Source organism: Ambystoma mexicanum, chromosome 6q (genome assembly GCF_040938575.1).
Source record: "Ambystoma mexicanum isolate Mex_15411 chromosome 6q, UKY_AmexF1_1, whole genome shotgun sequence".
In the NCBI taxonomy this organism is placed as follows: Eukaryota; Metazoa; Chordata; class Amphibia; order Caudata; family Ambystomatidae; genus Ambystoma; species Ambystoma mexicanum.
Genome location: NC_090937.1, coordinates 1,209,003,380 through 1,209,075,468, shown reverse-complemented (window position 1 = coordinate 1,209,075,468; position 72,089 = coordinate 1,209,003,380).

The following is a 72,089-nucleotide window of genomic DNA, read 5'->3' as shown; positions in this document are numbered from 1 at the left end:
GGCCCTGAGGCGGGCCGAGTGCCTCGAGGCAATCCGCAGGGGGTTTGAGGTGGACACGTCGACGGCCCTGCGGACCCTCGGGCCATGGTGGAGGACCGCCTGCGGGACATTGAGCAGGAGTTCGATGATGGCCTGGTCAGGGACATCCAAAAGTGAGCCGTCAGACTAGCCCGCTGCCCTTGTACATAGTTATGTAGTTAGTGTTAGGTTTACTTTGTTTTTTTATTTATTTTGGACCTTTTGGACATTGGCCACATTTTTGTATATAGTTTATTTTATTAGTTAGTGTTGTTAGATAGGTTTCATTTCTTTTGTTGGGATAATGGACCCTGGCTTGTTCGTCTGTACATAGTTCAATGTTGGATTTTATTTTTCTTTCACAATTTACCCATGGAGCAATGGCTTTCAATTATTATTTCCCATTGGATTTTCTTTTGTGGACAGTGACTTTGGACACCATTCCTTTGGATTATGATTTTTGGTTTTGCTTTTTTTCACAGACATGCTTCTTTTCATTTTTGTACATTCCCATTTCTGTTTCTTTATTTTCGAATCTATTTATGTTTCCTTTAATACATATTTTTTTATCGAACTTCAATGTGTAGTATCATCTCATTGGTTTCATGCATATCATGATATGGGTTTTGAGATTCACTGACACCCATTGGGTGTATGTGAGGGACTGTGTTTGTTCGAAACTTGCAATTGGTGTTCTGTCATATAATTGCCATTTCTGAGTGGGTGGATGCTATACTCGGGTGGGTGTTTTGCATTTGGAGGCTGACCATAGGGACCAGGGATCTAGATTGTGATGACATGTTGGCTGAGGAACATGAGTTGGGGCTTGCTGGCAGGTGCCCCACAGTGCTGGGGGGTGGGGGTGGTGGGAGACATGGGTGGGGGCCTGGTGGAGGGTGCCCCTGCACTGCTGGGGGGTGGGGTGGTGGGAGACATGGGTGGGGGCCTGGTGGAGGCTGCCCCTGCACTGCTGGGGGGTGGGGGTGGTGGGGAACATGAGTTGGACACGGGTGGGGGCCTGCTGGCAGGTGCCCCACAGTGCTGGGGGGTGGGGGTGGTGGGAGACATGGGTGGGGACCTGGTGGAGGCTGCCCCTGCACTGCTGGGGGGTGGGGGTGGTGGGAGACATGAGTTGGACATGGGTGGGGGCCTGGTGGAGGCTGCCCCTGCACTGCTGGGTGTTAGGCGGAAACCTGTGCAGTTCCCTCTGGGACCACTGCAAAAGATTTAGGACTACAGGTGTTTGGCGGTGAACCCACTTGGTAGCAGTCTGTACCACACAGATTCACTTGGTAGCTGTGGCTGAGCAGTCAGACTTCCCTCAAGAAGAGTTGAGCAGTATGTGGAGTATACAAAATAGGGCAATTCTTCACAGCAAGACAAGCAAACACGCAACGAGGCTTAGTGTAAAGATATTAAGGTATTTATTTATAACAAAACCATCTATCAAACAACACTATGGCACTTTCACGGCAAACAAATCAAACACAATTACTCTACGAAGAAGAAACGATCAATCCCCCTAGCAATATTTCGACAAGTCTAGGCTCTACCGGCACCACTTATTTACAGACAGAGGTGTATACCTCAACCTAGATGGCACTCTAATATTAGTTAGGACGGGAGAGAAAAAGATAGGCAGGTTATGAAATCAACACAGTTCAATACTTCACGGGTAAAATGCAAGGCAGGAAGGCAGGAATCACAATAGAGTGTAAAGTTCAGAGGCCAGGCCCATTCGGAGAGAGGCAAAGCAATATGTCCCAAAAAGTCTCTATTGGAGAGGCATTCAAGTCCTTGTAGCAAATTGTTATTGGCAAATTGAACCAGTTCAGAACATAAATGAGAAAAGCTTGGAGGCGACCCAACGGAAAGGAGAGGATTAAGACACCTCGCTCGACCCGATCGAAAGGGAAGCCAGGCGGACACGGTACCTTGTTGTGGAGAGGCAGCTCCGGCGGGGGCAGTTGTTCCTGGTGGTGGATGCACGTCAGGTCTTTGCCAAGAGTAGAGATGATCTCGTCGTCGAAGAAAAGTGAAGTCCGGTGCACCACCAGGGAAGAGACCAGCCGCGGAGTGCTCCGTCACAAGCCACCACCTTTTGGTCGTGGTACAGGGGTAGTGGCTATCTGGTTGCCGAGGTGCTCTGCACGGGCAATTCGACCACTGCGTCCTGAGACAAATAAAAAGCAAAGGGGACTGGTTGTTCCCACCAGTCAGGGGAAGAGACTCTCCGGCAGGGAGATCTCCTCTGTCGTCGGGAAGTGGTGAGTCGGTTCCTCAGGGCTCCACTGGAGGTGTCGTCGTGCAGGTCGGCTCAGCGTTACCCTCGTTGGATTCTTAGATCCTGTGGCGACTTCTGAAGATCCAGTCCCAAAAGCCCTGCTTTTATGCAGAAAACCCCCATTCATTCAGCCTAGCTGTCAATCAACACTCGCTAAGTGGTGAGCGGGGAGGCTCACCATTTGGGCCAATCACTCCAGAGTGCGACCGGAGTTGGCAAGGCAACTCGGTCCAGGGTGCCTAAACCCCCTCCCACACCCCTGTGGTAACCCAGACAGAATGGCACCACTTTGGAGGGTCTCTGTACAGAGGCCCGCCAAAAGTGGAACAAAGGGCTCATCCTTTGGTTTAGGAGTCACAGAGACGAACACAGACGCCATTTTACAAACCAAGTTCTGGCAGAAAATACCATCCGATAGACTTATTTAAGATAAGTAGACCGGTGGTATGTTAGAGATTAACGAGGAAAAGTATCAATTTCTAACAATGGGACGAATCCCATAGGGTTATGTTCGGGGTCGGACATAACAAGTAGTTTCCACTGCAACCAGCCAAAACTCGACGAGGGGGGACGGGACAGTGCCCCCTCGAGTAACAGATCCAGGAGTAATCGAATTACCCCTACTAGTACGTCCACAATAAGATGGTTTGTACTCGTTCTGTTAGTAAATTTAGGTCTAGTAAAGCCAATGGTGACTTTACATGCCCGGGGAGACAGTAGTCAGTCCCTGGGTATGGAGTCTATGGTGGAGGTCCGCTAGGACGCCCCAGTGTTACGGCACGTAGGGTGCGGTGAAACACACATAGAAAAACTTATGAGACCCTATGGAGTAAAAGACCCCATAGCCCATAGAACACATTGACATTCAAAGGAATTAGACACGTTCATGTCCAAGAGTGGGAGGAAAAGAGTCTCACTCTTGGCAGGATGGAAAAAAACAAACTCCAGAAATCCAGCAAAGCTGCTGGGGGACTCACTAGGTTAGGAAATTCAGCATAAACAGAGAATTCTCCCTAACACTGGGGGGTGGGGGTTGTGGGAGACATGGGTGGGGGCCTGGTGGAGGGTGCCCCTGCACTGCTGGGGATGGGGGTGGTGGGAGACATGAGTTGGACATGGGTGGGGGCCTGGTGGAGGCTGCTCCTGCACTGCTGGGGGGTGGGGGTGGTGGGAGACATGGGTGGCAGCCTGGTGGAGGCTGCCCCTGCACTGCTGGGGGGTGGGGGTGGTGGGAGACATGGGTGGGGGCCTGGTGGAGGGTGCCCCTGCACTGCTGGGGGATGGGGGTGGTGGGAGACATGGGTGGGGGCCTGGTGGAGGGTGCCCCTGCACTGCTGGGGGGTGGGGGTGGTGGGAGACATGAGTTGGACATGAGTTGGACATGGGTGGTGGCCTGGTGGAGGCTGCCCCTGCACTGCTGGGGGTGGGGTGGTGGGAGACATGGGTGGGGGCCTGCTGGCAGGTGTCCCACAGTGATGGGGGGGTGGTGGGAGACATGGGTGGGGGCCTGGTGGTGGGTGCCCCTGCACTGCTGGGGGGTGGGGGTGGTGGGAGACATGGGTGGGGGCCTGCTGGCAGGTGCCCCACAGTGCTGGGTGGTGGGGGTGGTGGGAGACATGGTTGGGGGCCTAGTGGAGGGTGCCCCTGCACTGCTGGGGGTTGGGGGTGGTGGGAGACATGGGTGGGGGCCTGCTGGCAAGTGCCCCACAGTGCTGGGGGGTGGGGGTGATGGGAGACATGGGTGGGGGCCTGGTGGAGGCTGCCCCTGCACTGCTGGGGGGGGTGGTGGTGGTGGGAGACATGAGTTGGACATGGGTGGGGGCCTGGTGGAGGATGCCCCTGCACTGCTGGGGGGTGGTGGGAGACATGGGTGGGGGCCTGCTGGCAGGTGCCCCACAGTGCTGGGGGGTGGGGTGGTGGGAGACATGGGTGGGGGCCTGGTGGAGGGTGCCCCTGCACTGCTGGGTGGTGGCGGTGGTGGGAGACATGAGTTGGACATGGGTGGGGGCCTGGTGGAGGCTGCTCCTGCACTGCTGGGGGGTGGGGGTGGTGGGAGACATGGGTGGGGGCCTGGTGGAGGCTGCCCCTGCACTGCTGGGGGGTGGGGGTGGTGGGAGACATGGGTGGGGGCCTGGTGGAGGTTGCCCCTGCACTGCTGGGGGATGGGGGTGTGGGAGACATGGGTGGGGGCCTGGTGGAGGGTGCCCCTGCACTGCTGGGGGGTGGGGATGGTGGGAGACATGAGTTGGACATGAGTTGGACATGGGTGGTGGCCTGGTGGAGGCTGCCCCTGCACTGCTGGGGGTGGGGGTGGTGGGAGACATGGGTGGGGGCCTGCTGGCAGGTGCCCCACAGTGCTGGGGGGTGGGGGTGGTGGGAGACATGGGTGGGGGCCTAGTGGAGGGTGCCCCTGCACTGCTGGGGGTGGGGGGTGGTGGGAGACATGGGTGGGGGCCTGCTGGCAAGTGCCCCACAGTGCTGGGGGGTGGGGGTGATGGGAGACATGGGTGGGGGCCTGGTGGAGGCTGCCCCTGCACTGCTGGGGGGGTGGTGGTGGTGGGAGACATGAGTTGGACATGGGTGGGGGCCTGGTGGAGGATGCCCCTGCACTGCTGGGGGGTGGTGGGAGACATGGGTGGGGGCCTGCTGGCAGGTGCCCCACAGTGCTGGGGGGTGGGGGTGGTGGGAGACATGAGTTGGACATGGGTGGGGGCCTGGTGGAGGCTGCCCCTGCACTGCTGGGGGGTGGGGGTGGTGGGAGACATGAGTTGGACATGGGTGGGTGCCTGGTGGAGGGTGCCCCTGCACTGCTGGGGGGTGGGGGTGGTGTGAGACATGAGTTGGACATGGGTGGGGGCCTGGTGGATGCTGCCCCTGCACTGCTGGGGGGTGGGGGTGGTGGGAGACATGAATGGGGGCCTGGTGGAGGGTGCCCCTGCACTGCTGGGGAGTGGGGGTGGTGGGAGACATGGGTGGGGGCCTGGTGGAGGCTGCCCCTGCACTGCTGGGGGTGGGGGGGGGTGGGGAACATGAGTTGGACATGGGTGGGGGCCTGCTGGCAGGTGCCCCACAGTGCTGGGGGGTGGGGGTGGTGGGAGACATGGGTGGGGGCCTGGTGGAGGCTGCCCCTGCACTGCTGGGGGGTGGAGGTGGTGGGGAACATGAGTTGGACATGGGTGGGGGCCTGCTGGCAGGTGCCCCACAGTGCTGGGGGGGTGGGGGTGGTGGGGACATGAGTTGGACATGGGTGGGGGCCTGGTGGAGGCTGCCCCTGCACTGCTAGGGGGTGGGGTGGTGGGAGACATGGGTGGGGGCTTGGTGGAGGGTGCCCCTGGTGGCTGGGGGTGCAGGGGGACATGCGTTGGTGGGCAGTAGTGCAAGTTGACATGTGGGTTGGCTGGGGGGCATGGCCATGGTGGATGGGGTGCCTGCAGGACATGTGCAGGGTAGGCCTCTGTGGTGTGAGCCACCTGCATGGGCCGTGGTGGGTGTAGAGGGAACACCTGGGAGGACCCACTCGTGCAATTCACATGTGGTGCTCCCTGCGCGCCCCTGTAATTGTCATGGGTGCTACTCCCGAGGGGCCAGGACTGGCCCAGCGCCCTCGGAAGCAGACCTGTCTTCCACTACTCAGGACCCAGCAGACCCCTACAGGGGCCCTTTGGACCGTGTCCTGGCGCCTTTGGCGCCAGGCTCATGAAGGGTTTCAGTCCCGGCGCCATAGGCGCCGGGCTCATATTGATAAACAGTGTAATAATGCTTGGGTGGACTTACCTGAGGCAGGCCATGCTGCATATTTACCCAGAACAATCCAGTCTGGTTGAAGTCCCCAGCCATCAGGGCTGGGAGGAACTATTCCCTCCATTCAGGAACTCTTTTCTTACCTGGGTGGAACCGGTGGATGAACACACACTGGAAGCACTTCTCTGCTATTTAAACCACGCCCGATGGAAAACACGTGCTTCACGTTATTCTGCAGCAGCAGCAGGACGCTCACCGAGTCGGCTCCTGCATTCCAGGTCCAGAGTCATCTTCAGCTTCCGCGCAGCAACCTGTGGATGAAGAAAGACACAGAACAATACTTACCAGATCCCGGAATCCAGTCACCGGCAAAACCTGCAAAGAATAAACATAAGGTTAGAAAAGTGCAACTCGCTCGCAGCCGCGCCCGCTTACCTGATCCATCGGTGATTGCAACGGAGCTAACCGCAGCCTTCTCTTCGGCAGCTTCTCTACACCTGAAAGGCAAAGGACATAATTAAAAAGGGGTTCAGGTGAAGGCAGTCGCATTCATCTTAACTTACCAGTTTTTGCACGCACAGAAGCGGCCGCATCAACCGCAGCATCCCGGCACCTGAAAACTAGAAAAAGGATATTATTAGAGGTGCCATTAAAAGCGGCCAATGATCATTATACTTACGTGCATCGGCACGTGCAGTGGCAACGGATATAAAGCACGCAGCATCCCGGCACCTGAAAACTAGAAAAAGGACATTATTAGAGGTGCCATTAAAAGCGGTCAACGAACATTACACTTACGTGCATTGGCATGTGCAGTGGCAACGGAAAACTACGCCCACAGCATCCGAGGCCTGAAACAAAGGAAAAGGGACATTATTGAGGTGCCCATCTTTTGAAGCCTAAAGACTACAGTATACGTACAGGCATCCGCTCGTGCAGTAACAGCAGCATCGCTCTTCGGCATCCCAGCACCAGTGCCACAACTAAGGCCGCAAAAGACTTGAGCCTCAACACTGAACTCATCCAGTGACGTAACTGGAATCCACGCACCCCTGCACCAGACGCAGGATGGAGAGCTCAGCATTTATACGCCTAAGGTGAGAGCTCGCCGAGACAAGTAGAAAGCTAGGCTGTGGGAGAAACTGGCGATTGGTGGGAGAAGGAATCCCATCAAAAGGTGATTAACCCTTTTTCTTCCACCTGCAGAAAACTTACCCTGCAAGTCAGACATTCGATAAGAGGAAGCCCAGTCCTGAGAGTCGTCTGAGCTCTACGCTTCTCAATTGAAGAAACGATAGCAGCCCAGCCGGGATCAGCGCCTCCGTGGGAATCAGGTGAGCGTTACAGAAATACACATACCCTGATGGAATCGCGTGTGATACTTTCCGCGCACTCCTGATATGCACGTACCCTGCTGATATCTTGTGTGAAACTTCCCGCGCACCCCGAAATACACGTAGCCAGGACATTCGCTTGTGGAACTTCCCGCGCACCCCTGATATACATGTACCCTGCTGACTTCGTGTGTGAAACTTCCCACACACCCCAAGATACACGTAGCCAGGAGATTTGCGTGTGTAACTTCCCGCGCACCCCTGATATACATGTACCCTGCTGACTTCGCGTGTGGTACTTCCGGCGCACCCTGAAATACACGTAGCCAGGACATTCGCGTGTGGAATTTCCCGCGCACCCCTGGAATACACGTACCCTGCTGATATCGCGTGTGAAACTTCCCGCGCACCCCATAATACACGTAGCATGGACATTCGCGTGTGGAACTTCCCATGCACCCCTGGAATACACGTACCCTGCTGATATCGCGTGTGAAACTTCCCGCGCATCCCGAAATACACGTAGCCAGGACATTTGCGTGTGGAACTTCCCGCGCACCCCTGATATACACGTACCCTGCTGAATTCACGTGTGAAAATTCCCGCGCACCCCTGATGTACACGTACCCTGATGGAATCGCATGTGGAACTTCAAGCGCACCCCTGTAATACACGTACTCTGCTGAAATCGTGTGTGGAACTTCCCGCGCTCCCCTGAAATACACGTACCCTGCTGAAATTGCGTGTGGAGTTTCCAGCGCACCCCTGAAATACACGTACGCCGATGGAATCGCGTGTGAAACTTCCCGCGTACCCCTGAAATGCACGTACCCAGCGGAAATGACGTGAGGTACTTCCCGCGCACCCCAGTGATACACGTAGCCCGCTTGCCGTGCTGGTACAGGGTTAGCACAGCCCTTTTGCGCTGGATTGGGGATTTTGATGGCTTTTCCCTGCGCGAGAGACGTTCTTGGGGGCGTAACTGGCACTGCTGCAGGGTCGCTGCACCACTGTGCGCCACGGCTGGTTTTGGTAGCTGGAATCCATGAATACGCTGTGCGCGGAAATTGATTTTGGCGCACGCGGCTGGCGCAGGGATTCGCACGCGCACACTGTGCGCCAGCCGCGTGCGCCACTTGTGCGCTGAATTCTATGAATTACCCCCATAGTGAACTTCATGGGCAGATTTTACTATTTCAAAGACACAAATGTGGCAAATATTTTGCCTTGCCACCTGTAAAATCTAGAAAAAGAGTGCTGAAATCATATGAGGACATAGAAACAATTGCCAGAAATTATCCCAACAGCCAAGACATTCTAAAAAACAATTTACTGGACACATTCTATCCGAACAGGAGTAGCACTTTGGAAACCATGTGTCTCTACCACGTAGACCAACACTTTACACACAAAATTAATATTAAACCAGATGAAATGAAAGGTAGATACAGAGTTGTAAATTGTGAAGGCAGCTTAGTGAAACTTACCAAACAAAGCTTAATTAATCATGTAAAATTGTCATTAAAAACTTCTCAACAGAAATAACTATATTACATGCCTCTGTTACAATTTTTCAAACCATGGAGAAAAGAGGAAGACATACTAGCAAACTATGACTGCTATTAAGATGCTACCAAAGCAAATGAAAGCAATATCACCGATGTGAACTTTACACAGTACAAAACAATGTTACAGAATGAGCAGCAACAGGAAGAAGAACTTCAGGCCCAACTAGATAAGGACTCTTCCGACAGTAGTCAACCTTCTGTAACAGGAAGCCAAGAACCACTAATAACAAACGAGGCTGAAGTAACTATGGCAGAAGTAGAAAACACCATGTATCAGTATCAAGAAGATACAGAAGACTTAAATGTACAACAAGCTAAATTGAACAAAGATCAGCGCACCATTTTTGAAGACGTAACAAAACAAATTGTACATGGTTTACAACACGAAAATAAAGAATGTACCTGCCAAAATTACACACGTATACTGCTGTACGTGAGTGGTGAAGCTGGATCAGGGAAAACATTCTTAATCAAAATGAACAGCAATTTCCTTCAACAATTGACATACAACAAACTGTCAGCTGTTGTAACGGCCCCCACAGGTTTAGCTGCCTACAACATATGCAGTGTCACTTTACACCGATGACTACTGCTTCCAGTAGAGCAACAAAATACATTAGACTATTAAAAACTTTCTGCAGAAGCTGCAATGTAATTATGCAGAGTATTAAAACAAATGAAAATGCTACTAATAGATGAAGTGAGCATGGACTTCAACCTAATGTTGGCTTTGATTCACCTCAGATTGCAAGAAGTACTTAAAAGTAACAACAAAGAAGTCTTTGCAGGGAAGCACATTATACTTTTCGGAGATCTTCTACAATTGACACCAGTGAAAGGTGAACCTATTTTTAAAACCTTAGGCCACAAACTCTACCGGAGAACCGTTGGTAGCATTGGTAATTTCAACCTTTGGCAACATTCCCAATACAGAGAATTAACTGAGAACATGCAGCAATCTGCCGATCTCACTTATGCCAACATCTTAAAAAGTATTAGAGTTGGTGTACTATCACAAGAAGCACAAGTTGTATTGAAAAACCGGCACATTCATGCACTTCATGGCGATAATGCATGTGACATTGATGTTATGGAACAAATAGGGCGTACAAATTTCAATTGTACGGCCTTAATGCCAACTCTTGCAAGCTGTTTCAAATTCAATGAAACAATGTTAAATAAAGAAATGCAACCAATAATGGAAATTAGCGCCACAGACAAACTAGACGTACATGGTATGACAGTACCTATGTGTGAGCAAGCCACAACAAGACTAAATAGTTTAGAAAATTCAATCTCCAACACAGCTGGGTTGGAAAAAATATTAAAAGTATCCTTAAATTGTAGAGTAATGCTTAAATGTAAGCTTGATGTCGAGCAAGGGCTAGTTAATGGAGCACTATGTACAGTTTTTCGCTTTCAATCATACCCACGTGACAGCAACATTCAGTTTGTCAATATTCTCTTTGATAAAGTTTCAGAAGTGAAAAGGATAGGGCGCTCAATTGCTCGATTCCTTCTCTTCAAAGACATGTATGTACGTAGAGAGCAATTTTCTCTAACTCTTGCATATGCAGTTACCTTTCATACATCCCAAGGTCTTACCCTAGACAAAGCATTGATAGATATAGGAAAGACAGTGTTTAAGGAAGGCATGCGCTACGTATCATTATCACGCTTACGTACACTTGACGGTCTATTGCTAATGAACTTTGATGCAATTAAAGTAAAAGCTGATATTCCTTGCATTCTAGAATATAATAGGCTGCGTTCACTGTACACCCCTAATCTGAAACATTATCCTGTTCCAGATAAAGTAAAACATGGTAAAAGAAAACTAAATGAAATAGAAATGCAACAGAATCCAACAGCAAATTCCTCAAAGAAAAGAAAAGAAGCTAAAGTTTCAGCAATTACCACAAACAAAGAAGAACATATTAGGGAATGTAAACCAGGGCCGTCGGCAAAGGAGGAAGAGAAATTCTGAAAAATGCACTCAGATACAGAACTAGCTGGTCCATTAAAATTTGCAAACGAAAGTGGGGTAAATTGCTATGCAAATGTAGCAATTAATATTCTATTTCAATTGCCACCAATTGTTAACAATATTTACTTGCACAGTACAGACCAATTGTATTTGCAAATATTAGTGCTTCATAGAAATGCAACAAGCAATCCTGACAACACAGTGTTCATGGAATACGGCAAGAATTGGACGACTCTGCTGGAATGGTGAGATTCACTCTGAACTCACAAGAAGATCCACAAGAATTTCTAATGTACTTACTATTAGTATTGGAAAACAAAAGCATACCAGTAAATGAAATCTTCCAGATTTCGTACATGTGGAAACATACATGCACTCTCTGTAGCAATGTGATACAGGAAGAAATCCCAAATGAGCGAATTGTGTATGTTGCCATACCAAATTGTGAAAGCATTCAATTTCAGCAACTTGTACAGAATTCAAACCATGGCAGATTATGTACTATTTGCAATTCAGACAACCACTCCACCTTACTGATACAATCACATAGTGCCTACATAAAACTTATGCTTCTATGTTATAATGCAGATGGTACCAAAAACAACTGCAAACTGACTGGATTCACACACGGTCATGTGTCACTTGGAAAGAAAACCTTTACAACAATAGGTATAATCTACCATGCATACATTAAAAAGAAATGTGGATGATATCACCATTACTCTAAAGCAAAGATTGCCAGCTAATCTTACCAATGTGTATTTAATCTTCTTAATATTCTTAAAGCCAACATTTAATAAATAATGTGTACTTCAAGATTACCAAAAATTATGTGAAATACTACAAACAGTTAGAATACGCCAATACGCCAATAGGTATCTAACTGCCCAAGAGGATATAACAATGACACAAATAAATGGATATCACAGATTTGTAGGAACAAATGCACAGTTAGAATATGCCTAAAAAGGTAAACTGTCTATTATGCAATGTAGTAAGTTTTCATAAAATGCAAAGACTAACATACCTTTTTCTTTTATCACATAAATTAAAAAATGGATACTTCCGCCAAGTACGAAAAGCATTTAAAAAATATATGTGGATTCTGAACAGAGTAAGGAGTACGTATTTTGGCAGTCATTTTCTACATATGCAAATCTACACGTCTAATCTATGGTAGTAATATGCTGCAGTGGCTGGAGGCTGGCCCTTGCATCTTCAGTGTCTAATCTACGACCTACGTCTTACGACCAAAGTACAAAGAGTATACTTCCTAGCCACAACCATTGCTGCATATCAAAACCATGGTCCTTGTAAATTAGCTACTTATAAATTTACTGTTGGGACCATCGTCTGCAGCCATGCAGCTAAGACATTACAGCGTGCACACAACTGGCGCATTACACCACTCCCATATTCACTTATAACTTCACTGCTTATGACTTCAGTATTGGTTGCATGGCCTTTGGGCATGCAGTCAAGACGGTGGGTCCTGGCCAGAAACACCACAGCATATCGGAACCATTGTGCCTTCTCATTTCACTATATACAAAGTTGGTTTGGAGCATGGCCTTTGGACATGCTCCCAAAATGCTATGCCCTCCCCACAACTATCTTAATGATGTTGCATAGTACAAGTGTACCAATAGCTGTGATATGTTGCAGTAGTTTGTAGCCACAGGCTACAGACATGAGTTTGAGGCCATATAATTATCAATTTATGGGTGTACAGTATATAAAATGTACAGTTACTTAAAACTGCAGTTCTTATTACTTTGTTCAAATACTCTGCATCCTGGCCACTACTACCACACCATATGACATCCATTGCAGCATATAAGTACACTACATACAAATGTTCTTTTGGGGTAATTGCCTTCGGCCATATACCCATGATTGCAGCCCCTCCCCTCAGCCGCCTGAGTGATGCACTACCACCCCATATCACACCCATTGTACCTTGTAAGTACTCTACATACAACTGTTCTGTTTGGTGCATAGCCTGCGGCCATGCACTCATGACTGCAGACCCTCCCCACAGCCACCACACTGATGTTGAATACTAGGGGTGTCTCTGTAGCTCTGAAATGCTTCACTGTTTGTGGGCAGGGCCTAAAATCTTAGATGTATGTCCATACATTTCAATATATGGTTGTGAAGTGGCTTATGGCTGCAGTGCTTACAAGTTTCCTTTTGGGTGCATGCTTGGGTGTATGGCATACAGCCTGAAACCATGCACCCAAAAGTACACATCTTCGCCAAAACCACCGTACTAGATAAAACCCATGTGGGCTTGTAAATGAAGAGGTTATAGCTTTGTTGTTGGGTGCATGGCCTTTGGCCATGCACTCAAGACTGCACACACTCCCCACAACCAGGCAATCGATACGCATTACTACGGGTGTATCCATGGGTGTGACATGCTGCAGTGGTTGTGGCCAGCACCTACAGTCTTGGAAGTAAGCCCTTCGGCCTTTCGGCCGACGGCCATGCATCCAGGACTCAAGACCCTGGCCACAACCACTGTAGCATGTCACACCCATGGCGGCGTACTAATGTATATAATAATACCCATAGGAAAAAGTATTGCAATTATGGCATATTGTCAATTTCAAATTTTGCTACCACTACGCATCTCCTTACAACAGTGACAAGTTTCCTGTGCACTGGATGGACTCAAATTCTACCGTTATTACACCCCTCATTTTCTGTGCGTACAAGGTGGCCATAGAACATACATCGTGAAGACCGATCCCCAGAACAAATGCATTGATCACCCATGTCTTACTGTCTGACCCTGTCCCAACGCTCTGTGACACAGCAAAAGAGTTTTATAAATATAGCATGTGTACGCTGGTTGTTGCTGCGCTATCGGCGGATCCAAGATGTTGGGCGCAGCCAAACAATCTGACGCAGGACACATCTCGCAGCAGCCAATCAGAAGAGACGTTGCATGTCCGTGGTAATGACGCAAGGCCATTAGCCAATCATTATCTTGTCCGCGGAGCGAACAGGGAAGTGTGGCCGCGGAGCGGACATAGATATCACACATTTTTTGACACATACTTTTTGGTTGTTTTAAAGAAAAATAATGCACAGATTGTCACCAAATTTAGAAAAGCACGCTTTCTGGACCAAGCCCCTATACCTGCCGCAAATTTCATTGGAAAATCCTTCCAGCGGTTTGACCTATAGCCGTGCGCAAAGTTTTTCCCCCATTCAGTCTATGAGAAAAAAGACATTTTGGAACACCCCTATAACTTTCCCCCCCTGGACCAAACAACACGGAACTTTGCAAAAAAATTAAAAGTGGCCAATATACTTTTTTTGCAAAGTTTGATGAGAATTCATCCAGGGGGAGCGGAGTTATAAGCACCCCAAAAAGTGCTCTTCCTCTGGAAACAGCAACTTAACCATAGCTACACGGCCACTAGCGTGGCCGTGTAATAATGTCGTTTAAAAAACTTTTTGCACTGAATTTAATTGTTTTTTCCTAGGGCAACTGAACCATAACGTCCCTTTTACAATGTTCTTTCACTGAATTTGATAGCTTTTTAGTAGCGCAACTTAACCATAACATTCCTTTAACAAAGTTCTTTCACTGACTATTACACGGCCACGGTAATTATGGTTAGGTTGCTGTTTCTATAGGAAGAACACTTTTTGGGCGGCTTATAACTCCGCTCCCCCTGGACAAATCCCCACCAAACTTTGCAAAAAATGGGCCACGGAAAAGTTATAGGGGGGGTCCCAAAACATATTTTTTTCCCATAGACTGAATGGGGGGAAACGTTTGCGCAAGTCTACAGCCCAAACGGCTGGACCGATTTTTACCAAACTTGCGGCAGGAGCAGGAGCTTGGTCCCGAAAGCATGCTTTTGTAAATTTGGTGCCAATCCGTCGAGTGCTTTTCTTTAACACGACCAAAAAGTACATCTGAAAAAATGTGTGATATCTATGTCCGCTCCGCCGACACACTTCCCTGTTCTCTCTGCGGACAAGATACCGATTGGCTACTCCAAAGCGTCATGTTTGCGGACATGTGGCGCATTCACTGATTGGGTGTTAAACGGCATGAAGTGTGTCAGATTCTGTCGCTGCGCTCGCCATCTTTCATTCGTGTTTTGGTGTACGCGGACATCGCCAGTAACACATATAAAACAATACAACATTGCACTTGTTAAACTTATGAAATATTGTATCGGAAGGTGAGGGTTAATGAGGCTGGCATGGGATGTGGCAGCAGGAAGGCAAAAAGTGGTGTTTTCTTGTCATCTAAATCATACGGTAAATAGCGTCATAGAGTTTGAAATCTGAGGCAGCCACTTGCAGTGTTTGATGGAAACAGCGGGTCTGCAAGTGTATGGGAGTACCATTTCTCATGAATGCGTTGAGACATGTTGTTGAAAAGTCAGAATGTATTTGCATTCTGAGAGAAGGTCACTTGCTTTGCTTTTCTGGTTGCGAGCTCAGTAGGCCCACGCATCCGACTGAACCCATAAGGTACAATTGTTTTTTGACCTTGAGCAAAAGGGAAAAATCCGTAAGAATGCAGGGAGTGCAAGTTTTGGAAAAATACCATTTGATAAGGTTATGTTTTCAAAACCTTTGTAAAAAACATGTAATATCAGTTGAAGAAGATTCTTTGCTGCAAGTACCTTGCTGTCTGGGTTTAACGAAGATAATGGAGATGGTAAATATTGTGTAAGTTTACTTTTGACGACTCTACACCGGAACAAGTTTTAATTTGTTATTACCAGAACAATAATTTTGGCAATATAACTGAGGAACTATATTTATGTGTAGTTGTCATTTTTTTTTAAAGTTATGGAGAGTGCAGATTCTCACCGTTTGTAGGCTATCATTAGGTTCACCCATATGCAACTCTATTATTTCTTTAAAATGTCATGTATGACCACATCAATTTGATTATCAGTTTCCACAAGTTTTATTTTGTTATTACCAGAACAATAATTTTGGCATTATAACTGAGGTACTATCTTTATGTGTAGTTGTCATTTTTTTTTTAAAGTTATGGAGAGTGTAGATTCTCACAGTTTGTAGGCTATCATTAGGTTCACCCATGTGCAATGCTGTTATTTCTTTAAAATGTCATGTATGACCACATCGATTTGTGTATCAGTTTCCACATTCTTTTTGTCTTTTCTGCAATTGTTTGGTAAAGGTTGGGTATTGATACTTATTTTCTGTTACATTTTTCGAACAGCTACATTCTGCCGTACTGTGTTTGCCATGGATTCCAGATGCCAAGTGATGGGTTCTTTGGACGCCAGATGCACATACTCGTGACCGGCTGCCTAACCATGACTGTATTGTAGGACGACCGGCCCAGCCCCATTTGTCCGACCGCTGGAGTGGCCATTGGGAGTAACATAGCATCTTTTATGGTGGTGTAGTCCAAAGTTCATGCTGACGTCTTGGAAATCACTGTGCGGCCGAAGTGGTTACTTTATCAAAAGTGAATACTTTGTGTATGCAAAAAGATCAACGTGTGGCTCACGATTAACATTTTCAATGACGACCGAACAAACAAAGTTACTATTTCATTGAAAATGGGAATTATTCTGATGGTCTCAGACAGTTTACTGTGAAATTAAAGTACTTTACAAATTCTAAAATTGTTAATGGTTTCCTTTAGAAAACAGTTTATTATTTCAAAATGTAACGTGCTACGTTGTACGTCCCTGTGTGTTCATTTGCAGGTTCTGCATCACGGCCCGTAGGTGCTTATGGGCGCATTTGGCTACGCTGGAGAGGAATGTCATCCAGAAAGGTGTTGAATATCTCTAGGGTTGGTTATGTGACGAGATGTAGGAGTGTTTTCATATTACAAAAGTGTCGCAATGGAGTTAAAAAACATTTTGGTATACATTTATTGACTGAGGGGTAGGCTGCATCGATGGGGACTGGGGAGAATGTCGGGGACATGTTATAAAGTCATGATTGGCACAATGTGGCTTTGACATTACGATACATTTGAAAGGGAGGAAAAAAGTGCTGGTGATAATATGTTAACAGTGTTTCCTTTTTGCTATTTACAGGCTGCCAATGAAAGCGAAGAGGGGCCATGTATGGAACAACCGCCTCCCTTTTCTATGGTGGCCATCTTGGAAAAGAAATCCTCTTTTTCAGTAGCAGACATTACTGCTTTGCAAATGTAGATTGTTAATGGCAAATGTTATTGTGTCTATGCACTTTACTGACAAATATAAAGTAGATGGAGTGTATGCCATTTTTAAAAAAAAATATTTTTAAACTGTGAAAGGTGGTTCTTAAAGGAACATTTACTTTGTTTACAGATGTTTTTTTTTCTTTGGGAAGGACAGGTAAGAAGGAAAGTCACGGACGGAAATTAATAAAGAGACAACAAACAGTAATATGGGAGATAAGATAGACGGGGAAAATGTTGTGTTTGTGTTATTTGTAAGGTAGGGCCAGTGTTTCTCATGCTCCTTCATTACGGCAGTGGTGCTGTTTCTTAGGTAGGAGTGTTGGCCTTAGCTCATGTTGTTTTCAGATAACTAGTACTTTTGCTAAAATATTGTACTGTGTCCTAAATTGTTAATGGTTGCCTACGAATAAGTGTTTGAGCTGTGCAAGCGAAATGTTGAAGGTGGGAGTTTCTACATCAGTAAAAAATGTATTTAAACACTGTCCACGAGGCATACATCTTATTGTTAAGTGTGTACGGATTCTCTGACATTTCACTGTGCTGTGCGCCAGCATATGGTCATGTGGCATTCTCTGCAAGGTGTGCAATGAATTCAGATGTTACTTTACATTATGGTTACGTGCTACTACTACAAACCAATCAACTTTAGCACAAGAACTTTGTTGAAGGAATGTTATGATTAAGTTGTGCTACTAAAAAACTATGCAATTCAGTAAAAAACGTTGTTAAAGGTACGTTATGGTTAAGTTGCGCTACTAACAACCTATGAAATTCACTAAAAAAACTTTGTTAACGGGACGTTATGGTTCCAAGTAAAACTGAAAAACCCTTGAAATTCACCAGTTATGGTAAGCTAAGCAACCACAACTCGCTCCACCACCGTGCACTGCTCACACTAACACCCAGGACATCAAAGGTGACATCACAAATATCATATCAGCTATTACAGTCTTGGGTGCATGGGTGGAAGTGATGCACTGAAGAGTCTAGTGGTGTGGCCACTTATTACAGTACGGTAATCGTATGTACGTAAAAGTGTTGCAGGTCTCAGTTGGTTGGTTTATTGGTCTGAAGAGTGTTATGACTAGTTTCATGTACTTGAATGCTATGTGTACTGTAATAGACAGGGCTTCAAGTGGATGCCTTATGTGTTTGGGTTGTGACCCCTGGGCAGATTGTTAGGTATTTTACTAAATTATGATGTCTTACTTTTCGGTAGTTAGTAGAGTATTGGGCGGAGAGTGCATGCATTGAAGAGTGTGTGCATTGAATGCAAGTACTGTAATAGTATGTCAAATGAAGTGGATAGGGCTTGAGGTGGCTGTGTTATGTTTTTGTGTTGTGGTACGTGGCAGGTGTTTGTATGCATGGGTGTGTTATGCTGCAGTGATTGTGGCCAGGGCCTAGAGTCTTGGATGCATGGTCATAGGCCATAGGCCGGAGGCCATGCACCCAAAACTCTAGGCCCTGGCCGCAACTACCACAGCATAACACAGCCATGCATGCAACCATTTTGACAATGGTGTGTGAATTGCATAGGGGGCATGTACTGAAGAGTTTGTCCACTGGCTGCAAGTAGTGTAATAGTATTTGTAGAAAAGTGGATAGGGTGTGTGGCAGTTGGTTTGTTGGACTGTATTCAGAATGTTGGGTGTATGATATTCTATGCCTGGCTACAACTATCGCAGTATAATACAGGTATGCACAAAATGTTCTGACATTACTGTTTGCATAGTTGAGGCTGTATGCAGTTCTTTGCAGGGTATGTGAAAATGTGGGCAGACATTGTTTTTGAATTCTCTGTGATGAAAGAAAGGATCACATGTTAGGGGAGGTACTTTGTAATGTGTTATTGCATTGCAATGCAGACATTTCTATACTTTGTGGACCCTCATAGTTAGTATTTCACAAGTACTATGCATTAAACCAGTGTACTTTGCAATGTGCTCAGTTCCTGTGTTTGTTCGCATAATCATTGGGTCTGTGGGAAAGAAAAATACATGCAGGATTAAAAAAAAAGTTCAACATTTATTTCTTGTTGTATGGCAGTCTTTTTCAGTGGTCTATTGTATTGCAATGATTTGAAAAGGTGTATGGTTTTTAGTACAGATTAGTTGTACTATTGTTGCAGTTAGATACAAGTTGGCATATTCTAATTGTTTATTTGTAAGGGCCTTTTTGCAGTATTTATTTGTCCGTTTGGTTGTTGATCTTTTGTAAATACTGTGGTATTGCACAGTAAGGTCGTCGAATTTTGGGAGCAGTTAGCTACCTGTTGGTGTATTCTAACTGTTGATAGTTTCAAAGTTATTGAGGGTATGTTTATACGTAATAAGCGTTGCAGGGTTTCCTCAGAAAAATCACAGTATTATGGTTGCAGTCAGATACCAGTTGTGCATATTCTAATTGTGTACAGTTTTTCCATTCTGCAGGCTATGTTTTCAAGCACTTTATTTCTTATTGGTGGATGCACATTTTCACTGTTAGTTAGCTGTTGCCTTATTCTACCAGTTTGTGGTTTTAAAGACTATTGATAACAGTTTGTAGACGCTCATACTCAGATTTCTGGATACATGTTGGTTTCAAGAATATTAAGTAAGCGTTTGCAAGATTTTCTGGTAATCTCTATTTCAGAGTAATGGAAGTATCATTGCATTCAAACCATCCACATTTCTTTTTAATGTATGCAGTATAGTGACCTGCATTGGTTGCGGCTCCTGCGTGGTAGATTATGTCTACTGTTTGAAGGTTTTCTTGCAAAGTGATACTTGTCCATGTGAGAAGCCAGTCAGTTTGCAGTTGTTTTTGGTACCATCTACATTGTAATGCAAAAGCATAACTATTATGTATTTGCTATGTGACTGTATCTGTAAGGTAGAATGATTATTGGAATTGCAAGTAGTACATAATATGCCATGGTTGGCATTTTGTACGAGCTGCTGAAATGAAATGGATTCACAATTAGGTATAGATACATACACAAAGCGCTCATTAGGGACTTGTTCGTGCATTACATGGTTGCAGAGAGAGAGTGCAAGTATGTTTCTAAATGTATGAAATCTGGAAGATTTCATTTTTAGGTATGTTTTTGTTTTCCAGTACTAGTAGTAAGTACATTAGAAATTCTTGTGGATCTTCTTGTGTGTTTATAGTGCATCTCACCATTCCTGCACAGTAGTCCAATTCCTGCCTTATTCCGGAAACACTGTAAGTGTTGTCAAGATTGTTTGTTTCATTTCTGTGAAGGACTAACATTTGCAAATAAAATTGGTCTGTGCTGTTTAAGTAAATGTTTTCAACAATTGGTGGAAATTGGAATAGAACATTGATTGCTACATTTGCATAGCAATTTACACCAGTCTTATTGGAAAATGGTAATGGAAATGTTAATAGACACAGTTCTGTGTCTGAGTCATTTGATGCAAGTGCAAGTAGTTTCTTTGAATATGTAGTTGGCTTTGTTTGTGCAGTTGGGTAAGCATTTATTTTTTTCAGTAGTTCCTTCTTTAGTTGTGGTCATTGATGAAGTACCAGCTACTTTTAATTCCTTTGGAGGTACTGTTGAGAGATCATGTATAGGTTGAGTCTACACTAGTTTTCTCTTACACAGTTTCCCTTTTTGAGGAACAGGTTACATTTTGAGATGGGGTTTGCAGAGTGCACGTAGTCTATTTTACCCTACAAGGAATATCAGCGTTGACTTTACTTGCATCAGAATTGACTAGAAATAGTCTTTCAAGTGTACTTAGGTGTGACAGTGCTATGTAACCCATTCCTTCTTTAAAGACTGTGCTGCCAGTATCAATCCATGCTTGATCTACGGTTAGACCATGTGATTTATGAATGGTGACTGCGTATTCTAGAGACAGAGAAAACTGTTCTCTGCGTATATACATGTCTTTGAAAAGAATGAATCGGGCTGTTGAGCATCCTATCCTTTTAACTTCTAAAAGTTTGTCAAAGTGAACATTGACAAACTGAATGTTGTTGTCACATGGGTCTGTTTGGAAGCCAACAATCGTACCAAGTGCTCCATTAACTAATCCTTCCTCCACATCAAGGTTACACTTTAGCATCACTCTACAGTTTAAACATGCAGTTAACATTTTCTCTAAACCAGCTGTGTTAAAGATAGAGTTTTCTGACTTATTTAGTCGTGCTGTGGCTTGTTGACACATGGGTAGTTCCATACCATGCATGTCCAGGTTGTCTGTGGAGTATTTGTATTTGTTTATTTATAACGCGCAAACCAACAGGCCCGAGGGCATCAGGGCGCAATTTGTACAAGGTTGCAAGAACAGAACATACAGGGATATAAATTACAATAGAAGTGTGTCAAAACAGCAAAAAACAAACTTAATAATTACAAATATTACACAGGGTACAGTAACCCTAGGCTCAGCAGAGGAGGTATCCCTGAGGTAGTTGGGAGGGTAGCAGCCCGGAAATCATGTAAGGGAACAGGCGGGCTGGGTAAGTAGGACAAATGTCTGAAACAACTATTGCTGGTCAAAGAGCCAGGATTTGGTTTTATTCTTGAAGGTGTTGAAGGAGTCTTCAGCTCTGATGGCAGCGGGGAGGGTATTCCAAAGTTTGGATGCTAGGACAGGGAAGCTGGTGCCTCCGGCTTTTTGGAGCTTAAACCTGGGGATAGTAAGGCAGTTAGTCTGGGCAGTTCTTAGTGGACGGGCAGTGGAGTGGCGCAAAAGCCGACTGCAGAGATAGATCGGAGCCTTGTTGGCTAGGCATTTGTGCGTGAGGGCCAGCGTTTTTAGGGAAATTCTCTGCTTCACGGGTAACCACTTAAGGCTAGTTCTGGCTTCTGAGATGTGGTGGTTACGAGGGATGTTCAGGGCCGCTCGAATTGCATTGTTCTGGGTGGTTTGGAGTTTGGATAGATTTTCTTGGCTAGTGCCTAAATATAGAGCACTGCAGTAATCTATTTTTGCCATGATAAGTGTTCTCGCTAGTGTGACGCTATTGTGGGTGGTGAGGAAAGGTCTACAGGCTGAAATGAGTTTGCACGTGTAGGCGGAGGTGGACCTGACTGCATTAGTTTGTCTTGACAAGGATAAGGTGGAATCTAGGTAAAAGCCTAGTGTTTTAGTGTCTTTCGAGACTTGTATGGAGTTGCCGTCTATGGTGAATGACTGATAGGATGGCTCAAGTTTGCTAAGGCGTTGTGAAGTACCCAGGATAAGTAGCTCCGTCTTATCGTCGTTCAGACATAGCTGGTGCTGGGCCATCCGGGCTTGGATGACCAAGTAGACGTCATTGAGGGCCTTGGTGTCAGCAAGATAATCACCAGAAATGGGAATGAGTATCTGGGTGTCATCCGCATAGTTGGTGTAGGAGACACCCAGATAATCAAGCACATCTGAGTGGTTTCGTGAAGATATTGTAAAGAGTAGGTGACACGCAAGAACCCTGAGGAACACCGCAATGAATAGGGGAGGGAGCTGCGGCAGCGGAAGGTGCAAAGACCCTCATAGATCTGTTACTCAGGAAGGATTTGATCCAGGCCGCTGCGGAGGGAGAGAAGTTGGCAGCAGAGTGGAGGTGCCTGCAAAGGATCTGGTGGTTAACCAAATCAAATGCGGCGGAGAGGTCGAGGAGTAATAGCATTGCTAATTTGCCCTTGTCCTTCAGGACTTCGATCTGGGTTTTTAGGTCTAGTAAAGCCGTTTCGGTCCCATGTCTGGGCCGAAATCCGGATTGTCGTAGACCTAGCAGATTGTTAGATTCAAGGTAGTTTTGGATCTGCAGATAAGCTGCCCGGTCCAGTATCTTCAGCAGAAATGGTACTGTAGTGATGGGTCGGAGGTTCGTGGGTATGCTTGGGTCAAGGGACGGTTTTTTTAGTAGCGGGATCACCCAGGCATCTTTAAGGTTGTCCGGGACAATACCTGTTTCAAAGGATGAGTTAATGAATGTTGTAATGAATGGGGCTAGGTCATGGGCGGAGTCCTTAATGATGGGAGCTGGGCACGGGTCACCTTGGCAGTTGGAAGGTTTCATCCTGAGGATGATGTTTTCTACTTCGGTGACAGTAAGCGGTGCGAAGGTGAAAGGTTTGATGTTGGCAGAGTTGGAGAAGGTGGGCCTAGTGGGGGAGAATGAGCGGTTGTCCCGCCTCAGGCAGTCCTGTTTTTTATTTATTTTAGAGTGGAGCGTAGAGATTTTGTTTAGAAGGGCTGCTTGAATGTTAGCACACCATTTGCTGTCTTTCGTGCAAGTGTCTGGCGGGGAGACTGGGGTTTCGAGCTCTTTTAGGACTCTAAAGAGTTCCTTGGAATTAGAGTCGGCTTGCATGATACGATTATTAAACGATTCTTTTTTAGCAGTGATGATGGCGTCTTTATAAGTGAGGGAGGCGAGAAGGAAGCCGTCTTTATGCTCATCAGAAGGGTGGCTTTTCCAACGGTTTTCCGCGCAGCGTTTGGCTTTGCGGAGGATTCTTAGCTGTGGAGTGAACCATGAGTTGAGATGTGCTCGTGGTTTAGCCTTCCTGGTTTTAATTGGTGCTATGGTGTCAATGGCCGTGAGCATCGTTTGGTTGTAGATGTCTGCTAGGGAGGTGGGATCAGAACAGGCGTTGGTCGCCGCATTAAGAGAGGGGAGTAGCAGTGGGAGGAGTTGTTCTCTTGTTATGTTTTTTTTATTACGGTGGGGAGGGCTGGGGCTATGGGTGTTAGGGCTCGCGGGGTAGCTTCAATGTTAAATGTTATGATGTGATGGTCAGACCATAAGCAAGGGGAGTTATTGAGGACCTGGATGTTGCAATTGGAACCGGCTAACCAATCGATGGTCCTGCCTTTGATGTGGGTCGGTTCTTGTATGTACAAGGTGAGGCCAAGGTCGGTAAGAGCATATTCCAGATCAGTTGCTACAGGATCCTTAGGGTCACCTCGACCAAGGTTGAAGTCACCTAAGATGATTGTTTGGGAGTTGTTTTTTGTTTTGTCAAGAAGAAGAGTGGAAATTTCACTGACAAAGGTGGGTGCCGGCCCTGGAGGCCTGTAGATAAGGTGAAGGGTGGCCGTTTGGTTAGGTGTCAGTAGTAATTTGATTGTCAGCAGTTCAGCTGATTCAAGTTTGGATTCGGAAACCACTCTTAGGTCAAGGGAGTTTTTGTGGATGAATGCCACGCCGCCACCTCTAGTATGAGTAGAGGAGCGGTCACAGCGAGTGATGCCATAGTCAGGCGGTAAGGCCAAGGATAGAGAAGGGCCAGAGGCGGCATGTAGCCAGGTTTCAGATATGGCAATGAAGTCAAGGTCGGCAGTGGTGATAAGGTCGGCTATGTCAAGAGCTTGTGCTGTGAGAGATCTAGCATTGATGAGGGCACCCTTGAACACAGGCAATTTAGCCCCTGTGGTCTTAGTTTTGCAAGTGGCGGTGGGCGAAGGTGGGCTGGGTGGAGTGCGTGGGGCTTGCTTGGTATTATTGGTGCGGGAAGGACGAATGCGGAATCTGGTGCCTAGTCTCGTGTTCCTGAGAGTGAGAGGGCAGGGTTGGTTGGGGGTAGGTTTTGTGGCAAAGTGTTTGAGCCAGAGGGCTGGGTCATTGAGGTATTGGTTAATCTGGTTGCAGGGGTGGTGAGCGTCAATGGTAGTTACTGAAGGACTTGGTGAGGGTGTCAAGGTCATGGTGGGTGACGCTAGGTCAAGTGGGTAAGGGCAGGCCAGGTTATTAGCCTCAGTGGTAGGAGTGGTTGACTTGGGTGGTTGAGTGAGTAGGGACAGATGTGTGGTAAGGAGGTAGTGCAATAGAAGGTGCACGCTGATGTGCATGATGGTGGTGCTGGCTGCCAGAGTGGGTTCCCTATGAGCTAGTTGGCAGGGACAGGAAATGGTCTGTAGGCGACCAAGAGGCACAACACAATTGAAATAGTCTGTAAGAGACCTTAAGGCACAACACAATTGAAATAGTCTGTAAACGACCTTAAAGCACAACACAATTGAATAGTCTGTAAGAGACCTTAAGGCACAATACAGTTATAAGGTGGTCTAGTAGTGGCCCAGAGGCACAATATACTTATGATATGCTATAGTTCGAGAGTTTCAAGGGTGGCCGGAAACACGTTCAGATAATAGTGGCTCAGAGAACATGGCTACAGTAGTGTCCCTAGTACTGGCATGCGTGATTATACTCCTTGAAATGACGGTCCACGTAGTAAAAGGGGTACTGAAATAGGCCGACTGAGGAGGAGTCGTAACATTGCAATCTCAGTAATTGGACAAGGACAGGGGCAAAGTACTTACAGTAGGATCTCCTTGTATGAATGGAGATGTTAGGATGCTTGGATCCGATAGCTTGCCTCAGGCTTTGCAGAAGGCGGTCGGGGAGGCTTAAATTGGGCAGAGGGGGTGGCCACGCCGCGCTCCCAAGCGCGTAACAGGCGCTGGAACAGGCATTTGTGTGGCCTTCGTGCTGGCCGCCGGCGGTTCCGCCTACCGGCGGATGGAAGCAGTGTAAAACTGCTTCGAGCGAGGATCAGCCTCGCTTTCGTGCCGCGCGGCGCCCGGCATGCGGGAGTCAGGCACTCTTGAAGACAGGGTCAGGCAGGCCCTTCGATGGTGCCGGCGAGGATGCACTCCGTGTGCGTAGAGTGGATGGGAGGGGGGGCTCCTGCCCTCTACCCTCAGCGAGGAAGGATGGAATGGGGGCACAGGCTCTGGAACAGGCCTTTGTGTGGCCTTCATGCTGGCCGCCGGCGGTTCCGCCTACCGGCGGATGGAAGCAGTGTAAAACTGCTTCGAGCGAGGATCAGCCTCGCTTTCGTGCCACGCGGCGCCCGGCATGCGGGAGTCAGGCACTCTTGAAGACAGGGTCAGGCAGGCCCTTCGATGGTGCCGGCGAGGATGCACTCCGTGTGCGTAGAGTGGATGGGAGGGGGGGCTCCTGCCCTCTACCCTCAGCGAGGAAGGATGGAATGGGGGCACAGGCACTGGAACAGGCCTTTGTGTGGCCTTCGTGCAGGCCGCCGGCGGTTCCGCCTACCGGCGGATGGAAGCAGTGTAAAACTGCTTCGAGCGTGGATCAGCCTCGCTTTCGTGCCGCGCGGCGCCTGGCATGCGGGAGTCAGGCACTCTTGAAGACATGGTCAGGCAGGCCCTTCGATGGTGCCGGCGAGGATGCACTCCGTGTGCGTAGAGTGGATGGGAGGGGGGGCTCCTGCCCTCTACCCTCAGCGAGTAAATTGACATTAGTGGTTGCATTTCTTTTTTCAGCATTTTTTCATTGAATTGTATGCAGCTTGCAAGAGTTGGCATCAAGGACCTTCAGTTTACATTTTTGAGTGCTAATTGTTCCATGACAACAGTAGCACATGTGTTATGGTCATATAGCTCATGGATGCAACAGGTATTTAATGTACATTGTGCTTCCTTAGATAGTACACCAATCCAAATACTCTTCACAATGTTGGCGTAGGTGAGGTCTGCAGACTGATGCATGTTTTCAGTTAGTTCTGTGTATTGCAAATGTTGCCAAAGATTTACATTTTCTATGCTGCCAAGAGTTTTACAGCAGTTTGTGTCCTAAGGTTTTGGTGTTAATTGAAGAAGATCTCTGAAAACAATAACATGTTTTCCTCCAAAGCGTTCTTCATAGTCTGTTTTAGGGACCTCGCGCAATTTGAGGTGAATCAAAGCCAACATTAGGACGGAGACCATGCTCACTTCATCTATTAGCAACATTTTCATTTGCTTCAAAACTCTGCATAGCTCCATAGCAGCTTCTGCTGAAAGTTTGTAGTTGTCTAATTTGTTTTGGTTATGTTGTAGGCAGCTAAACCTGTGGGGGCAGTTACAACAGCTGAAAGTGTGTTGTTTGTCAATTGTTGGAGGAACTTGCTGATGAATTTTATTAAGAGTGTATTAAGAATGTTTTGCCTGAATCAGCTTGACCACTTACATACAGCAGTATAGGTTTATAGTCTTGACAGGTACAAAATTTAGTTTCGTGCTGCACACCATTTTCAATTTATTCAGTTACTTCTAGAAAAATGCTACACTGTTCATTGTTTAATTGTGATTTGATTATAGCAAATGCTTCTGAAGATTGCACATACTGACACATGTTGTTTTCTACTTCAGTCATCACTAATTCTGCCTCATTTGCTATGAGTGGCTGTCCAAGTGGTTCTTGGCTTCCTGTTAGAGAAGGTTGACTGCTGTCAGGAGTGTCTATATTTAGTTGTGCCTTTTGTTCTTCTTCTTCTTGGCGTTCATTGTCCAACATGGTTTTGTACTGCGTAACATGTATATCTGTTATAGTGCTTTCATTTGCATTGAAAGCATCTTCATAGAAGGCATGAGTATCTAATAAATCTTCTTCTTTTCTCCATGGTTTAAAAAGTTTATATAGGGCCATGTGATATAGTTCTTTATGTTGGGAGTTTTTAATGATAGTTTCATATGATTGATGAGGATATGTTTTATAAGTTTAACCAGGCTGCCCTCACAACCTGTCACAATCACACTTTGTAAGGAAAGAGAGTTCAACACTCCCTCCCGAACCACAGAAGCTGAATTAATCAACCCCTCCTACTGTGGTTGGCACAGGTACCTTATTTAGATATATACATGTGGTAGGCAATGGGGGGAAGAGGGATTAGGGAGAGGTTGTGGATAGGATGGGGAATTAGGAACACTGGAAAGAGGATAAGAAACACCTAGTTTGGATGGGAATGGGGAAGCACAGGATAAAACCTAAACTACATGAACCTATCATGCATTTCAACTACTTAATAGCTCCGTGCCTAAATACGCACACACACACACACACATGAGTTGAAATCCCCTCATAAACCTGTCTCCTGATCGTTCCTGGTTAGACACACATGGATAAATGTGTAGCTTGAACATGGACACATGGATTACATTTTGGCATAAGTGAGATGAAACAAATGAATGGGAAGTTTCCCAACATGATAAGACGCACACATGGCCTCTTAGGCAAGCATAAGCAAGAAGTAACGGTACACACAAACATATTCAGTAGCATAATCTAGTTAGCAGCACTAGATCAGCGTTGCCCCATAGACACTTTTTACTCTCCCACACATGATACAAGGTTTACGTGTCCTCCTCGTGCTAACTGACACTTTGCATTAGCCCTTTAAAGTTCATGCATTACTCCTTGCCAAAAGTTCCAATTAAGCACATACACCCCAGATGTAGCTAATGCCCCCTGACAGCCTCGTAAGCACTCCTTTGTTTTATGACCCGGACCATAGCACAAAAGACTTCAATTCCAGGCCCCTCCTGTACTTATCTTTAGTCTGGGAGCCCCACGGGACTACCCGGATGAAGAAAGCACTGCCAAATGGAGGACCCGGCGGAGTTTCAATCTTCCTGCCTGATCAGCTCTGTCCCAAGTCTGTCAGCCAGCATTGCAGTGTGGGAAACGCACAAAGAACTCCTTCTTCCTCCGACTGTAAGAACGCTGTACATCCAAAATAAGCCACACCTGCATGACTCCGTTGCCGGCTAATAAGCTGTCCCTAATCAAAGGTTGCTGGCAACGTGCGCGCAACGGAGGACTACAGGTGCACGCTAAGGCTGCTGGGAAGTGTAGTCTTTGCTTCCCGCAGCTCCCAAGGCACTTCAACAAGCGAAATGTAACACCCCACGTCTGCCCCAGCATCTATTCCTGAAACAACCTTTGACTATGTATTATTTTTTCTCAACTGGTTTAATATTACTTTTGTTTGTGAAGTTATGGGTTATGTGGTAATGACACATGGTTTCCAAAGCAGTACTCAAGTTTGGGTAGTATGTGTCCAGCACGTTGTTTTTCAAAATGTCCTGGCTGTTGGGATCATTTTTGGCTATTGCTTCTATGTCTTGGTATGATTTGAGAATTCTTTTTCTGGATGCAGCAGGACCAAGGCTTAGCCACAATATGTTTTCAGATTTGCCATATAAGGCGGTGTCGGTTAAACGGTCTGTGGCTTTGTAGCCACATTCTCTTTGGAAGAGCATTTTTATGCCGAAGCTGTACAATTTCTGTCACAGTGTTTTGTCAGATGGTATGTCATCCAAAGGTCTTTTAGCTCTGTTTTCTCTGCTTTGGTTAAGTAGGCTGTGACATATCGTGCAACTGCAGTGGAATTGTCTGCAATGTACTGGACATCGATAATTGCATTCCATATTAGGGTAATGATTGCATTGCAATCATTGATGTACTTTTATCCTTCTGTTGTTTTCATGCAATATCTGTTCTTAGGTGAGTTGCCTTTCTCACTGTGTCTAACCGAAGACATGAAGCTGGTCACTTGCACTGTTGCTGAAACTCGTCCAGGGAAACCAAAGCAGCATTTGGTGTAGTATTTACCTTTGTTTTTATATTTGTACCGACAATACTTGCCACATTTGTTTATTTCTAACTGCAAAGCTTGTGCATATAGGTTGCTATGTGTAGTTTCTGAAGGGATCTCGCAAGTGCCATATTTGTGGATGAACTGCAAAACAGTGACATCACTGTCCTGACCAAATTTAGGAGAATCTTTAATCCACAAAAGCATGTGGATGTGTGTTGCTCCTCTGGCTTGATATTGTTTTCTCCAAAATAAGTGTTCCAGTTCTCTGAGTGGAGGAACTGGTTTATTACAAATGAAGTGCAGCATGGCAATAAAGTGATGATGGAAATACCTTGATACATTTACAGGATCAAGAGATCAAAGTTCTCCTGTTGTTTTTAAGTCTATATTTGCTGTGTTTTCATTTGTCATACATATGAAATCGTGCAAGTCTTCCCAATGCGTATTCTGCACAACTTATAGTCATGAACCATGTGGACAGGCCAAGGTTGCGTATCATACAGCATACATCTGCATGATGTTGGAACCAGTACTCTTTTGTACCATGAATGTTTGCTAAAAGATTTGAAATACTTGACTGTAAAACTTTATCTGTTTCTTGCACCTTTTGAAGTAGCTGCAGAGAAGACATATTTTGAAAGTTGGAACCTGTTTTCAATGTGTGTGCAATTCTGTAACATTTGCTAGTTCACTTTCAAAGAGGAGGTGGAATATGTATTCAACGATTTGTCTGAATCTGGGGTCTTCGGAATACATTTGTGAAGAACGGTATTCTGATGCTGTTATTTGTGTGGATCTTTCATCTTACCTTCCACCTTTTCCAGTAGGAAAAATTAGAGGAGAGGCTCATGCTTCTACACTTTTTTCCATATGCTGACTGGAGATCCTTTGGCTTGCCGCATTTGATATGTTTCTAGTACATCATCTATGGTGACTTTGGAGTGCAGTGGGTGCATTGTCTAGTGGTTTAAAATATCGGATGCTGTAGTAGGATCTAGAAGTTCAAATTGGCCCATTCCTGAAGTGGTTTCCCTCAGGCCTTCTTCAATGTTTATTTCTTTGTAGTATTCATTGTTGTCTTTTAGCTATTGCAGGGCTTCTCTAACTTTATATAAGTCCACTAGTTGCTGCCATTCACTAGGATAATCAAAGATTGATCTATTGGATGTTGCACACCCAGAGTATCTTCATTTCTTTTGAGATACAAAGGCAAATAAACTACTTTGCTACAAATGCCTTTCAGTAATTCAGAGGGAGGCAGTTTTGCTGTTTTTGTTTGAAGACGTATTATTGCTTGAAATGGGTGCACTGCTTGGATTATAAAGCTCTAATACATGTTTAGTTGTTGGAGAGGTTTTGGCAATGGGAATATTTCCAAGTTATAGCCCATGAAGGTATTTGGTTGTTGTCAAGTTTTGCAGTGCAGTATCTGCAAAGTATTGAGCGGTTAGTACATTTGTATTTGTTTTCTGCTATAAGATAGAGAGCGAATTGGAACCACTGGGATTCCTCATTGTCTTCTATTTTGTACATTATGTCTACAGTTTTGGTGCTCTTTTTCTAAAAAGTTCTGCAGCAACACACACACACGCACACACACACACACACGGTTTGGCACTTCAGCAGATGTGCTTTTAAACTTTATTATTTTTTGTATGTTTGTAATAGTGGGTTGACATCTCCAAGGTTGTTGCTGCTCTGTTCTAAAGGTACTGGATTTTGTAAGTGGGGTTTCAATTCTAAAATATTTGCTTTGAATGTGCTCTATTTCTTCGAGTAGTTCTTTGGTTCTACCATGTAGAAGAATGTTATTTAAATGGTCCGGTTCTAAAGCAGGACTTTTTGCATAGTACAGTTTATGAACAAGATTTCGTACAGTTGAATGATGTGTTGCTAACATTCTGATATTGTGGAAGGAGCTTTTTCAAGCAGGTCCAGCAATACAGGCTAATGAATGTCCTTTTAGTCCTGTGCATTTGTGCACTGGACAGGTGTCCATAGTTTGTAATATTTAAATTTTTAATTTGTCTTTGTCTTTCTGGCGTAAAGATGTGAAAGATTTGTTGTGCACGTTACACATTGATGTGCACGGCCATTTGTAGACTGGACGTATTGGTTTGGTGGAATGGAGAGTTGATTGATTGGAAGTTTGCTGGGGATATTTTTGTGAGCAGCGTTTCTTGTTTCATAATTGTATTGTTAACTTTTCCTTACCCTCGTCCACTGCTATGCATGGCAATTGGGTTTGTTTGCTTTTGTTTGTATGTGTCTTCATTGAAATATGGTTCTGTGCTGGTGGTGTGACTCCACTCACTTGTGGCTACATCAAGATTTATAGGTGCAGTGTTAATACCAGTGGTAGTTGCAATCTTCTTAATACATTTCTTTTTAGTTTTTTACCATTTTGAAAGACGAGTCAGAGTTTCTTTCCTGCAAGCTGCTCAGTGTTGCCTAATGACTGTATTAGCTGTTTTGTTTGAACTTTCTGTTCAAATTCTGCTAGAGGCGGATGGCTATTTAATACTTTTTTTGTTTGATCTGCTCTATTTCTGCGTTGCTTACTACAGAGTTGCTTTTTGGTTGGCATTATACAGTGTCTGTTGGAGAAGAAAGGAAACTATGGGTTGGGAGATTGCGCAATGAATATGTTTGCACTGTGCATGAGTGTCTGAATATAACTATAGGCATATGTATAGAGGTTTGTGATTGTAGAATGAAATTAAATGATATTTAATTTATATCGCACTCACATATAAGTGTTTCACAGCGTGAGTAAACAGAGGGAGTTGAACAGGGGAGAACAAAACAACGATCTTAGTAGGCCTAGTGACATTAAGATTATGCAAGTCCATAGGAAAGAGGAAAAAGGGGAAAGTGCATGGTGGGCTGAGGAGTGTAAAGTGCGGAACAGAGAGGTGACAGAATAAATAATAAGTGAAATAAATAAGTAAGGGTGATAAAAGGTGGTTGTGCAGCTAGTAAGTGGCAAGTGCTTGGTTAAGTGGATACGGTCAAATTTGATAAGTGCAGAAGAAAAATGGGTGATGGGACTGTATGGATACAGATACAGATGGCAGTGCAAAGGTTTGCCCGGAGGCAGTGTAAGAGGGTGGGGCACTAATCAGGTACCTGGGCCCAAAGTACAGAAGGTGGCTAGGTGCACAGTGTCTGAGAAGAGTAGACAGATTAGCAGGGAAGAAGAGGGGCAAGGTAGAAACAAAGAGGAAGGTCTTGAGGCGCTTCTGGAACTGAGGATGGTTCTCCTCAAGTTTCAAGGTGGCAGTAAGGCTGTTCTAAAGAGAGGCCCCAGCCGAAGCCAGAGATCTGCCTCAAGCACATTTCTTTGAGAAATTACTGACCGTGAGGGAGTTAGACGTAGAGGAGAAAATGGGCTGTTACTTCAGGTTGGGAAGGCTGTGGTGGTATTTGTATTTTCATTTACTGGTGTTAAGATGACAAATTGTGCACCTGCTGAGGTGCAATGAGTAAGAGTGAAGCAAATTATGTTGGGTTGATACAATTGTGTAGCCTAGAATACAGGAGCACTTCACTGTTTGAGTAATAGGTAGAACACTATGACAATATTGCTGCAGATTAGACATAAACAAATTGAAATAGTAATCTTTGGCGACTTAAATATACATCTATTTAGCCAAGACAGCTCCAAAATATCTGAAGAACAACTAACGAGGAAGGCAAAAATATGACGCAATGAAATGGAGAAATGGAAGATATATCTTATCAACAATTTACACAGTAAAGATGCGATAATTGCACCCACTTGGGTGAATAATACCACAACAACCCTTCTCGACTATATCTATACAACAGAAACTATGAGATCAAAAATTAAAAAAGTGGAAGTGATACCCAATAAACAAAGTGACCACTACAAAGTAACGATCCAGTGGCTTATGCTTCACAAGCGAACACAAATACAATGATTGCCGTACGTAGATTTGACTAATGGTGCCCACAGATTGCGTATATCTGAACATCAATTAACAAAATTAAAGGCTTCATTTTCAGATATAAAGCTATCAAATAATGAAAAATGTAATTATCCCTTTTAACTTATACCATTTAGGAGCAATAAAGCAACACTACAGAAACAGAAAGAGAAATATGTGCACGCATATAATCCTCAGATCAAGCAAAAGAAAAAACAACTGAGATCTAACATTACAGATGTGAGAAGTATAGCCCTGGATCAGCGAATAAGAGCCATCCATCATTTAAAACAACAAAACAGGAATTGGGTAAAAAATATCTGAGCCCATATAACACAAAATGATGCTGAAAAGACGTTGAAAGCACTGCACAATAGAAATACCAAATGTATATGGAATCTTATTAATAACGATGATGAGCAAAACATGAAACTGATTTCCGTTGTAACAGAAGACGTTTGGACAACGCACCAGATAAATGCCAGAAACAAAGAGGAAGAGCAGATCGGCTCAACTAGCTGGGACCTACAATGGGACAAGACAGAAATCCTATATCACATTAAACAACTAAACAGATAAAGAGCCCCAAGTTACGTGACTATCAAAAAACATCCAGATCGTTGGGCAGATATGTCTCCAATTGTTTAACATCATTAATACACATGTCGAAGTTCCACAGACGAGGAAAACCATGACTTTGATCCCAATTCACAAGCAAGGAGAAAGGACCATACCATCAAACTATCACCCAATTGCTCTCTTGGACTCAATAGGAAAAATCTTTGCAAGATTTATCCAAAAAAAGTCAACCAAGTGGGCTCATGAAAATGACCTAATGGACAACAGACTATCAGGTCTCACAACAAATGTCGGCCCAAACATAAACCTAATGTTACTCAATAACCTAAAACATGAAGCACAGAGGAACCATTTCTCGATGTATGCAACCTTTGTAGATCTGAAGGTTGCCTTTGACACAGTGAACTGGCAGAGACTATGGAAAAAATTGAAGTCATGGAATTGCCATAAAAACATAATTGAATCAATAAAAGCAGGTCCAATTGTCTCAAGAGGGTGCAATGTCAACTGATATTTTGACAACCAAAGGCTTAAAGCAGGGATGCCCCCTGGCAGCTACACTGTTAATTCTATATATTGCAGATCTAGGAATTACCAAGGTAGCCACAACAGGTTACCCTCCAAAACTTAACAGTACAAAAATCCCTTTTATGTTATTTGCAGATGATATCACCCTGCTTGATAAGACATTGGCATCCAGAACAGATTATCAGCATTAGTCAATATATAGAGGCAAACAATTTGAGTATAAATAAAAAAAAAACACAAGTGATGGCTCTAACCCATCGACAAAATCCATAGAACCACTCGCAATAAACATAAAAGGGGAACAAATTGCCCTAGTAACCACGGTTAAATATTAGGTGTTTGGGTGAACCAATCAGCAACAGAGGCAGCCTGGACAGAAAATGTAAAAATCAATGCTCTCTCACTAGCACATCAAGGGCTAGCTATCCACAAAAATATGGGAAATATTCACTCAAAACTATTATGACGTTTTTCCGTCAAAAAGTAGTGGCTATTCTTACATATGGAAGTGAAGCAGTCTTAAAAATACCCCGTCAAACCTGGACACAAATTGAGGCCATTTCTGGATGAAGATTCTAGAATTACCAGTGGCATATCCAATGCCGCAGATAAGATATGAGCTGGCGTTACAATCAATAGAAACCATAGTAAAATCAAATTTTCTAGATCTATACAGAAAGAACATTTCAACTGACGATATACCAGCCACTGACATTTTGAAACATAAGCCACTGACAAAAATAATACTGTAATAACAATATGGAAAAATACATGTAAACAAATAATGGAGGAGGCGGAGATAACAGATGAGATGCTGATAAACCATCCTTTAAAAGCTAAGATCAAAATCCAACGTAAGGATTAGAAAAATGTCACAAACAAAAAAGTAGAATATCAAATGGATATTCATTCAAATCTCGAAGTAAGACCATTGCATCAACTACCGGAATACTTAACGAGATTCCCAGATCAACATATGAGAGATACTTTTTTAAGACTCAGGTTGAATGTATTACTGATATGGGAATACCTGAAAAGTATTAAACAAATACCTGTAGAAGAGGCATTCTGTAAAGATTGTAAACAACACGATAGGACAGAAACTCTCTTTCACATCATCATGGAGTGTGTAGCAGTGAGTGACAAACGTCACCTGTTCGCAAATATGCTACCACATATGACCACACAAATGAATGGCACATAGAAATGGGAGTATATTGTTTTAGAAAAAGACAAACGATTAATATACAGAATAATACAATTTTAGGACTTGATTATGCCACTTGAGCCAAAATTCACAAAGTGAACGTGGAAATATGAACAGACTCGAGCATTAAAATGGATGAATTAGATTAGAGGTCCGAGCCTTGTTTTAGTCATTTTAAAAGAAGATTAAGGGGGTAATTAATGGAATAAATGTGCGCTGAAATTTGTGGCACAAGCTGGCTCAAGCGTGAAAAAGATTGCGCACGCGTGCAAATCGCGCGCACGCGATTCATGGAAGGCCCTGTGCGTGTTTTTCCTGGGATGTGTGCCAAATCTGCACTAAACTTACACGTCATCGCCACTTTCCAAACATGTGCGTGACAGGAATGGGGAAAGCGCACAACTTCTCGCGCATAAACCTGAAAAGGGGGCGGAACACAGGGAATGGGGAACAACATGTGAAAATGTAGGCGTAATGTGGGAAGTACCGCTGGGAAACACACGCAACGTCCACACGCAAGTGAACAACACGTATTCATGGAATCAAATAGGGAAAACCTGCGCATGTCAAAACACACGCACATGAACAAATACGTCCACCACACGAAAGCAGGCGGAAGCGTCCCCGTGCAGCATAAATGTGCGTGCAAACAACAAACAAGCATATACAGCTACCATTCCTTGCAGCAGTGATCATGGGACACCGCAGGAGGAGAATAGCCAGGCCCTGCATTTTTTTGACCAGGACCAGCCTTTTTGGGATGCCTGATTACCAGGTCTATGGCAGGTATAGGTATCCACCTCATATCATCCTAGACCTGGTCACTGAGTGGGAGGATGAACTCACATCACCCACCCTGTGCTCCCAAGCACTGAGCCTCTTGTAGAAGGTGCTCAATGTACTGCATTTTTTGGCCACTAGGTCATTTCAGCTGACAACTGCCATAGTGGGGGGCGTCTCACAGCCCACACAGTCACGTTGCCTACACCACGTGTTGGCAATCATCAATGCGCGCCCCTCAGTCTGCAGGCACATATACATGCCCAAAACACCCGCAGAAAGGCAGGCTGTGGTCCTGGACTTCTACAGGGTGGCACACTTCCCCAAAGTGCTTGGTTGCATAGATTGCATCCATGTGGCCCTACGTCCACCTAAGGCCAGTGAAAACATCCACCACAACCACAAGCACTGGCATTCCATGAACGTGCAGGTTGTATGCGATGCCAAGGGAATCTTCACCTCTGTCTATGCAAAATATCCAGGGTACACCCATGACAGTTTCATATACAGAATGTCCGCCCTGATCTGGGCCCTGGAAGCTGAGAAGCTTGGCGACACATGGCTCATAGGTCAGTACAAATGCCTGTGCACATGCATGCATGTCACACACAGACAAATACACAAACCCAACTAATGATAACCATCATCACCTCCCCAGGGGCCAGTGCCTACCCTTTGAGCACCCACATGATGATGCCAATACGGAACCCCACTACACCACCCCAGGTAAGATACAACGCAGCCCATATTGCAACCAGGGCCATAGTGGAGCGCACATTCAGAGTGCTCAAGTCACGCTTATGCTCCCTTGACCCTGTGGCGGCCAGCTAATATATATGCACCCCCAGTAGTGTGCAGCATGTGCCCTGCACAAGGTCACAACACGGCGGGGCGTACCGGTGGACATGGTGGTGCCCCCACATCCCCAACTACATGCACAGGGGCTGCTCATGGGAGGGGAAAGGGTACGTGGCTAGGCAGCCCGGACCCAGCTTGTGGCCACATTTTTCACCTAAGCTCCCACCCCTGCGGAGTGCACACAGGCCTGGCCCATACCAGGTGACAATCGATGAAGACAAAGAGACAGTCAACTGTCTCAACCTTACCATTGTGAGAATGTTTTCACCGAAGTGCTATATTGTGTGCATCCCTAGCTACTTAAACATAACCAATCTGGTGTGGCCAAAAGGAACACATGCAAAGTGCATATCCCACCACCCCCCTGCAAAACAGCCCATGTAAATCACTGGTATGTCATCCAAACCCTCCCAACAACCATGACCCCTATCCTCCATGCCATGGCATGCCTTGGCATGCAACAGCTGAAAAGTCAACCAAATGCACAACACATGACACTATCGTCATTAAGTGCAACTTGAGAAATGTAAACAGGCATGAGAAATTCAGACCTGACATGGAAGCTGATGAACTCACTTGGCAAAAATCTCCCAAACATACAAAGGGGGTCATTATGAGTATGGCGATACACCATAGACTGTGCTGGTACATCACTGACACCGTCCATCCCATACCGCCATATTATGAGTAACCCTGCCGGGTGCCGGGCTGTCTGGTGGTCCCACAGCTGCACCTACAGTTACCACTACCAATGGGCCCGTGTCAGCACATGTTAATTACTGTTGGGTCGCAAGGGTGCCGGTGTCAGATGCAACAGCAGCATCACCTGGAGCGGAAGGGGGTGGTGGCATGGCTGCACCAGCACGTGGCTGGACATCCTGCCCCTGTGGTACACCCCTGCCTCTTCCCGCTCTACGACCACCCTGGCCACCCTGGACTCCACATACTCCCTGGTCACCCCGGTCACGGGCCCAACCACTCCCAACACTGGCAGGATGCCCAGTTGAGCCCCCCTTAACCCTTGGTGGCCTCACAACCATGGCACAGATGTACTAATGCCAATGGGAGCTGCACTGAACAGTTGTCCTGGTCAATATGGGTGAAGGGGGCAGGGTGCGTGATGGTAGATGCACCCCTGTGCTCCTGCAAGGCTGCCTGTGGACCCTGAGGATAAATGACTTTCACGGAATTCAGTTCTGAAATGCATTGGCCATATTTTGAGCTCACCCTGCACATCTGATTTTACTAAGATGTACAGTTGCTAAACATCAAATTAAGAATAAACAGTCGCACTTTGCAACAAGTTAATGAAATTTTATTACTTTTTTTGACCAAATTACATTGAATATACACACCACGTAGTGGTGATTGGGAGTGCAGCCTGCACCGCTGGCTTAACGGCCTTGGTCCATACCCCCTGTTTTCGTTGTGTGCCATTCCACGGAGGCACCTTTCCAGCGGGTTTTCACCCCTCCTTTAACTCCATTGAATTTTGATTAACCACTAGGTTTATATAACAAGAGTTGGTGGTGCACGTTCACTACACGTGTTTTGTTCTTATTTCCATCCGTGGATTTACATGAACGTGGCACACCTCAGTTAACATGTCATACGAAGGAATTGAGCATATTACAGACAACAGAGCTACAACGCTGGGTTTTTCAGCGGAAGATGCAGATGCGATTTTGGGTCTCATTAAGGAAACAATACGTACCCCTGGTGGTGCTGACCCACACGGCAAGATTAAACAACTAGAATACAACGTCAGAAAGTGAATTAACCGCAAGCTATATGCAGTGACAATGAGCAGGCATTACAAAGCTCAAAGGATACCTAGAGGTCTTAGAATTCCATTACGACCAAACGCTCTGTAAGGAGAACAAGGAGTTTGTTGAGAAATGAGAACAAATTCTCAATAGATGTTCCCTAGACCTGATTTTACTGACCATACAAGAGCTATCAGGTAATATTGAACAACTCGAGAAGGAAATTGAGAGCCTCTCTAAAGATATCACTGAGATTACTGATGCTGAGTCCTTTGCCGAAATTCTAGCAGATATTAATGAGAAACTAGAGAGTTATCAAGAAGATTTAGAAGCTCGGAAGATACGAAAGTTTCGTCGTGATACATTTGATTACCTTAATAACGAGGTCTACACTTGGGCCGATAAATACCAATGCAAGGCACACGTCCAAATAAAAACACAAGTGGCAACAGCAGCTCCGACTCTTACATCCCAGAACAGGAAGAGAGAGCGACCACAGATCCCCAACCGGCCGGTACATCAGCTCAAGAAACCAGATCAACGCAACCCAAACGTACAGCTAACACCGGTTGTTTAGAAAGAAGAAGAGGACAAGGAGGGGGAGAAAGAGGAAATCAAAGGATGCAAACAAGGTTGCAAACGAATCGCAATTAGTGGTCAACCTGTCGAAAAGGACATTCTCCGCTCGTGAGATACAAACCCTGGAGAAAGGACTCAAATTTGTACCCACCTATAGTACCAATAAGTTCCAGACGGGATTTGAACTATTCAAGCTAATCTGCAAATTAAAGTTGAAGACGTTCTTTGCAGAGAGTACACCGTCCACTACAGTAACAGAATCGGAGTACATTGAATTCAAACCCAGCAGTACTTTTTGTCCAACAATACAGGTACCGGCAATAGATATTTTTCAAAAAATGGTATTGAGTGATCTAAAGAAGATGCATTTTCAAACACCAAAAAGATCTAATCTCAGCAGAGGTGAACTATTGCAAATACGCAACCTATGATTGCTATGATCCATTTGCAATTTGAAGTACTGCCTTTCTGGCTCACACTATAAAATACTTTTTATCATGCGTGTTATCTGCCTAGCCACTACAGTACAGCGCATGGTTCTTATGTATCTGACTCTACCAGAATTTCTAGACTCACGCTGCCAAATATACTAACTGCCAGTAGCCCTACACTACAGTATCCCAATGTCTGCCCATGTTTTTCCAGCCCTAATGTGAATCTGTATCTAGGTGAACCCTGTCTGCACATGCATTTAGCCCTAGTGTGAACTTGTATCGAGGTGAACCCTGTCTGCACATACATTTTTAGCCCTAGTGTGAATGTGTATCTAGGTGAACCCTGTCTGCACATTCATTTTTAGCCGTAGTGTGAATTTCGCATTTAGGTGAACCTTGTCTGCACATGCATTTTTAGCCCTAGTGTGAATTTGTATCTAGGTGAACCCTGTCTGCACATGCATTTTTAGCCCTAGTGTGAATTCTGTATCTAGGGGAACCCTGTGTGCGCATTTTGCCTTTTGCAACTAACTAGCATGCCTCCCCTGCTCAGTAGCTGGCTTGCCTGCTCCCTGCTCCTCTTAATCACCACAGTACTGTCCAACATGCCGCCGCAACATCCAACTATAATGTGTGCGACCCTACCTAGCTCCACTTCATCTAACAGTCCACCGCTAATGCTCATTGAGGCATCTCTAGTGCTACCGACTAGCATCCCTTGCCCCACTATAGACAGGAATTTAAGACTCAGAGCCAGACTAGCCAAAATCTATGAGCCACTAGCCCGCTCCATGCCCACCACAAAGAGACCTAGTTCCACTTCCACTAGCCCAAATAACCTCAAACTCAAATTATCTCTGAACCACCTTAATACATTTTTACTTCATCCCACTAACCAAAGAAGTTCTAAATCCACACAGAAATTGCCAGCTTCTACTACCACCACACCCACAGTGAGCCCCCAAATTAAGGGAGCTCTAATCAACGCCAGATCACTAGTAGCTCATGCAACTGAAATTGCAGACCTAATCATTAATGAAGACCTGCACCTCCTTGCTATCACAGAGACCTGGCTCCATCCGGCAGCAGGCCCCATGCTTATGTTAGCAGTCCCTGATAACTACACCTTCCTGAGACAAGACCGACCTAACTCTAGAGGAGGTGGTGTTGCCATCATTCATAAATGCAGCCTTCCTATTAGAGCAGCTACCACCATCAGTGTCCCTTCTTGCAAACTATTCTCAGCCAAAATTCCCATTACCAATGCCCAAACCCTCAACATCCATGTGATCTATCAACCTCCAGGCCCATTAGGCACATTCGATGAGGATCATAACACTAGCCTATCTACCAACCTAAAAAATGCCACACAGGTGCTCACCCTTGGAGACTTTAACATGGGTTTCAACGACCCCAAAGACCAAGCCGCCATTACCACGCTCAACACCCTCACCGAATTAGGATTTAATCAAAGAAGCCTGAAATCCACCCACGACAAAGGCAGAATATTTGATTGGCTGGCTGACTATAACTGCTTAGCTAACATTACTGACATTTCACCACTAGCCTGGACTGACCACCACCTGGTATCGTTCTCGCTATCCACCACCAGACCTCCTCCTATGCAGTCCAATAGGGCCCCACCCACACTCACGAGAAACAAAAAGAGCATCACGGTGGAGAGACTTATCCCCAACCTACTTCCCATACTCAACTCACTCCCTGACATCCTGGATCCTGAGACATTGGTTGAGGAATATTAAAAAATTATGTCCACTTCCTTGGACTTAATCGCCCCCCTCAAACTTAGGACAAGCAAGCCCAAAATTCACGTGAACAAATGGTACACACCATTCCTCAAAAACTTAAGAAAGCAAAAAAGACACTGTGAAACCGCCTGGAAAAGAGAACCATCAGTAGCTAATAAAATCAAATTCACCAAACTAGCAGTATAAAAAAGAAATCCTCCTAGCAAAACGTACCTCCTTTGACTCCCGTATCTCCCAAGCTAGTTCAAACATGAAGGAACTATTCTCTATTCTGAAAGAAGTCGAAACCCCCATAGCACCTCTAGATACCTACATTAAAGACAAGAACTGGTGTACCGAAATCCAAAATGCCTTAGCTAACAAAATCGCTACTCTACAAAATAAAATATCCTGTAAAAAAGTATCCTTGAACAACCCTGTCATGTCCAAGCTACCCGTGAAGCAGACTACAAGTGAATATACCCGATTCAACTTCACCAAAGTGACCACACTCGAAGTTGAAAAAATCATCTTGTCCCTGAAGCCTTCTAACTGCCAGGGAGACCTATGTCCAGCACAGCTCATAAAAGACACTGCACGCGACCTTTCCCCATTTATCACTAAGCGAATCAATGCCTCCTTCTCCACTGGGTCCATCCCAACCAATCTAAAACAATCCTGGGTATTACCATTACTAAAAAAACCTACACTTGACCCAGCTACCCCTACCAATTACAGACCCATAACAACTGTACCATTCCTCCTGAAAATCCTGGACAAGGTCGCCTATGTTCAAATACAGAAGCACCTGGAAAAACATCACCTGTTAGGAGCCAGACAATCAGGTTTCCGACCCCAACATGGGACAGAGACAGCTCTTACTGACCTCAAAACACAAATTGATCTGCTCAGAGACAATGGCCAAGCAGCCTTACTCCTCCTCCTCGACCTCTCTGCAGCATTTGAACTGGTCGACCACTTGGTCCTATGCACTCACCTACATACGGCCGCCCACTTCTCCCCTGAGGTCATTACATGGATCAGATCCTTCCTTAATGGCAGAACCATGAGGGTTTTTTTGCCCACAGATGCTGCAGACACCATACCCATCATCTGCGGCGTACCACAGGGTTCCTGTGTCTCCCCTACACTGTATAACATATTTACCAATCCCCTTTTCGATGATCTGGATCATCTCGGTATCACCTACACTAACTACGCGGATGATACCCAGATCCTCCTTCTGCTTTCTGGAGATTATGGAAAGGATTTGGCCTTGGTGAATAGGGTTTACATCATCATCCAGGCATGGATGGCCACTCATGGACTATGCCTGAATGATGATAAAACTGAACTCATCACCTTGGGTACCACTGCCAGCCTAAAGAAATTAAGCCCAGCTTATTCATCCTTCATAATCGATGGCAACACTATCAGAGTGCGACACGAAGTCAAAACATTAGGCTTCTACCTGGACTCCAACCTCTCCTTCAACAGACAGGTGAACTCACTAGCCTCCTCCACAGCTTACACATGTAAATTGATCCGTGCAGCCAAACCTTTTCTATCAGATACCAGTTGCCTGACCCTGGCCAGAGCCCTCATACTATCCCGCTTAGACTATTGTAATGCGCTTTATCTTGGGTCCTCCAAAGCCACCACCAGCAAGCTACAAATCCTCCAGAACAATGCACTCAGAGCGGCCCTGGGCATCTCAAGAAGAGACCACATCACAGCACATAGCCAGCGAAATAATTGGACCCCTATCATAGACAAAATTTCACTAAAAACTGTCTCACTCACCCACAAGTCCCTCAATAACGCGGCCCTTATCTACCTGATTGACAGATTTTACAGACAGACACCTTTGAGACCTATAAGGACAGCATACAGAGACTGCCTATCCGTCCCTTACTACAAACGTACTACCATAAGAGGTAATAGCTTCCCAGTGAAAGCGGCTAAACTGTGGAACTCCCTACCACCCACTCTTAGAATGGACTTACCATACCAAAATGTCTGTTCCAAGATGATGACTTGGCTGAAAACAGCCGTTGTCTAAACATACGTATTGGACATACCGGACACACAACTGTTAACTGTATATATGTATATTTTCCTTGCTTTCCTTCACTATTACTGTATATATGCCATGTATATATTTTATTGTCTGCAACTAAGCTTCACAAATTCCTGTATCTGCTGCGCCTTGTTACCCTAGGGTATTCCGGCGCATTACAAATAATAAACAAACAAACTTGTTCAGTGTTGACTCTATAGTCATCCTTCCCGCTGACAAGGGCGGAGCAATGATGATCCAAGACGCATCACAATATAATTTGGAGTGTTTATGGCAGCTCTCAGATGCCAACACATATAAATTACTACTACGAGATCCTACACCAGAGACTAAAAGAAAATTAACAGAAATTCTAGACAAGGCAGTCGAAGATGAATGGATTAGCACTAACACGAAGACATACCTATCCACTCCATATCCAGTAATGCCTCATCTATATACTTTGCCGAAAATCCACAAAAGCTTGACTGATCCACCTGGAAGACCAATAGTGGCAGCCACGAGGAGTTTACCACAACCACTTGGAACTTATATAGACTTTTTTCTGCAACCGATCATTCAAACTACAAGCACATATGTGAAAGACACAACACATTTTCTTCAAATATTAGATACCATTTCTCTGTCCTCTGAAGCCATTTTATTCACAATTGATGTGGTCAGCCTTTATACAAGCATCCCGCATGATCTCGGACAACAAGCAGTGGAAGCCCTCTTACTCAGAACAACAGAGATCGGAGCCAACAAAGAATTCCTCAGTATGCTGCTTGATTTTATCTCCAAGAATTCTTTTTTCAGATATGACGCCAAATATTACAACCAGATATCAGGAACAGCGATGGGAGCTACTATGGCACCCGCATACGCCAATTGCTTCATGCATCAGTTTGAAACAACGCATGTATTGTCCAACCCAAGATGGCAACACCAGTTGAAAACATGGATCAGACATGGTATATGGACAGGGAGCAAGCAGGATCTTCAAGAATTTCTAATATTCCTCAATGGAATCGACCAACGCATCCAGTTTACAATGGATATAGGCAATCCGAATGTCCACTATCTCGACGTGCAAACAGTCATCCAAGCAAACAGGATTACTACTACACTTTACACAAAACCTACAGATCACAATAATTTATTACACCAGCACAGTTTTCATCCTCCCAAGACTCTCAAGAATTTACCTTAAAGACAAATGTTAAGGATCAAAAGGATAGTTAGTGATCACGAGGACTGTCACTTACAATTGAATAAATTACAAGAAAGATTGCAAATAAGAGGATATCCAGAAACAGATCTCGAAACTGCTGGCAACAAGACCGACGCACAAGAACGCCAGCAACTATTAGTGAAAAAACCTGTGAAAGATAGTCCTGAATTGGTCTTTGCAACCAAATACTCTATACAAAGCGAGCAGATCAATGCTATAATACATAATAGATGGAATGTGCTCACCAGCGACGAACATACTGCTGACTTGTTTCCTACCCCACCCATATTTGCATATCAGAAGAGTAGCAATTTACGGAATTTGTTAGTGAACACCAAAGAAAAGACACCCACAACAAAACCAGACAAATTCCCTGGAACACATCCTTGTATGAGCTGTGGGAATTGTAACAACATTATTAAAGGAAGCAAAAGATTCACATTGAGACAACATGCTACATGTCTTTCAGAGAATGTAATTCATGCAATCAGGTGTCCCTGCGGGAAGTATTACGTAGGAGAGACTTCACGTAAGTTCCGTATCAGAATAAATGAACATAAGTCCAATATCAGGAACAAGAACAGAATGTCAGCCGTTGCTAGGCATTTCAGTGATAATGGACATACGGTGAGCCAATTGAGATTTTTGGTACTTGAAGTTATGCCTTCCAAAAGTCAGTCTCGAGACATTAAGCAATGGCGAGCACAGAAAGAGGCATTTTGGATTGACAAGCTCGACTCACTGTCACCGAATGGGATGAACGAGGAATTCGACCTCAGCTGTTTCCTTTGATGCATGAGAAGTTACATCAAGAATTATCGTGATTGGATATGTGTAACATGCTACGACATTGAGACTGTTGTGGTTTTTTTCAAAACGCCATTGGTGGTATAGATTTGAATGTATTCACTTTCATGATGAGCTGTATAGCAATACAGTATGTAAGGAACCGTACATATACCTTTGGGAATCATCCTGGTTATCTCCAGCACGTTTCAAGTTATTTCTGTTTTGTGTCTATTTCATTTTCTTTACTCTTTTCCAAGTGTTCTTGATTTGAGGGCACTTCTAGTTTCATCATCTGGAACTTCTTTTGTTCAAGGTTTGCTCCTGCTCTCTTTTACCTTTGACTAAGGTTATCGATGAGTTAGAGCACAAGATAATTTATTCTAAACCTAGTGTGTCCTTTACCGGTCCCCCCTGTGGCTATCGGACTCAATACGTTATAGGGTGCCTGTTTATCAATTGTTAATATACTGCTACTATACATTGCTGTTACGTGTTTTCTTTCATTTTTCTGTTTTTTTTACTTATTCACTATTTTGCTTGATAAGATTAAGATGATTTGTTTATGCTGGTGTATTACTGCTTTAACACTAACGGTATGCACAACAATGCTGGAGGCTTTATACTTTTAACACACACCAGTAGCCTTTCAATCATGGCCGCCGCAGTTATCACGGATTTTTACGTTGCCTTGGCAACCCCAGGTAAACACAGCAAAAGTACTAAGTATATGTGGAGCGCGCACCTGTGGTGTTTTCATTTGATTCACTCTCCTGCTGTTGTCAGGTAAGGTATCTTTTGCATTTAGACGCTGTCTTACGCCTTTTGTAGGCTCTTGAGCTCCGAGAATGGAATATGCTCTAAGCAAGTTAATCACCGCGTTGCACGTCTCTTTCAGACGGAGTCTGCACGCGGTTAGGAACGCTTTACAGGAACCATTATCCTGGCAATTCTATCAAGATTTAAGCCTATGCTGTCTTCACAGCGAGGTTAGTGCATTGTAACTTACATAATTACACTACTCTACAGAGAAAGAAGTAGATAATTGCTTTCCCTTTTGTTATTTTCTCTACCTTTTTCTTTCTTTGCTATTCCTATTGGTGCCCTTGCATCGCTGTGATCCTACGACTTGCTAATCCAACTTTGCATATGTTTCGGTTTCACACGTATGTATTCTTTATTTTCTTACCACTGGTATGTGTTGATATCCTTATGATCAATTACGGCTTGTGTCATCGATTTTGGGTACTCAAACCTTTTTTGAACATGGTGCACCTATACCCGGCATATTGAAATGATTTTAACTATGATAATGTACATGCTGATGGCTTTGTTTACTTGGTTTTTCATGATTTATGCGAATTTACTTCACGAATGTTGTATTTTCAACCAACTACTATTGTTTATATGTTGTGTATTGCATAATAGATGCGTTTGTTTACTTTTGACATTCGGATCCAATTAATTTGAGAATGAGCTGGCCCTGACGAAGGAATTCAGTTCCGAAATGCATTGGCCATTTTTTGAGCTCAGCCTGCACATCTGCTTTTACTAAGATGTACAGTTGCTAAATATCAAATTAAGAATAAACAGTTGCACTTTGCAACAAGTTAATGACATGTTATTACTTTTTTTGACCAAATTACATTGAATATACACACCACGTAGTGGTGATTGGGAGTGCAGCCCGCACCGCTGGCTTAACGGCCTTGGTCCATACCCCCTGTTTTCATTGTGTGCCATTCCACGGAGGCACCTTTCCAGCTGGTTTGCACCCCTCCTTTAACTCCATTGAATTTTGATTAACCACTAGGTTTATATAACAAGAGTTGGTGGTGCACGTTCACTGCACATGTTTTGTTCACGAAATGCTCAGGTATCCCAAAAATACAGGAAAAATGTATACACATCCCTTGCAGAAGACGTGCATGTAAAAAAACCTCACACAGTATGCTGTGGCACCCAGGAACCCAAAAAAGCATACACGATTAACACGCAGGCTACTATGACCTCAATAAATGGGGTACGTGACAAACAGGGGCACCCGCAGTTGGAAAAATAGCGTGCAATGGCGTGCATGACTCACCATCTGCATAGAAAAGAAATACGCGTAGGCACTGTAACCGCTGTGAAGTAATTGCGTGCGAACCCCAAAGTAGGAAAAACACACGCTTCTGTCTCCACTGAAAGCACGTACAGTGCGCTGCAGACCAGTGTGGACCATTTACACCTGCAATAGGAAATACCTGCGCGTGTTACGTCACTTACGCGCTTACGCGATAAAGCCCTTTCCTCGAATTACACGCTGATGTGCTGTTTTTTCACGTGCCAATTCACTCTGCATCAGGTTGGCCAATGCGACAACACATGGAAGACCATGCTCCTGCCCCGAAGGCCATTTTCCTGCCTCCCAGAGCCGTGGGGAGTTCCTACAAGCCATCTTCTGCTGCCTGCCTGCCTGCCTGCTGCCAACAGTGCCCTGCCATTTGGTGCCTGCACATCAGCCTTCTGCAGGGGTCGAGTTGCTGTGACCACCCCTGCTGGGACAGAAGACTCCCCACTGGTGTTCCAGCACTCCAGAGCCCAGCCCCAGGACCCATTTGCCCACCCACACCTGCCTCAGGGGTTGCCATGTCCGAACCAACACCATCTGGCACCATGCAAATGAAGTTGGCATCCTGGTGGAGCAAGTCCTGGGGCATTATGATGCCCTCTTCACACCATCACGCGCCGAACACGAAGGACGGAAGAGGATCTGGAAAGACATAGTGGGTGCCATCAACGTGGATGGGGTGGCACCCCGCGACATCAAACACGACCAGAGGTGCTGGGAGGACTACAAGTCCAGGACCCTCAAGAAGGCCCGGCGCCTCTTGGAGGCAGCGGATGCAGTGGGGCGCCGGGACCAGCTTACCACCCAGCATATAAGAGTCCTGGAGCGCATTCGCCCAGTGCTTCACCACCAGATCCTCAGGATGCAGGCCCATCTGGAGTCGAGAGGTAAGTGCCCATGCATTCCCGTTTAAAACAGTGCATGTTTCAGTGTGTTGGTAGTTAGCTACTTGGCTGTATGTGTTACATGGGTCATGTATGGATGTGTGTGTGCAGGGACATGATGGTGCTGCATGTGAGTCCAGTAGGAGTCGAAACTCTCACTAGCCAATAGCAGAATTAGCCCACACACACACCGCACAGTGGTCCAATCAGGACCACTGGCACGAACACTCATGCATACCACTCAGTCACACATAAACCAAGATGTGAATTAGGGTGAGACTGACCCAGCTCACATCCTGCCTCTAAGGGTAGAAAGAAGGCCAAGCAACAAGATGGCAAAAAAATACAGGTAATAAATCTCGTGGCATGGCCATGTTTGAGCAGTAGCCACAGTCAGTATCCAAACGCGGTAAACGCAGTTTAGCTAAAACAAAATTCCCCAAAAAGTGGGGAAAAGTCACTGCTGCCTCCAGCCCATCTTTTAAGCACATCCAGAGTAACCACAAATCCTCTGAGTGTTAGTCTACGGCAAAACAAAAATGCACCCCATTGTACTGCAGTGTAAGCTGCAGTGAAATGCATACACTCCCATTTATTCAATAAAACACAAATATAATGCAAATAAATAACAAGCTCACATAACATCCACTATTTATTCCAGGCCTATAACCACTGGTTTTATTTCTATATTCCTCCTTTAAATAATATAATGGCCCTCATTACGACCCTGGCGGAAAGTGACTGACCGGACCGCAACAGCGTAAATAGCGTTTCCGCCATCGCACGAAGGAGCAAAGTGCGGCCAATCACGACCCATCGGGCACGAGCATTACGCCATGGCGGAATCCGAAAGGCTGCGATGGCGGAAATGACCCCAAAACGGCCCTTACCGCCGCCGTACGCTGCACCAGGTGCAATACCGCCACCCATCTTAGCGGTCACCGTAATGAGCGGTCACCGTAACGAGCGTGCACCGCAAATTACGGCCACCGTAAATATACGGAAACGGAAGTAAAAGCATGTGGCCGGAACGGGAAACAGCACGCCGCACAACTATAAAAACCGAATCCCAACACAACCATAAAAAATCCGACCCTGACACACATCCCAACCCGTTAGCAACCCCAGTTAAAAAAATAAATATGGGAAAGGTAGCCAAGAAAGCGTGTGACCGCAAGCGGCAGGTACACTTCTCCCGAGAGGAACTGACCGTGCTCACCGAGACCCTACAGGAAAATTCCGCCGTCGTCTTCTCCAGCCAAATGACCAGGACGGCCCTTGCCAACAAGAAGGCCATATGGGCCCTGGTGGCACAGCGCGTAAGTGCGGTGGGGACAACACCCCGCACGCCACAGCAATGTCGCAAGCGGTGGGACGACCTGCGGATCCGCGTACGCAGCATACTTTCTGCGAACAGGAACATCGCCACAGCTACCGGGGGGGGTTCAGAGTCGCCCATCAAGTTGACCCCCTGGGAGGAAATCTGCGCCTCCACCATAGGAATGGAGAGCATAGAGGGAGTCGGAGGGATGGAGAAAGGAGTGCCGACATCCGGAGAATCAGGTAGGTTGGCCAAGGGAAACAATGCGAAATCCACAAACCACGAACATGTGCAGTACCATGTGACCCCATAGTGCAATACATACTTAGCCCTGACAGCGCCCTCTAAAAGTCAGAATGAACAAACAAATCAATCAAGAAGCCATAAACAACCCCTACATGTGCAGCATGCACCCCCTAACTGCAGGCAGCCAAATGAATGCATCCTCAATCCACACGAAAATGAGACCACCTCCAAGGCCCAGTCCCAAATCAGCCTCATGTACCACCCCAATGCATTTGATACGTTGCCATTCCAAATCCGACAGACCCATAACTAACGCTCGCCCCTCTTTACTCCACCACAGGGTCCGATACCAACGACGAGCTGCAGGACACCCCTACCAGCACGCCTGCAAAGAGGGCCAGGACCAACGTCCCAAGAGCCTCCACCTCAGGTGCAAGGATCAAGACACGGCAGCAGCAGGAATCAAGTGGCAGCACACTGGAGGGGACTGCAACAGGCACCCCAGCAGCCAGCAAGTCCACAACCCCAGCACCACAGGTCCCCCCAAAGAACGTATCTGATGGCACTGCCTCTGGTGGTAGCAGCACCATAGGTGACACAGCTGTCATGCCAGCATGCTCCGACACGGAAAACAGTGCTGGCGACGTAGGTACCATCCATGACCTTTCCCAATCCCCCTGCATGTTCCATCCCCTACACCATGACGAAACCACGCAGGGGCACCCTGAAGACGACGACTGGCCAACCCCCACAAGTCCTGTGCCAAGGCAACATGTGTTGAGCAGCCCCCCTGTCACACCACCGCAAATGTCCATGGCCCAGCAGAGGCAACAGTCCCTCGACCTGCTGATCGAGCAACAGCAGGAAGCGTCCACGCTACTCAAGGACCATGCAAATGAATGCGGGGGTTCCAGGGCAGCCATGGAAACATCCACCGAGACACTCAGGGCACAAATAGAGAAAAGTAGTGAGAGCCTCAGGGGAGAAATGGAGAGAAGCACCGAGAGCCTGAGAGCACAAATGGAGAAAAGCACCGAGAGCCTGAGAGCACAAATGGAGAAAAGCACCGAGAGCCTGAGGGGGGAACTGCATGCGACGTCCAAAGACGTTTGTGCTGAACTTGCTGCTGTGCGCCGTGTGCTCTCGGAGCTCTCACAAACCCTCAGAGACATGCATGGACGCGAGCAGGCAGAGACCTCATCCGTGGCAAGTTCCGTCCAGGGCAGCCCCCAACGCAGATCTGGCAGGAACCTGCGCTCCACGGGCAGGGGTGCCCCTGATACCCGTAGAGGGGGCTTGCAATAGCGTCTACCCACGGACAGCATGCATATTTGGACACTGGTGTTGGGGGGGGAGGTAGTAGGGTGGAGGGGGTGTGTTGGGCTTCACTGGGTGGCGGGTCCATAGGGTGTATAAATCAAATCACATTAACAATACAGCACCTCATTATCATCCAATGACATGTGTGGACATTGATATTTGCGTACGAGGCCTTCATAGGCGTACAGTCCACAATGTGCCTGTACTACACACACACAGTGCCACAGGTCCCCTTTCCGTGTAATAGGCACCATGCGTGGTTGCTAGAAGCATGCATCTATGATGCTCTGTCGGATTGCACGTGCATCCTGTGCCTCATGGACTCCTTGAGGTGCCTCCACATCCCCACCCTCATCATCATCATCATCTTCAGGTGCATGCAGTACAGCGTCAGGGGGCATGGGCACATTCCTACGTATGCACATGTTGTGCAGCATGACACATGCCATGACCATCTTAGAAACCTTCTCATGGCTGTATATGAGTGCCCCGCCAGACCTGCTGAGGCTGCGGAAACGAGCCTTCAGTAGGCCGAATGCCTGTTCAATGACCACACGGGTACGTGAGTGGGCATGGTTGTAGTCCTCCTCATGCTCGTTCTGTGGGTTCCGGATTGGTGTAAGGAGCCATCTCTTCAGTGGATACCCGGCATCACCTGTATGAGACGAATAAAGGGTGTCAGTGGAATGATAGTGCTAAGTAGCCCCCCCCCCCCCTGCAAGGTCATTGACGCATCAAATGGGCCACGATGTCATGCATGGAATGAGACTCACCGAGTAGCCAGGATCTGTGCCCTGCGTGTCGCTCCATGTAGCGTGGTATTCTTGTGTTCCTCAGGACCATAGAATCATGGGTAGATCCTGGAAATCTGGCACAACAATGCGTAAATATCTTGTTGGAGTCACACACCATTTGCACATTGATTGAATGAAATTGTTTCCGGTTGCGGTACTGGACCTCCATGGCATGTGGGACAACCAATTCAACATGGGTGCAGTCGATGGCACCAATGCAACCCGGGATGCCGCCAAGTGCATGGAATCCCACTTTAGCGTTGGTAATCTCCTGGTACGTGCGTGGTAGTGTGATGTGGTCGTCGGCGTGCTTCAGGAGGGCATCGTGCACTTGGAAGAGTGTCCGTGAGAACAGTGGCTGTGAAATGCCATGCAACTGTCCCACTGTGTGCTGGTAGGTGCCTGTGGCCAGGAAGTGGAGTGCAGACACCACCTTCAGTAGGGGTGGGATGGCGGTTGGGCTATCTATCATGCTCACGAGGTCAGCATGTGTCATGTCCACAATGGCGATTATGGTGTCCCGGTCCAAACGGTAGAGGGTGTGGATCTGCTCAGCAGTGAGGTTGAACGGATCGGCTCGGAGGCGTGGGATTGCGGGCCGCCTGCGTGGTGGTAGTGGCAGTGCTTGTGGGCCTTGCTGACCCTGCCTTGCCCTCCTCCTCCTCCTTCTCCTCCGTCTCCCCTGTGCGCCCGGTTGTTGTACCTGTTGTTGTTCGTCGTCTTCTTGTAGTTGTAGCACTTGCAGTGCTATCTGGTACCCCAGGCCCAACATCGCTAGTCCTGCCGGTAGCATTTTGGAGTGGGAGTGGTTGTGGGAGGGGTTTGGGTCTGCAATATATGTGCTGTCGGCCTGTATGGCCTCCACCTGTGCTGATTGAATGAATCTGTGGCAGATGCAATCCCTTCTGGTCGAGCACGTCCCGCACGTAAGGCTGCATTTGGCCGCATGGCATCTTGGGATTTGAATCATGTATCTAATCCCGATGGCAGTGTGATGTACTTTGACTGATCTTCATGCTATGCTCCCATTGTTACACATGCTATGATTGCAGCCGCTTACATACCTGTGAAGAGTCAGTGGTATGTAGGGCTCGATCGATGGGCGACCCTCATGCAGCACAGTAACGTAATTCACCGACGGGCGTGGCGTACCATTTGTGATTGCAGCCAGTTAGCATCATGACACACAGCCGCACTACATTGATGTAATTGTGAATGCAAGCGTTCACAGAAGCCTTTTCGACGTAATGTTGCAAGTGAGGAATTCGAAGGCCAGCATTTTGGGTTTTGAAGTAGCGGCGAGGATACGCCCACAGGTCTGGCTGGAAATGTAACGTTCTATTGTAGAATGTCCTTGGGACATGGCCCATAACGAGCAGGCAATGAATGATATGAATTGAATGGGATGCGCAATAGCGTAGTGGACGATGAGGCAGGACGTTCCCAAATCCATCTTGCTTCACAACACTACAGATCCGGCCAGGGGCACAGTGGTTTTTGGCGGACTGCATTACGCACAGACGCGATGGAAGTTTCACATATTATGTGAGTGAATATTCATGCGTTTTCATTGCGGGATGAGGGAATGATGTGTGGATGCATGGACTGATGAATCCGTTTAGGGTCTGCCATGTACATGGGTTTTTTGGTTCACTCCCCTTCCCCTGCGTTATGTGATGCAAGGCTGCCATAGTGGGACATACGTCTATCTGCCCTTGTCGGATCCTCCCTGTCTCGACGCGCCTTCATACACTTGTGTCTAGGCACGTTACTAATCCCATGTCATGGGTTCTATCTTGACGGACGCATGCACAGTAACCGACGTTGCCAATGGTGTATTTAGCTCGATTGGTTTCGTTGTGATTCGATACTGATTTAGGGGTGTGTATATTCCTTTGGAGTGGGCTAGCATGCATATGGGTGTGGATTTGGTGTGTTGAATGAAGATTGTAATGCATCATGAGTCCCGTAATGCAATCGGTTGATTTGTGTTTCTTTTGGGTGACAGGTATCTCCTGCCCTATTGCAGATGCCATCTCTACGCCACTCCTCCAGATGGTTTTTACTCTCGACTCCTGCAGCTTCGGGTGAATCAGTGGAGCACCATTTCGATCATATGGGACGATCGCCAATGGGCCACATGCCCTTACGCTGTACTGGTGGCTAGGTGCAACATTTCGGCCTTTCAGCTCGACTAGTGCCTGCCTCATGGGACGGACCTGCGGTTCTTGCCGCTTCCATGTTGCCTTTTGGAACGTTGATGTAAGCCCTGTGTGCCATGATGGTACAGGGCGTCACACAAGTGGAAGCCGGTCAATTATTGCAGATGCAGCCCTCGGTGATGATGGTTGTCTTGGTGGTATTTTGCAAATTGCTGTGGGGCCTTTGTCATTTGGATGTGCATTTAAATTGTATTCCGATATTTGTCGTGTTGCGTTGTTCTTTGCAGGTGATGTGGCGATTTTCGCTTTGTGGCGGTATGTATTGCGTGATGATCTGCATTGTGTTCCGCCTTCTGAGTTGAGTTGTGTGGTACAGTACTGGCCGCGTTTGCCTACGTAGCACAGTATGGTCACGGATAGAGGCTGCCATTGTGACTGTTTACATGATGTGCTGTTCAGGGGCGGGGGATTGGCTTTTGGCCGACTGGTGCCTGTCAGCCAGGTCGATTGGTGGAATGATGGGTTGTTCAGAATGTGGCTGGTCACAGGTGACTGTGTTTGCGTGCGTTTGTTGGAGGGGGACTGGGGTCATGTCCATTGGAATAGCTTCTGTATTGATGCCATCTGTGCCCTGCAGCTCCCATCGGCCCCTCTTGGGATGAGCCTGGCTGCTCAGTCACTCTGCCGACTTGTGTGGTACATGCTTCTGCTGATGGTTGGTTTGTTTACTGGCATGAGTACAGGGCTGGTGCAATCCCCCTCAGGATGCTGTTGTGGATGTTGCCTTGCGCTGGTGGCAAGCGATGGGGGACTACTGTTGTTTTGTGTCATGTGTTCTTGATTTTCATTTTGATGTGTTGTACCTTCACATGCCTGTGCTGCGTCAGTACGGCTATGGTGACATGCCGTACATGGATGCCCACTCACGGGGCGCTTTGAGCCCCTGCATGCTTTTCTACGTTGGCATGCATGGGTGAATTGTGGATTTCACTGGTTGCATAGTGTGAGTACATTGCGCATGCCAGGAGTTGTGCAATGAGGCCAGGGAGTGGAGTACAGGCACTCAGTGGGCCATTTACGGTTGGTTCGCGTTGCCGTATTTCTCGCCATGGCGGAATGGTACTTTACGACGTGCTTGATGGCGTTCAGTACATGTCCGCTAGGGTCAGAATTCGCGTACCGTTGCGCCATGGCGGTGATTCCGGTTTTGCAAGGCGCGCGTGCGCGTACTTGGTGCAGTTAGCGTTGCCGTTCACTGCGGTGTCGCTAATGGCATCGTACTTTACGGTGACGGGTCATGATCGCAACGAGCGGTGTTCGATGGCGGTATTGCATTTCCGCCATCATTTTTCCATTTCCGCAAGGGTCGTAATGAGGCCCAATGTCTTTTGGTACCACCTCCCCTCCCCTTCCGAGGATTAGCTCCCTGCCTTATCTTTGCCTTGCCTTGTAATGCATTACCTTATAATGCCTTACCAAAACACTCTCTTCATAGTTCAAATTTTAACAACTAATAACCCTAACCACACCCACCTCACATCGACTCGCCCTCCGTGTACACCTTTCACACTTCCCCATATATCTGTCCCCTACTTGTTATCGCTTACAAGAGTCTGCTCACATAGGCGTGCTCACCCAAACTCCTCCATCACAGGGTTCCAACTCTGGCCTGCACTCATCTCGGAGCCATGGCCTGCTTCAAAGAGCAGACAGGACTTCTCTTAAAATGTCTCCTGCTAAACCACTCAGAACACGTGTTCTTTTTTTTCAGGACTAGTCACTGTCGGTGAGCGTGGCACCTTCTGGAGAAGCGGCCTGGAAGATTTGGGGGGGGTACAAGGGAGGCACTGGGATCATGTTGAGGTCACCAATTGAAGGCAAGTCCCTGAACGCTTACACCAGAGAAAATACAACCCACTAGGGAAGAAAAGCCTGAATAAATCTTGTAAGGATAACACGTTTTTAATCTCATACAGAGATGAGAGCAACGCAAAGAACTCTTCTGCTAAGAACGTTCTGTTAAAAAGTAGTACAAGCAGAATCTTAAAAAGTGAAACATTGTCATACATGACACAATACATAGGGTCAAATACTATGCGGCTGGTTGGTGTCTGCCTTTACAAGATCTGCCTGGCCCATAAGGGATGCCAGGGCATTGGTTCCAGCCCAGTATGTCCGTCTTCCATCACGAGGGTACTGCAGTGATCATCTTCTTTCCACATCTAAGGTTAGATAACAAATTAATTATACTCCTACCATAAAACGATTTTATCACTCATACTGTGCCCTTGGCAGGCCTTAAGACGGCATAAAGGAGGTTCTGGGCACTTTGACATCCACACACACATTTCACTCACTCCCCTTTGCCCATCCGGCTCCAAAGTCTCTACCCTTGTTTTGAACTTTATTTTTATCCCTCCCAGCACCTCACAATACAAATCACATGATTGTTGCTTCAACAATGTGCCCTGTCTGTCCTCTTTGAATATCCCAGAACTTGTTACTGTGCGGTCGGTGGTCAAAGGGCACTTGGTGCTATGGAAATCAGAGGTCTTAAGTTTTAGTCAGTTATATGGGCTATAATTTGTGGTCGCCCGGGGCTATGCTGGATCATATTTTGGCCAGTGTGAGATAACACACACACAGGTGCCGGTCTGGGATCGCAGCCTTGTAGGGCAAATTCCTCTTGAACATCTTTGCAACACTGTTAGAACAATGAATAGGCGTTGTTGCGGTGGTTGGGGGTGTGGGCTGTTCTCATGGGAGCTCAGGCATGGCCAGAGATCTCCCTCCTTGTGCATGCTATTCCACATTTAACGTGCAGGCCTTCCCTTCTACCTGTGGTTACCAATACCTATGCAATATAGCAATGCTGCTCGTGCCTTATGCTGTACTATGTGAATAGACTATATTAGACTATATTGAAGTAGGGTCCTGTGAAACTAGAAGGTGGTCCTCTCACCGCCCCGCTTCCCCCTTGCCACATCATAGTGCTTTGAATGCATCTCACCTCACTCTGAAGCGCCTCGGGGGGTAGGGTGGTGCTGCCCCCTTCCCAACAATATGAAGGGAATGTATGGCATTTCAAAATATATTATAACACAGTTCTGAACAACAATGCTATACTTGCTCCAACTAGTCTTATAATGGGACTTCCCCACAGTTGCAACAGAAATAACACATCTGTGTTCCTCCACGGGTAACAAAATAAAGTTCAACAAAACTTCTTCTTCACAACACTTTCACAGTTCCTTATTGGCAATACAAAATCGTTTGTCAGGATGATTGCACAATGGTTCAAAATATAAGGTAGTGGCTTTGCAATTTCTTCTTCTCCACAGTCTTTAACCACAACACTGCACTTTATTATCTTCCACCCGGTCCACTCACCTACCAAGGACTACCACCACAGGTTCCCTTGTCCTGGTGTACTCGCCTGTAAGGACCACAAGCTTCTTAATTGACTGCAAGTACCTCTGTGATAATGTTCACTTGACAACAACTTAAAGTCTTTGGCTTTCAATCACTTAAATAATAAACACTTCTTCTAAAAAGACATGAACCACATTGATGCGGTTTATGACATGTGTAAAGCAGGTTATACTCCTCTCCTCCTGAAAGCTGGCTATGAGGAGGGCAGCTCTTCTGTTACAACAAGGTATTTTAGTTTCAACCAAAATCAATATCTGCAACTTCAGTATGGGCTAATCCTGGTGGGTAAACACAAGACACATTGATGTTAATGGTTCCACCATTGATATTGCCACATAAGATGCAGATTACACTCCTTACCTCTGGAATACTGACTATCCAGAGGGCATCTCTTCTGATACACTTGCTTCTTCACTTTTACATCAATGAAATGCTGACAGCAACCTTTTATCTGTTGTCACCCTCACTCTTCTTGGGTCTGGGCAATGCTTGTTTAGGTCTTACTTAATCATTGCCTCTTCTTCTTGGTGACAATAGATTTTATAATTGATCTTCTTAACTGCCCTATTTGGGTAGGGGCAATATTGGTTGCTGTAAAGGTCTTTTACTATTGCCTTCTTTTGGCTTTGGCAATGGTGGTTTCATCATCTTTAGAATTACAATTGCCCCAAGCTTCTTTTTCTGCCAACTTAGCTGATAAGCATAATTTTCATATGCAAAGTTAGGCTGTACTCTCCACTACTGCCTCTTAACATTGGTTTGGTATTTAAAATTAGTAACAGGGGCCAGCGGGCGATTACGATGCGTTCCAGGGTCAGATTCAACTAGTGAACTCATCACATGCATATGCATTCACTCGCTCCGCTGCCTTTGTGTCTTCTGCGTTCTTTGCTTCTTGCTCCAAGGTAGGTTACTTTCTCCTGCTCCCCGCAGTCTGCATCGGCCAGTAAAAGAGTGGTCCTCACTCCAGAAGTTCTCTGGTGCTCACCTGCCACTGGAACACACTTCACTTAGGGGAAAGCATTCAAACTGAACAATTCCCACTGTGCAGCCTCTGCACACAAGATCTTCAAGGGAGAAAGCCTTTGAAAATAATGCTTCACACTGCTCAATCTCTGCAGACACAGTGCTTGAGGGCAGATACCCTCTCAAACCTGACCTAAGCTTCCCAGTTCGAGGTTGCTCTGGAATCTCTGCAGTGATTCAGCATCAGCTGCTGCTGCAATATGGAGTCACACACATTACTCCACCCTTTGCCTCTCCTATTCCTACCACTAAAACTCCAACAACTGCCACCCTTGGACTGTGCCTGCGGGGACCCTTTGTACTCCTTAGTCTCTCGGGTGTGGGTCATTGAATAATTAGGCACACTTTGCAGTCTAATGCCTCTAGAACCCTCCTCCTCATCCCAATACATTTGGCATTGTAGGACTTGAGGTCCCTAATTTTACATTTAGATGTTTCTCTCTGCATATCACTTTTTAAATGAATTAACTTTTCTTCCATTATTACTCATGTTTTTAGGAGGACTTTTAAAAAGAGTCAATGATTGTTTTGAAATCAGAGAAGTGATACTTCTATCAAAACCTAAGAGAGTAATGTCCTGATATTCACATTTGACTTGCCTTTGTTGACAACAGGAGTTCTCACCATTATAGATGTGGACAATTTTATGAGGGGTTCCATTGTGTCTAATACATTATTGATTAAGGTAAGCTTCACCACCCCCAGGGTGAATAACTTTAGAACAAGGAATCTCACTTTGATAACAAGACATAACATATTCTGGCTTCCCCCGACAACTCTTCTTCTAAGCGGGACCAATTCTGCATCCCACCCAAGGGAGTCCTCCCATTCCCTTAGGGCCCTTCTACTCCCAAGTGATCCTCCTGGCTAATACCACCCCAAGCGCTAGGATTAGTTTTCTGCTGCCTTCCCCATGCCACCTAGGAGGAGACTTTAAGTATGGTTTCTTAGAGGACACTGCATGATTCATCACAGCATGTAAAACATGACAGCATTCTTATATGCTAAAATAGTGTGCAATTAGAATCTTCACTAGATAACAAAACACAGATAAAAAAAACATGAGTCTGCTCTTACCTATGTCCTTAACTCCCTCGCTAGTCTAAACATTCCTCAATCCTCACCCTCCTTGACCTCTCTGCTGCCTTTGACACTGTCAATCACCCCTTACTTCTCAACACTCTGTCCTTTCTTGGTTTCAAAGGATCTGTTCTTAACTGGCTCTCCTATTACCCCTCCCACCGCTCCTTCGCAGTCTCTTGGGGAGGACGAACCTCTACTACCTTCCCTCTTAATTAGGGCTTCCCCCAAGGCTCGGTCCTCAGACCCTTCTTATTCTCTCTTTACACCTCTCTCCTTGCTCCAATTTTCTCTTCCTTCGGGATTTCTCACCATTTCTACGCTGATGACACCCAGCTGTTCCTCTCATTTTCCTCCTTCAACTCTGACTTACATCTCAACCTCTCTTCATGTCTTACTACCATTAAAGACTGGATGTCATCTCACTATCTCTCTCTTAACACTGACAAGACTGAAGTCTTATTCTTTCCTTCCAACACCCTACCCCCTCCATCTCCTCCTCCATCCATCCATTTTCCCCTTCCTAATCTTCCAATCTCCAACCATGCTTGTAATCTGGGCATATACTTTGACTCTTCCCTCTCCTTTTCTCATCATATCTCCCTCACTGCTTGGGCATGTCGCTATCATCTCTTCAACATCAATAAAGTCCATCCCTCTCTCACCTTCCACGCTACCAAACTCTTAATTTCCTCCCTCTTCTTCTCTCGCCTTTTCTATTGTTCTTCTCTCTTCTTTGGTCTTTCGGCTTCCCATCTTGCCCCCCTCAAATCCCTTTATCAGTCTGCCATACGTACTCTCTGTCTACTCTCTTCTCATGACTACTATTTCCAACTAACATTCTTACCTAGGATGGCTTCCTTTCCACTCCAAGCTTAAATTTCACTTCCTTTGTTTTGTCTTTAAATCTTTTAATGACCTGGCTCCTCCTCCTCTCTTCTCTCCTCTCATTCTATACCCCCTCTCGCTCCCTTTGTTCCGCTGATCTATTCTTACTTTCTGTTCCCCCCACCACCATGTGTCTCTTCTCGTTTCCGCTCGTTTCAGCTTCTTGCCCCCTTACACTGGAACTCCCTACCTCACTCTATTCACTCCTCCCCCACCTATTCCTCTGCTCCTCACTGAAAGAACTTCTTCACTCCCCTCCCTGATACCTTCCTTCTCTCTCTATCCCCTCCCTCCTTCTATGATCCTCTCTCTGTTCTTCTTATCTTTATCTGTCACCTTCTCTCCTATGAACTCCTCTCTTTTGTTGCTCACTTCACTCATTACTCTCTCCCTCTCCTCTTCTACCCCCTCCTCTCCTCTCCCTTCTTACTTGAAAATTGTTCTAAATACTGATTTTATGGCTTGATTCATGTTTACTGTTTTGCTTCTACTGTTCCATGTTTGATGTGTTACTTGTTGTTAACTGTAAAGCGTCTTGGGTTAAGGTGCTATATAAAACAATAAAAATACAAAAAATAAAAATTTCTTCCAGGGAAGAGCCAGCTGCAGCAGGTACTAGACAGCAGACAATCTTCAGTCGCTGATGAATCAGAGATGGGTCTCATGAACATTTCCAAACAGCTCTCATCTGTAAGGAAGGAAACAACTTGCTTTGGTGCATGGAAAAAGTTCTCGGTTACTTGTCACGACATAATAAAAAAAATGATCTGGATCAGTATGAGCCCAGCTGCAAGGATGTAGAACACAGATGTGATCCCTGAGCCTATGTTTCCAAAAAAGTCCAAAATACACTTCAGGGGATTGAAAGAGAAGAATGCCTTTGTCTGGCCGTCTGTTGTGGATCCCAGAATGCAGCTCCCATTTGTTGGAGCAGAGCTTTCCCTAGGGCTTGAATCTCCATTGGCCAATCTGGTGTTCTTTCCAGCAGGTATTCGGCCAATTGCAGTGCTGGGTTCAGTGCTTCTACGAATGCCTCTGTGGCGCTAGTGATGTGTATCTTCATATCCAGGAGGAATTCCAGTCTCAGTGATATTTGTGGGAAACTCAGTGGTGATAGCTTCACTTCAGGCCTATTCAATAGGACTAGCTCAGTCCACACTGTCAGATGAAAAACGATGTTGCAACACATCACCAACATTGAGACTGTGATCAAGCTGTCAACTCTCACAGGCACACCACTGCATGATGCGTAAAACTGCACATTGTACAATCCATTCGGTAGTAGCAGAGCTTTGCTACTGAAGGTTTCGTGTGTAAACTATAGCAAGGACGACCTTCATCATCCAACACTAGAAATCTTTCTAAACAAAAATACCAGCAAACAACATCTTTCTTGTGTGAGATATAGCAAGGATGATCTTGTCCTCCAGCACAAGGAATCTTTCCAACACAATTGTAAGTGGACAGTACTGATCCTGTGTAAACTACAGCAAGGACAGAGGTTTGTAGTTCTTTTGCGGTGCCGTATTTAATTTGCATTGTTATCTCTTTGTTTACTATTTATCAGGACACTTGGTGCTCATCCCAGAAAGGTGCAAAGAGCAGTGAACAGCGAAGTTTATAGAAAAGGACTGTAATGTACCGGACTCAAGGTCTTTGGCACTCAGCCTGGACTATTGAAATAAACCCACTAATGTACTGTACTTGAATATAATAATGTAATGCTCATGCTCATTGTTACTGAATATGAAAGTGTTTGCATTGCACTGCATTTAGCATTAAGGCTGGACCTACGGCTCACACAACATGCCACTTTAAGCATGGCTGACATTGGTAGATACAAAATCACCTGTCCAGCCCTGTCCTTCCTTTAAGGAAAGGCACAACACTTCTAAAGTCAAATCACAATGCTTCATGCACTTAACCAATATTGCCTGGAGCAATTTTGTTTAAAGGCCGTCAAAAATATTCTACTGTTTTCAAATTAGGCTGAAAGCATACATTTTTAAAGCAAATATATGCATCGCAATATGATAATATTTTTTTTTGTATATAGCACTTCAATCTAAAGTGCATTATATAGGACATATCTACACACATACAAAAAAGGTAACAGGTGCCCCACTCTAGAAAGAGGATGGCATTATAACCTGTTCTGTGTTTTTTACCCACTTTGAGAGTCCACAGCCACCGCTTTTTGCTCACTGTGCTTTTGACAAAAAAAGGTAATATCTATTTGCATAACAGTCTTTGTCCCGCCCACAAGGGCAGTCCAGCACCAAAATGCCTGGCAAGCCTCCTTTGAACAAGAGTGCCAACAGCAACCCCAGACACGTGTTTCAGTCTAGTCGGGCCTCTTTAGTGCGGTAGAGCTGTGCCTCTCTGAGCACACTGAGCAAGAGGTCCATGTATGGGTTCCCCCAGAAAATTTAGGGTGACCAACCCCAAGTTCCTTTCAAAAATACGAGAAAGGTAGCAAGCAACCTTCTCTAGAAAGAACATGGCATGATCATCTGTTCTGAGGCTTATCCCCACTTTGAGAGTCCACTGCTATCACGTGTTGCTCCCTGCACTTATCACAAAGAAGGAATCCCATTTGCATATCAGTCTTTGTCCCACCCATAAGGGCAGCCCATCACTGAAATGCCTGGCAAGCCTCTTTTGAACAATATTGCCAACAGCAACCCCAGACACATACATTGCAATTATTACCCAATCAAAATTGGTAAGCATGTATCTACCTTGGAAGTATGAAAGGCTGAGTTTGCCTTCCTGGGATTTGAACCTGTGACCTGCAGATCAAATACATATCACAGCAATGATTGTTTAACCCGCTGAGCCATTTTACCAGCTATACATATCACAATATCCAATGCAAAGCATAAAATCACAGCATGACAGGACTAAAGGAACACAATTGCACATTTTCAAACAAGCCAAAACCCATTGCATCTTTAGAAAAGACATGACTTCAAAGTGTAGCTCTGAACTCACACCCCCATGGTCTAGCTTCAGCAAAATCAGCCCTGGTGTTTGGCCAAGCAGCATATACAAAGGGTCCTTAGCTTGGAGATCCCCCTTAACATAAATGCTGTCACTTGGTTGGCAAATTCCTGCTTCTGAGGTTAATTTAGAAGTACCTCCCTATTCAATTTTTATGACATAGGTAAACAGTATGAGAAGTGCCTACCTAGGTTTGCGTTTACGCCCGAATGATAAAGTGTTGGCTTCTGGACGATTTATCTCTACGGCTTCAAAACAAATTATCTTCAAGCCCTAAATGTCGCTGATTCAGGGACTCAAACTTCACAAGATTATGTTTCTTCCTCTAACATAGAACATTTAGCTGATTTTATTTTACGGTGTACTCATTATAGCTATATGTTATATGTATTGTGACCAATCTGAGGATATCATCCCTTCTTCGCTAGGGGAGGCCTTTTCCATGGGGTCAGAGTAGTGTGTCCACATACCAGATCCTTTCCCCTTAGTTGTAGGCAGAACCAATATACTCTGCTGCGAGGTTAGTAACTTTAATATACTTAAAAACGTTTACCTATCAGAGAATACTGCCTCAGAGTAGCCAACCAGTACTGGGGCAAGGAGGATCACTTAGAGAAAACAAAGTGTGCAATCTAGTCTTTTTCACAATGTCAAGTGCCTGAATGAACACAGCTGGTGGGCACGGGAGTTCAAAAGGAGCTCAGCTGTGAATCTCAGCGAGAACTAACCTCTGAGGAGGAACAGTGGGACGACTGCAACAGGAGGGCAGAGAGCTGGATGGGAACCCACAAAGCGAGGTGAATGAAAACCTGATGAAGCTCTGAGCGGGAACGAAAAACAGGGTTGTTGCTGATACTTACCTACAGGCAACCCGGCATCCGCGATCCACTTGCAAGGCAGGATGTGCAACCAAATTAAGAGAGACTTCTGTGGAACCGCCATTCACCAGGGAGCTGCCAGAGCCTCAACTAGCAACACAAGAGCTGGGGAAATGCTGGTACTGGTCAAAAGAGAGAGAATGGGTACAAAGGTTTACAGTGTCACCATCCTTAAAGCAAAGAGACCATAGAGGGTGTGCAGACAAGCACCCACATTTTGAAAACTTGTGTGCCTCCTAGGCGCTGCTGCAATGTTACTTGCACACTCTGTGCATGCTGTGCCTTCAAGTGCATCCATGGCTCCACCGTATAGTGTGCACTCAGAAAAGGTTTTACTTTTGCCTTTGAAGTTCAGTATATATTGTGCATTGTGTATGCACAGGATACAATATATGTGTACATTCTTATAAAGGTATGCTTGTGTGTGGTGTGTGAGAAACCTGAGGCATTTCTCTCAGGTTATTCCCGGGATCTTTTATTCAGATGGCCAGGGAAGGGCAATCGCTCTTGGATCCCAACCCTGGAGGTGGATGAGCAGGGGAGGATCACCTCGGCAGGGGGTCCTTGGAGACTGTGAGAGGAGCGCCAATGGGCAAGAGGTTGTATTCCAGTGCACCCCTAAACGATATTCCAGTGCATCCCTCCCTGAAATCCCAGCAGTTTTCATGTTATGTTGTTACCAACATCCCATACACCCCAGCACTTTCCCTTACGGAAAAGATGGAGAAAACAACAGGGGACCGCCACATTACTTTTAAGACCCAATACAAATTTTACCTCTCCACAACATTAAAACGCCCATAATCCTATTCCCCTATGGAAATCCACAAGGACTGGGTCGAGAAAGAGGCACATGGGAGTCATGAGGATTACTTACGCCGGCTTTCTTATTCAGGCCTCTTAAGAAAAACAGGGGGTTCAGCAAGTGAAACACATTGAGTAGTGACCCTAAATAAGAAAGAATTGCAATAACAAATAATGTGTTTTTCTGAAATTCTATTCAATAATTGCTAGACTCATTAAAGGTTTATTTCAGGCACACTACACGGGGTGAGTCACTGATTTAGTCTGTCCTTAAAGACCTCAACTCAGCCTTTCATCCTTCTTAGCTTGCTTTGGAATAATACATCATTATCATTTGGCCTTGGAAGTCTGCTTGCATTCACAGTAATTTGGTAATATGGGCCTATACACACTGATATTAACGATACATATGGTGATCCATTCTTGTATGAAATGTATATCACATTATAGTGATATTGTAACCATATTTGTCATAGTTTACTTAGGAACAATGCTATGCGATGGAACTTCCTGTTTTGTCAAGCGGTGAACGGCTGTGTTCCTTCGCTTCCTGTGAAGTCCCTGCAGGCGGTGGTCAAATGACATCACTTCCTGTGATGCCATCAGAGGTCTTTGACCAAACGCCACAAGGACGGCCTTTTTTCATTTGATGGTCGAAGCTTGCTCCCATCTTAGATTTAGGTAAGATCAGGCATTTTTGAAACCTGCATATTGTTTACACACCCTTGAATCGTGATCACTTGTGTCTGTGTTTACTGTTACCACCATGAGTTCCCTACAGGTTTGGTGGTGTGTATGTTTCTTAAAGGAACAGGTCTCCATGTGAATGATTACCAGTTGGGCCATGTCAAGGGCTGATACCTTCAACAAGCCTTTGGCATTTTAGCTAACATTTTGAATGCTGGAAATTGTGGGATAATTTACATACTGGGGGAAACATTTACGCACCAGCCAATATGCAAGGTTCTGTTGGCAGAAAAGCCTGGACTGACTGATTATGTCACACATGAAATTGGATCACTTGCCACTATGTGCACTATAGACAATGCAAACATTATAAGGCTCCCCTCAGGATATTATTATAATTTGTTAGGCAAATGCTCTTCAAGTAATCATACTTTCATAGGCAGTTCAAGTGCAAGTACTAATGCCCCAAACCATTACAGATATAATGGCAGCAATAATCCCGGGAGTCCTCCCAGGAGGATAGCTCAGCGGGAACGTGCTCGCCTTGGAAACAAGACTACATGAAGCAGCATAGGTTCGATCCCCGGGTCCGTGCTTAGAAACCTCTGTGTATTAAACACGTTATGAATACGCAACTAAGACATATTCCTGTAAAAGCGCCTCGATGCACCCGGGCTGTGCGAGCGCTTTAAAAATGCAAATAAATAAATAATGCCTGTATCACAAATGTATTGTCGAATTAATCATGCCCAACTCACTTGCAGCACCTTTGGGTGTCTGTTGGGCCACGATATTGACATTATTTAGCGACCCTAAGTTAGTGTGCATGTTAGCTTCCCATGCAATCTTCCAGTGAAGATAGGCTATGTATCAGCCACAAAGGTGCACGTGTTTGCATGTACCCGTATACATGGAAAACTGAGTGGCTAATTGTAAATGATGTGTGCCTCTGTTACTGTATGATGTTGCCCTCTGCTCTTCAGACCTGTATGCCAGCAAGAGTTTGACAGAGGACTCTAGGCAGACTTCTCTTTCACGCTATCCTGGGTACTATCTCTGGCCTGTCTGAGCTAGAGTAGATCTTTCAAAATAACCTGCTAATTCTATAGGTAGTAAGGACTATTCTCGATTTCAAAAACACCACCTAGCATGACAAATACACCATTTACAATGTATAGTTCTGCTGCTTTCATAGATTTGAGTGGATCAATTAAATAACTCTGACTAATAATAATAAGGATAATAATCAAAATGACAGTGATACATGTTTTCTTATCATCAGGTGACACACATTTCACAATGCCACAAGTATACTCAACCCTGCATTAATAACATGCTCTCAGTGGCATCATCCCTACTATTGTGCAATACAACAAGCTAGCGGCCTGTACGTCGACCATACATCTTTAGGATTATCCACCGACAAACCATTGAAGTTAAGGATGTACAACACATTTACATATCTAAGTGTAAGGTGTTACTCCCTAAGATATCTGAAAAGTGTTGTGTGCTGCAACCTGTAGAAGTCCTGAGAATGGGATACTCACACCTTACCGCACACATGTGCAAAATGACATCCCAAGGGGTATAGTGGTGTGCTCTCTTATGATGACTATTGGCCCTCCCCAGAGAGAATAGTGGCTCTGGGCAGCGTGGGCCCTCCTTTAGTGTGCACCTAGTGTAAATAAAACAGACACAGACATATCTTCAGTTGACCAACTTGATAGCTTGCTTTATATATCCCATGTTTGGGTCAAGTAGCACATTGTTACATTAAACATGTCCTAACATTCTGGATAGAACAGTCAGTTCACATCTGTTACATAAATGTTTTAGCATCATAACTTGGGTCACCTGGGAGTGAGTCAATTCACCGCTGGTAAATAAATAATTAATTAAAACACTTGAATCACTGTTAAATCAGTCAGTTCACATTTGTAAAATAAAGGTGTCAATATGATGCATTGGGTCACCTGGGAGTGAAACAATTAACCTCTGATAAATACATAATTAATTGTTAACACTAGAAACACTGTTAAATCAGTCAGTTCACATTTGCAACATAAAGATCTGAGTATCATAAATTGGGTCACCTGGGAGTGAGACAATTCACCGAGAACATTACAGCCTGTTGTGACTGAACCACCACCTTTCGGAAACCTGCCTGCCTCTGCAGCCATCCGGGGGGCAGGGGGATTGGGACGAAAGGGGCACGTGACTCCTCCCTTCACTTTGACAGGATGACTGTACACTGGCCCCAGCCCACCTGTGCGTTGCCGGTGAGTGAGTTTACTTTTAAACAGTTCACTATTGTTCCTTCGTTCCCCGTCAACTTTGACAGAAATAAAATACACACTAGCCACTGCCCGCCTTGCATTGCTGGTTACTGGGCTTACTTCTCAACAGTTCAATATTGTTCTTTTGTGCTCCCTCAACTTTGACAGAAATAAGATGTACACTATCCATTGCCAGCCTGTACACTGCCGGTGAGTGAGCTTACTTCTAAACAGTTCAATATTGTTTGATTGTTCACCTTCATCTCTGACAGAAATAAAATGTACATTCACTGCTGCCCGCCTGTGTGTTGCCGGCGAGTGAGCTTACTTTTAAACAAATCACTATTGTTCCATTTCTCCTTTTCAACTTTGACAGAAATAAAATGTGCATTAGCCACTGCCCACCTGTGTGTTGCTGGCGAGTGAGCTTACTTCTAAACAGTTCAATATTGTTTGATTGTTCCCTTTCAACTTTGACAGAGATAAAATGTGCATTTGCCACTGCCCGCCTGAGCATTGCCGGCGAGTGAGCCTACTTTTAAAGAAATCAATATTGTTAATTCCTTTCCCTCACTTTCCACCTCCTACCCCAGTGACCACAACACATGCAGTCACTTGTGATGGCACCCAGGCTCTGCTCTAGCAGAGCAGCATCAGCCGGGGAGGCACTTTCTTCCTGAGCTCAAGGCCTCGCCTCCAGCCGAACCCAAAACTCTCAACTCAGTATTCGTGAGAGTAAGACAGGCCAGCCGGGAACAAGGACAGCTGGAAGGGTGCCCCCTACAGCAACCGAGAGCTGATCTGCTCTCTCTAGATCTCCCGGGTGGTCTCTCTCTTCACACCACACCGGGATATAATATATACAATTTCAGCCGGCCCACCTGCCGCTATCTCGCAGGTGCCTCCTGACAGAAATGATTCCAAAAACTCCTCAGCCTCCTACACGCACCCCCTGTAGGTGGAGCATACCAAGTCCCCTGCAAGCTTCTCCTGTGCTCATCACTACAGGAAGCGAGATGGGCCCACAGTACACATGACACCCAGGCTCTTTATATGAAAAACTACATGAAATGCTGGTTTATGCAAGGATTAAACCTGTACTGTGTGTTATCTGTAGGCACCGTGCAAATTACATACCCACAGATAAATCAGTGGTCATCCTGCACAACATCTGCCATCACCATATAGTACACATATGTACCTCAAAATGCCCACCAATGTTTTCCCAGCAGAACCTTTCCAGGTGAATTTGATGAAACATATTTATTATATGTCACTAATAATAAGAAACTGTTGTGTTAAAAAGTGCTCCATGTTGGATTTGTCCAGTTTATAAGCACTGAAATAATTGATACCAATATTATTACTCACTGATGGTTGTCAAATTATCGACCTCAGGAGGATGAAGAGCTGAACATGATCTCAATAAAATATTTTTGTTTTCAACCTTATGTATGGCATTGTCCTATTCCCAAAGGGAGCACGTTGGTATTGATGTCATGACCAGAGGCACCAGAACACAGAAACCACACCATCTAGTGATGGGGGCAATGGGTCACTTGACTCACTTATGTCCCTTTGGGACCCATAAACACAGGGGCCCTGGCTGGACTCAGCCCTGCCGCCTTTGGCGCCAGGCTCACATAGAGATGTGAGGAGGAACACCTTATTTCAGTGTAGGAGTACTTTTACTTTATTTCATTGCAGGAGTGCTTTTATTTTAAAAGAACTTTCCAGGAGCTGAAAGCCTTTATTCCAGAGAACATCCGCATGTGCTGACTCATCGGGTGTGGCTCCCTAGGCCTGGTCTCCATGTGCTGATTCATTGGGTGTGGCAGGCAGGCTGAACCTGGTGGGCGTGGCTTCAGAAGCTCAGCTATATAAGCTGCTCCATCCTTAAGGCCGGTGCTTTGCGTTACTGTACACTCACGTGCAACGTGATGCTCACCGCCGCTTCGACCAGTTTACTTACCTTTGAAACCAGGCGTTCTCCTGCATACTCACCTCCAGAAAACTCGTGCTTCATCGCTTCATCTGCAGACTCATCTCCTGATATCCAGTGATCTTGATGCCGACGCCGCAATACATCAAAAACAGACAAGGAAAGTCAAAGGCAAACAGGAACACGTAAATGAAGTATGGTGGCTTAGTCGCAGCAGGACTGGACTACCATGTGCAAGGGAACAGTGAAGGAACTCGGTCCAGATCATACATACGCCCCTGCCAGAAGCAGCAGGAATCAGTGCTCGCCAAAACTAATCTTTCCAAGAGACCATCCCACGGGTACCACGGTTTGGGAGAAGGGGTCTGGAAGGGGATCAGGCGCACAAGCAGGAATACTCATGCCCACTATTCTCCACGCAGGAGCAGTTCTGAGCAGCATCACCTATTACCACCAGTCACCACATAAGCACAGAGGTCCAAAGTTGGACCCGAGTGACCTCACCCATGGCAGGGCTGCAACCGTGCCCCAACGCCTTCGCAGAGACCAGGTGAGCGTAACAATTGAGGTATCTGCCCAGCCATTTTTCACATATACACAGACATATGCTGGACATGACGTCAAGAACTCAGTGCCATCATTAAAGCACTTCCTTAACCTTCATAAGTATAGACCACACAAGACAAACTACAAACATGCAGCTGTGGTGTGGAATATCAAAAAAGACAAGTTAAGAGCACTACAAGGCAAAAAAAACATTGGGAGATGTGCACTATTCAAATATCCATTAACATCACACCATTATTAGCACCCGATGCGGGGGAACAGCCAATCAGGTTCTGTGGATCGCAGGCTGAAACCACTGACCCCAGCCCGCGTTCCATGGGACCCGCAATCTGCCTCACCCACCCGGACCACTATCTTGTCCCCACCCTCCTTTCCCTTTTTTGAAAGAAAATCTTTTTTTTGTGTGTATGGTTCTGAAAGAACCTTTCCAAAATTACAACCAATCACATCATTACATTTAACTAAAACACATTTTCAATCATTAAAAGACATATGACCTTTGTTAAAGATTACCATAAAATGTCCTAAAAAGTCCAAAATACATATTAATTGTAGGGTATTTTGTGTAGATCTGGGGCCTAGCGGTATTTTCTTACTGCCAAAATGAAAATAATTCAGTAATAATCACTCTTTGCATTCAGATTAGATATGGTATATAGTACTATAGTATACATACATTATTTCAGCACACTGATACATTTAGTG